Below are 72,089 nucleotides of genomic sequence, written 5' to 3'. Positions count from 1 at the left end.
GATGATTAATTTCAAGATTAAGTACATGGCATTTTTATACTTTAAAAACTTGAATTATCATCTTCAACAGGTACACTTGAAAAAGTTAATTCTCTGAGGCACTTGAAAACAACATATTTTAAAAGAAAGAAAAAGAAAATAAGACACTTGAGGTGGCACAACTCTCTGCTTAAATTACAGCCATATTATGCACTCTTTGTGTGAGGTAATATAATACTTCGTAAAAAATAATCCCCTCCTCTCCGTATGTTTCTTTTTTATTCTCTTATTTGCATCATTATTTTCCAACCCACCATCTGTGAATCTGTCAAGTTCATTAAAGAGAAATGTTTAGTTTTTAAACTCTCTCTAAATAAAATAATGACTTGGATGACAGCTGTTTAAAAATGTTTAGGTTTTTAGTAGCTGTGTAGTTTAGTGTATGCGAAGTCCCACTGGTACACCACAACAGCTTCTACTTAAAAGCTACATCAGCTTCTACTTAAAAATAAGGCCAATCTCCTGAATAATTTATAGGCACAGATAGTAGGTGCTAATTATAGAGAGGCTGCAAGAACAGAGAGGTTAAGAGGAAAGTCTGTGAGCCAGACTGCTTGGGTAGGAATCCTGCTCCTATCTCCTCTTTGGGCAGTGTAGATTGGCAAATTATGCCTTGTGCACCACAAATTCCTCACCCTTCCTAAGACAAGGCTAATAGCACCATCCTTATATTTTTTTGTGTGAGAAGTTAATGATATATGGTAAGCATTAAGAACAGTGGCTAACATAGTAAATATTCAAAATCCATAGTTAATAGTTATTACTTCTTGTAACAGTTTATTGAAAATGCATTATTTTCTAAAGAAAACCCAAATACAAATGGCAATGCTTGCTAAGTGTCCAAATCATTCATTTTTTATTAAACAGTCCGTTAAAAACTCACCAATTTTTTGCAGATTTCCAAACCACTGCTGCACCATTTCAAGCTGAGATGTCTGGTCTGGAAATGGAAAAGGAGTTTTTCCTGGACAATGATGATTGGAGCTAAACAAAGAAAAAATATTCACATAAACATACAAAATTATCAGGTAATAGCTTTTTAAGATACTTAATAAGGGAGATCTCTTATTTGAATTGGAAGATTTTACATTAACTGTAGAAACCAGTATTTGCATAACTAAAGTCTCTAAGAAGCTAAACTCCTAGGCCAAAATTCCCATGGCACCGTAACTATGTTTCTATATGGCTATATGGCTATTGCCCTCTTGTAATTTGAGCATAAAATTCAAAGATCATAAACAGAAAAAAATAAACACTAGAGTCACTAAAAAAGTAGTCTTCATGTGAAAAGCAGTCAATAATAGAATTACTCATCACTTGGGCTCAGCTTTCCTCTTTCTCTACATGTGTGTGTTTATAGTTACTATTAGAGTACTTTAGAGACCAAACAAACATGCTTAATATGATACTTTGCACTAGAGACCTACTTCATATAAAAGTATTAAATACACTCTAAAAACGCATTCATGAGCACATACACTCATATTAAAAGAGATTCTGAACCACAATTCAAAAATCATCATTCTGATTCTCTTCCTAATAAGAAATAGAAATCATAGTTAAGAAGTGTCCCAGGAATATCTGACAATGTTAGAAAAAGGTAAACCCTCTTAGCTGGAGGCAGCTTCATTACTGGTACTAATAAAATGTTAATTGAAAAAGTAAAATGCTTTTGATAGTATTCTTACAGTGCTTGATTGTTATCAGGTCTTTCCAAAGATCCAGAGCTATTGGATGTCTTTTCTTTGAAGTGAAAAATATTGACATTGCTGTTTGTAGGTGAGTATCTTTCTTCATTTTCATCTCCTCCTGATCTTTTGGATCTTGAAAGCATTTCTACCGAGTGACATCGTTCCATTGTATGTGTGTTTGTTCGAGATTGACTATTAGAAGTGCCAGATCTATCAGAGGAATGGGCTCTACGAAGGTATCGAGAATGTGGCCTTTCTTCTGCATCATGGATTACTCTTCCCCTTCCACTATAATTGGTTTCTTGTTCTTGATTTCCCCAATGGGTATAAAAACTGCTTCCATCTCCTGAAGAAAAATCACTTGAATTTTTATTCTTTGGAAATACAGTCATTTTATTTGGGAGAGGCTGACCAATCAAAATTCTTCTTCTGTCAAATAAACTACCACTTATACTGGTACTGGAGGAAGCCGTCATTGCAGTAGAAATTGTGGCATGTCCACTATCAATTGAGTCTTCTACGGTTTCTAAATCCTTACTTTTTGTTGAAGAATTTCGGGACATAAAAGGATGGTCTAATACTGAAGACAGACTTAAACGATCTGCTGGGTTTCTACGAAGTAACTGATGAATAAGGTCCTTGGCCTCTCTTGACAAAAAAGTTGGCATTTCATAATCTGCCAGTACTACTTTATTTAATGTGTTCTTGACTGTATCAGTGTCAAAAGGTGGTCTCCCAATAAGTAACGTATAAAACATACAGCCCAACGACCAAATGTCAGATTCAAGTCCATGTGCACTTCGAGTTGCAATTTCTGGTGAAATGTAATTAGGGGTTCCACATAACGTATAGTGCTTTTCATGGGGCATTTTCAATTGAGTTGCCAGCCCAAAATCAGCAATCTTGATGTTCATATTACGTGTAAGTAAGAGGTTAGAAAGTGTGAGGTCCCGGTGTAATATACCATGAGAATGGAGATACAACATTCCTGTGATGATCTGGTGCATGAAGTGTCGAGCTGTTAGAATACAAAACATAAAACCTAAGATTTAGAAAATCTTGAACATTCAATATTTAGAATACATTATGAAACCAAAGTACACATGCCAGAGTATTAAAATTAGGACATTGCCTTGCAGCTTAGTTTTGCCAACTAAAATAACACTCTGATAATTTTGTAATATTAATTAATACCCTTTAAGACAACCAGGCAATCCTTTTATTTAATCTTTGTCCTTTCTAACTCTAACTGATGAGTTTTCTATATACTGTTAAGGGAAGCTTAATTTTATTAGCATTTGGAAGTAAATAGAGTAACTAGTTTAACCAGAAGTTCCTAGCAATTAAGAGAATATATTTATAATGAACAATTCATAAATATTCTCATTGTTAAAAAAAAAAAAAGGCAAGCCAAAGTTCCTCTGATGTTCCCCTCGACAAACCCTCCCAAAATGCAATCACTATTAACAGTTTGTATATATTGTTATACCTTTCCTGTGTGTGCTTACATCTACAAAAATATGTTGTAATAATTGCTTTTTAAATATAAAAATGGTATAAAAATATTAAGTTTCATTACTTTCTCTTCCACTTCACAATATTTCTTGGAGATATTTGTCAGTACACATAGATCTTCATTTTACTTAATTACTATTGGTGAAAATTTGGGTCATTTCTGAGATTTCAAGATTACAAAAAAAAGACCAATAGACATTCTTGTACATGCTTGTTTTCTTGTGTATATTATGGGGTGTTGCTCTATGGTAAATTCAAGATATAAAATCACTGGATTGAAGGATTAAAATTTCGTACTGTAATACCTTGCCAAATTGCCCTCTTAAAGGATGTATTTTCATGTACATCCCTGTTAATATTAGGCAGTCTCAACCCAATGAGTAAAAAAAAAATGGTAACATGCACAACCCAAGGACACGGACAATGGTGGGGAAAGGGACTGGGGAGGGGGATGGTACGGGGTGGAATGGGGCATTGAGGAGAAAAAGGTACATCTGTAATATTTTACACAAAAATAAATAATTTTTAAAAAAGGTACTCTTTTATTTTAGTTGGCATTCTGATGATTCCCATTGAGTTTGAGCATTTTTTCATGTTTACTGGCCACTTGTACTTTCTCTTCTGTGAACAATCTGCTTATATCCCCTGTCCATTTTCCTATTCAATTATCTGTTCTTTAGGCATACCTTGTATTTTTAATATTAATTTGCCAGCCATATAGTTTACAGGTATTTTCTTCCTATCTTTGACATTTAAATTTATTAGCAGTCTCTTTTGTCATTCACATTCTTATTTTTAAGAAAATTAATAATTCTTTTCCTTTATTGTTTTTACAGGTCTTTCTTATTTAAAAAAGGCCTTGCCCTGGCCAGTGTGGCACAGTTGGTTGTGTGTCATTCCCGTACACCGAAAGGTTGCTGGTTCGATTACTGGTTGGGCACATGCCCCAATTGCGGGCTCAGTCCCCTATAGGGGATGTGCAGGAGGCAGCCAATCGAGATCTCACTCTCATATCCATGTTTCTTTCTCTTTCTCCCTTCTGCTCTCTCTAAAAAAAAAAAATCTCCTCTCTCTCTCTCTCTCTCTCCCTCTCTCCCCCTCTCTCCGCCTCTCTCTCCCTCTCTCCCCCTTCCACTGTTTCTAAAAAGCAATGGAAAAATATCCTCGCGTGAGGATTAAAGAAAAAAAAAGAAAAATGCAGTAATCACTGTTAATATTTGTATGGATCTATTTACAATTTCAATTATGTCCTTAAAGGATAGTAACACTTCCGTAACTCCTAATATATATGGCCAAATTGTTTTCCAAATAGGTTATATAGAGTTGAATGTACAAAAAGTCTATCAGCAACCACCTTTCTTAGCTTACATGTATCTGTTAAACAGGGCAAGATAATTTGAAAAGTGTTTTGTGAGATGATGTATGGATCTTACACATGAGCCTGAACTGAATTGTAAAAAGTTATTAATAAGAAACTGGAGAAGTTTAAACTGATTATGTATTTGATAGTAAGAAATTATTAGGTGTGATAATGACTTTGTGGTTGCTTTATTTTTAAGTCTGTATCTTTTAAAGATATATGCCAAAAAATCTCTATATAAAAAGTCTATGATTTGCTTCAATATACTCTGGGAAACTGGGGGAGTAAGGATACAAATGAAACAATTTGACTTTGAGTTGATAGTTTTGAAACCTGAGTGGTTAACTTCATGGGGGCTCATTATACTACTTTCTCCATTTCTGTCTGTCATTTTCTATAGAAGTCATTTAAATAGTTATTTTGTGCTTGACTTAGAAATTATTTTATAGTCAGCAACAGCATTCTAAAGAGCTTTTTATAGATTTGAAAGGATACATACTAAATTGTTACTAATTTAATTTAAAATGTAGTTTTGGGGAAAGACAGTAACACATTTTTCCTTTTACTTTACTTCTGTAATGCTTGCACATTTTATAGAAATTAATGGCGCTTATAATTGGGGGTGGGGAATCTCCTTTTGTAGCCCAAAGTAATAATTAAAAGTTTTATTAAATATTACAAAATAGCACATTCTTCAAAACTACAAAAAGTAAAATTTGTATCTACAAAAGAAAAGAGAAAAGAAAAGCAAGCAGCAACCTACCTTCCTTTTCTGAGAATGGTTTCCTTCTGTTCTTTAGATACCTGTTCATTTCTCCATTATGGCACATTTCTAATACTAAGTAAACATAATTGCTATCTTCAAAATAGTTATACAGCTGAAATATAAAAGAAAATAAATTATAATATACAAAAACTCAATGTTCTTGGTGACTTTTATAAAATTTGTATTTTACCTCCAAGATAGAAGGATGTTTCAATTGGCAATGTATTTTCACCTCATTTTGGACTCTCTGTACCATTCCAGCTTTGTACATGGCTTTCTTATCTATCTAAAAATAACATGAGAGGTTTAAATGTTGATGATAAACTTTCAAATGTGAAGCTGTCAAAAGTTAACTTTGAAAAGAGAATGTACACTTTAAAACATTCTGAAGCCCTTTTATCTACTTCTTTATAAGACGATTTACTGTCGTCTATTTTCTCCTTGCACCTAGCAGATTGCTTAGCAGAACAGACATCGAGGAAAGTTTGCCCAATGAAGTCTAAAACCCTCTCCCAATTTAATAGCACGACTACCATATCTATAACAACAACATAAATTTAGTCAAGCTTTAAAACAAAACTTCCCTTCCCCTAGTGGTTTAGGTAAGTGATCAACTACTTCTGTTATTCATTCTAACAGTCAAGAATAGTATTTTAAATTGCCAGGATAATACAGAACTATATGCACAAGTGTATTCTTACTAAAAATCATCATTTGTTCTTTGATTTCTACCAATGGCTCCACGTATGTAAAATCAGAACAAATACCAGGTCTACCGAACATTACTGAAGATAAAACATTTATTTAATCAAGGATCTCCTAAAATACCCGTAAGTCCAACTGCTGCATGTGGAACTATTTTCTTCTACCTAAGCAATGGGTTCTTTATACCATAATCAAAGAAAAGGCTGGTAGGTAAGGAGTTTCTGACCTCTGAAGTAGTACACTTCTCTAGGAGAGAGGTGAGAAGTTGATAAATAGAATCTTACCATTTTGATTGCAACTTCCAAACCAGTGTGAATGGACTCAGCTCTGTAGACACCAGCAAATGATCCTTTACCAAGCAGATTTCCAACTTTAAAATCCTTAAAAATTAAAAGTTAAAGAATATGTGTGATGACTCAGAGGAGTAGAAAGGGAGAAGGAGGAAGTGGCTGGAAAAAGGAGATAAAATGACTGGAGGGGGGAATTTGCATTCAAAATTCAAGCAGGTATTACACCTCGATACAGCAGGTGTCTGGGCTGGAAAGCATGTTGACGCCTCGCGGGGCTCCGAGCTTCCAGGCTGGGCTCCAGGTAAGAGGAACCTAATGATCTGGTTCCTCAAGCTCGGCGCAGCCTCAGCACCTCCTCCCACCTCCAGCCAACCCCTGGGAGCCAGGGGCCCGGCGGATCCCGCCGCAGCTCCCGCCGATGGTAACCGCCATCCCCTTGGAGATGCCCCGCTCTAGCGCGGGAGCTGCGGCGGGATCGCAGACAGGCCGCCGCAGAGTCTAGGGACAGCAGGGCGGCGCCGCGAGCGGCTCACCTGTGCGGTCACCCCCAGGCTCGGAGGGGCGGGCCGCTCCGCCCCCAAACAGCAGGGCCTGGGGCGGTTGAGACCTTCCCAAGGCACCTCGGCGCCCACCCCGCAGCCAGTAGCTTCCCCAGGTCCCCTGCCGACGGTGGTCTCGAGTCCCGCCACTCCGACTCCCTCCCGCCCCGCTGAGGAACGCCTAGTCTTTTCACCTCGATCTTCTCCCCGATGCAGGTCGCCATATTTCCAGACCCCGGCCTGGGCTCCGGGGATCAGCTCCCTTCACGCAGTCCCTTCGAGGCAACGCTCCAAGAAGCCAGCAGTTCTTGGTGCCCATCAGGCTCGGCTCTCTAGGCCGCCGCTCCTGGCGACGACAGCACAGCCACCGAAAGGTCTCCCGGGCACCTTCCGAGGCCTGGGCGGCGCCTCCGCGCTCCCATTTTGAAAAACTCCCGCCTGTTGACGTCCTAGCAAGGCTAGCGGTGACGTCACGAACGAGGCGGCGGCTCCGAAGAGGCTGCCGCCGGCCGCGCATGCGTGGTGGGCTCTCCTGAGACCCCGTTTCCTGGCCTCAGGCCGGAAGTGCTTGGCCGCCGGCTGCTGGCGCGGAAAGCGTGGGGTCGCCTGCTCTCGGACGGCCGTGCGCGACGCGGGGAAGAGCTAGCCTGACAGGGGAGGCGTTTCCCCGTGTCCCTCACTCACCCGAGGGTCTGAAAAACTACTTCCAATTCTGTAAGGGGTTTAAAACGGTTTAAAATTTTCGAACGTTTAAACTTGTCAGCACTTGGCGGGGGCGGGGAACATTACCTGGCTTCAACGCCCTGTATTTACTTCATACTTTCCATAACTGTAGTGAATGTGTTCTGTGATTTAAGAAAATGAACTCCTTTATTTTGGTAAATTCCTCTTAATAATGTCGTTTGTATAACAATGTGATGCTGTCACGCATGTAATGGTTAAGTGTTGATGAAGAGAGACCGCCCTGGGGGAGGGCTGATCCACTTTTTGCATATGAGAAAAGCGTGATGCTCAGGACATAGAACAAACGGAGAACTACTCCACAAATTTAGATATACTGTTTCTTTCATTCTTTTTTTAAAAATTGATTTTAGAGAGAGAGAGGAAGGGAGAGAGAAGCAGCATACAGGCCTGGGGCTCAAACCAGCAACCTGGGAATGTACCCTGACCGGGAATGGAACCCACCCCCTTTCGGTGTAGGGGACAATGCTCCAACCAACGGAGCCACACCAGCCGGGGCAGATGTTTCCAGACATTTTTTACTTAACATTGCCTACAAGCTGTAAAAAACAAACAAAAAAAAAATCTGTTCAGGGAAAAGTCAAAGTTTTCCCTTCACTTCTGAAATCATTCCTGAAAGGTTGCATGTTATAGTGCTTGAGCAGTTGGTTCCAGAGTCGTCTTCCAGTTAGATTTGCTTTGCTATTAACTTTTCAGAAGTACCTGTAATTCACTGTCATTGTGGGTTTTGGGGGCAGAGGGAGTATTTATTCTTTATTCCATTAATATCAGGTATGCAGATGGTCGATCCCATAGCCCATTAGTTCTGCATCTGGGCAACCTTACCCTGTGTGAAGAGGAATGGACCAAGGGGGAGAACTTGCTAGACTAGTATTGCTGCTTGCGGTCTAGACCACAGTGGGCAAACCTAACATTCCTTCCAAAGGTGGAAAAGTTTGGAGAGAAGGGAGATAGTAGCTGAAGGAAAGGGAATGAACACATGGGTTATATGAGGAGAATCCAGTGTTAACAGTGTAAAGAGGCACAGAGCAAGAGGTGATACTGTCTCTTAGCTCCATTATACTACGTCTGAAAGCCACATATTGCCGAGCCCCCTGCTGCTTTGGGAACACAAGATCAAATGGAAGCCTTCAAAACTGAGCGGCCTCCTGGCCAGTCTTGCTCAGTGGCTAGAGCACTGGCCTGCAGACTGAAGGGTCCCGGGTTCGATTCCCAGCCAAGGGCATGTACCTCATTTGCAGGCTCCATGCCCAGCCCTGGTCGGAGCACCTGTGGGGAGCAACCAATCAGTGTGTGTCTCTCACATGGATGTTTCTCTCTCCCCCCCTTCCACTCTCTCTGAAAAGCAATGGAAAAAATGTCCTCCAATGAGGATTAAAAAACACCACAAAACTGAGTGGCCTCATCCCGAGAGAAATTTTCTTAAGATGGATTGGATAATTATTAAAGATGGAATAAGACTCTACTAATGCGCCAGTATCTTTTGACTTTTGTGATTGCTTTGCTGTAAGGGATTTGTGTTTGTAGACCAGGGAATGGACTGTGATATTGTGATTTATAAGAAATATGTATTTAGTCATTCAGATGAGCAAAATATATTCAAATTTCTCATATGTATTTGGTCTTTGTCCACAGCTCCTGGCTCACAGCTCCCATAACCCTTGGAGTTTCCTAAGTGATGAGAGCTTAAAGGTGTGTTTACTTTCAGAAAGCACCTAAGGATGGGAGTTGATTGTCAGAACTAATCATGTGATTAGAGGGTTGGAACTTTTGGTCCTACCCCCAGAGCTCCTGGGAGGGGAGAGGGGACGGAGGTTGAATCACTTGACAATGGCTAATGACTTTATACCTATGTAATGAAGTCTCCATAAAAACCAACGACATTTGGGAAGAGTGGAATGCCTGGAGAGGGCATGGGAGCTGCCCGCCCTTTCCTCATATCTTGCCTTATGCATCTCTTCCACCTGGCTGTTCCTGAGTTATATCTTTAAAAATAAACCAGTAATCTAGTAAAATCTAGTTCTGTGAGCTGCTCTAGCAAATTAACTGAGCCAAAAGAGGGAGTTGTGGGAACCTCTGATTTATAGTCAATCAGTAAGAAATGTGGGTAACAGCCTGAACTTTCTAAAGTCCAAGGAGGGGGTTGTTGAAACCTCCAGTTTATAGCCAATCAGTCAGCAGCACAGGTTACATACAGTCTGGGCTTGCAACTGGTATCTGAAGTGGGACTGAGCCCTCAACCAGGTAGACAGTTTCAGAATTCAGTTGAATTGTAGGACACCCAGCTAGTAGTATCAGACCATTGCTTGTATGTGTAAAGATTCCTCCCCCTGCCCCGCCCCGCCCCTGGAAATTGGGCCCAGGAACACAAAATACTTGCATATCTAGGATAAATCTCAAGTTGGCTGTGGTGTATAATGCTTTTTAAATATTATTTGGTTTGATTTGCTAATTTGAGGATTTTTTGCATCTATGTTCATGAGTGATACTGGTCTGTAGTTTTTTTGTAATGTCCTTGGTTTTGGTATTAGGGTGATGCTGAACTAATAGAGTGATACTGGTCTGTAGTTTTTTTGTAATGTCCTTGGTTTTGGTATTAGGGTGATGCTGAACTAATAGAATGAGTTAGAAGTTTTCCCTCTGCTTTCTGTTTTCTGAAAGAGATTGTAGAGTATTGGTATAATTTCTTAAATGTTTGGTAGAATTCATCAGTGAACCCATCTGGTCCCAGTGCTTTGTTTTGGAAGGTAACTCATTCAGTTTCTTTTCTTTTTAATCCTTGCCCCAGGATATGGTTTTATTGATTTTTAAGAGAGCAGAGAGGGAGGAGAGGGGGAGAGTAACATCACTGTGAGAGAAACACATCTCTTGGTTGCTTCCCCTATGTGCGCCGATGCATGTGTGCTCTCCTCCCCGTTCCTCTCTGAAAAATCAGTGGAAAAAATATCCTCGGGTGAGGATTATCAACAAAATATTTAATGGTACAAATCATGTAGGGCACCTTGCCGAGTATGGTGAGGACTTTGGGTTTTACTTTTGAGTGCTCTGGAGATCCATGGGGTGTTCTAATCATAAAAGTGACATACAATCTGATGCAACTTAAAAAGGACCAATTTGAGCCCTTGCTGGTTTTTCTTAGTGATTAGAGCATCAGCCCTCAGACTGAAGGGTCTTGAATTCAATTCCACCCAAGGGCACGTACCTTTGTTGCAGGCTTGATCCCCTGCGTCCGTCAGGGTGCCTGCAGGAGGCAACCAATCGATGTGTCTCTCTCACATCAATGTTTCTCGCTCTCTCTTCCACTCTCTCTGAAAAGCAGTAGAAAAAATCCCCCCAGGTGAAAATTAAAAAATAAAAAGGACCAATTTGAGTCCTGTGTTGGGAAAAGATGTGAGGAAGACCAGTTAGTACATATACTGATGCAATAATGTGAGAGATAATGGTGGCTTGGATCAAATAGTATAAGATTTTTAAAATCATAAATGAGAAAATAAGTTTTCCAGCATCTGTTAAGATGTTTTTCTTTCCTCAATCTGTTAATGTGGGAATGAGATTTCCTAACATTAAATCGCTTTTGTATCCTTCAGATAAAACTAATTTGATAGTATATTTTTAATATAGTCAAGAATTCAGTTTGCTAAGATTTATATTTTATAATTTGTTATATTTATGTTCATGAGTGAGTTTGAAAAATTAATTATGTTCCTCATAACATTATTTTATACTATGGCCCAGCCAGCTTGGCTCAGCGGTTGAGCATCAACCTAGGATTCCAGATCTCAGTTCAGTTCCCGGACAGGGCACATACCCAGATTTCGGGCTCAATCCCCAGTAGGGGGTGTGCAGGAGTCAGCCAATTAGTGACTCATTATTGATGTTTCTATGTCTCTCTCCCCCCACCCCTCTCTAAAATCAATAAAGATAAATATATATCTATGTATTTTAAAAAAGAGCCTACTGTGGCCCTGGCTGGGTGGCTCAGTTGGTTGGAGCATCGTCCCATACAACAAAATGTTGCAGGTTCAATTCCTGGTCAGGGCACATACCTAGGTTGAGCATTTAGTCCCAGGTTGGGGCACATACACCGATGTTTCTCTCTCTCTTCCTTCCTCTCTAAAATCAATAAAAACATATCCTTGGGAGAGGATTTTAAAAAAGAGTATACTGTGAAACTGGCTTTATAAGAGGCATTATGAAGTGCTTTTCCCCCTAATTTCTGAAACATTAAAGTTAGAAAGGACTTATTCCTAGAATACTTGTTTGTGAAATTGTCTAGACTTGGTGTACTTCTTATGGATATTTTAAACTAAAAGTTTCTTTAATGCTTATGTATTTGTTTTCCTTGATCAACTATACTAGAGCATCTATGTTTTTGAAAACTAGTCTCAGATAAGGGGTTTTTATTTTCAATCCTTTATTCCATTTGCTATTAGTTTCTGCTTTTTTTCTTCTTCCTTCCAGTTACTTTATTTTGCTGTTTTTCTATCTCTTTACTGGAATGATTAAGTCATTAAATCCCTAACCTTCATTTTAAGTATATGTATTAAAGTATATAAACTTCTAAAATAGTTCTTCAATTACACATTACCAAGTCTTATATTCAGCTTTTACTTAAAGATTGTTGAGCACTTATGTGCATTCTTGTGGATCGCTATGAGAATAATAGAGTAGATCTAAAAGGGATTGAGATTTAAGGGTGTGTGGTTGCAATTATAAATAAGTTTACATTATTTGATTAGTAGTCATATTTTCTTTTTTCTTGTTTAAATTATTGATTTTGGAGAGAAGAAGTGGAGGGAGGGAGAAAGGGAGAGAGAGAAACATCATTTTGTTGTTCCACTTATTCATTGGTTGCTTCTATGTGTTCTGACCAGGGATGGAACCTGCAGCCTGTTATTGGTTAAACTCAGGATAAGATGAATAGGAGTGAATTGCCAATTGTTCAGCCTTCTAGACTTAATTTTTTTTTTTTTAATTTATCGATCGATGAGAGAGGGGGAGAGAGAGAGTGAAAGAGAAAGAAACATCAGTTTGTTGTTCCACTTATTTATACATTCAGTAATTATTATTGTATGTGCCCTGACCAGGGATTGAACCCATAATCTTGGCTTATCAGGTTGACACTCTAACCAACTGAGCTACCCAGCCAGGGTCAGCCTTCTAGATTGTAGAAGTATTTAATTGCATTTCATTGGAAAGTTGAAAGTGCATGGGGGCATAAACATTTTTCTGGATTGACAGTCCATTATCCTTCAAGTTTTCACAAATTGTTCAACCCCTAAAACATTAAGCACCAAATGCTCTAATCTAGACCAGGGGTCCTCAATCATTTTCTTATCCCAACATGCTAAGCTATTTGACACATTTTTGTCAGGAATAGCAGTTCTCAAACAGAGGATCTGTTATGAGACTCACTGGGTAAGGGACTCCTCTTTGCCTGTTGAAAATTTCTAAAGTCTTCAAATTCACTTATTCCTAGGTCTCTTCCAATATAAGGCTAAATTATTCTCTGACAGCACTTCCAAAATGAGCTAACTAGTTGACCCTGGAAAAACATGGAATTTTTTCTTTCTTTTTTAATCCTTACCTGAGGATATTTTTTCCATTGCTTTTCAGAGAGAACAAAGGGGGAGGGGGGGAGAGATCCATTGGTTGCCTCCCACATGTGCCCTCACCTGGGCCACGCCCTGACCTGGGCTGGGGATCGAGCCTGCAACTGAGATATGTGCCCTTGGCCAGAATCAAATCCAGGACCCTTCAGTCTGCAAGCCAATGCCCTAACCCCTGAGCCAAACCGGCTAGGGCAAACATGGTTTGTTTTTTTTAAAGTAAATAAACAGTAGGCCCTCTGTGCCTGGGTTTTGCATCCTCAGATCCAATTTCAACCAACTGGGGATCAAAAACAGTATTTTCTATGTGTGACTGGGAATCCTCAGATACGGAGAGCAGCTGTACGTGTTCTTTTATATAAGGAACTTGAACATCTATGGATTTTTGTATGTGCAGGGGGTCCTGGGACCAATCCCCCACAGATACTGAGGGACAACTGTGGTTAAGTTTTGGGGGAGTCGAAAGTTATGTGGATTTTCAAATATTCCAGGAGGTTGGTGCCCCTAACTCCAGTGTTAAGAGTCAACTGTATTTTAGTGTTCAGAATCAGTAACATCTGAGGGTTTGAAAAATTTGACAATTTACTCAAAAAACCATCATTGCCAAGCAAATTTCTGTAAATGACTCTGATGTCCTGTCCACAAACCACCATCAAGTCAATGAAATTCAATATGTGAAAATTAAACCTCAGATGTGCAAAACTCATGGTTAAAGGAGTAAGTAGATATATATTTATTATAATTATATAACTTCTTGACAAAGTGCACTGACATCCAAAATGAATTGCATTCATTATCAGTTACCATTTGTTTGCTCACTAGTATGAAGATGCCAATTTACATACATAAAAATGTTTTATATTCTTTGATACTGCCATATGTAAGCATTTTTATGGACATGTTTGTGAACCAAAATTGTATGCCAAATACATATATATACATATATATGTGTATATATATATTCCTAGAATGTTACCAACCTAACATCACAAATCATCCTCATGTCCTCATTAAAGCTAGAGTCTGTTACATGCAAAACTCAGTTAATCATTTTTATAGACACATCACACTTGATTATGATTTTGTCCATTGCACTGGTCACTCTTTATATTCAAAACAGGGAAATTGAGAAATCAAATGTGGTAGTTTTCTTTAAAAAAAAAAAAAAAAAGTTGTTATAATCTAGTAGCAACTAAACTGCCTGGTTATTTTACATTAATGACTGGAGTCAGAGTCACTGTATACATAAATTATTTTAATAATGGTTGGAAAAAAGGAAATATGACTGGGATGCCATATTGTTAGTACTAAACAATTTGGTAACTTCATTAAATATTGCTTCTATAAACTGTGGTATTAAGTAACAGTGATTTCATCCTACCAAATATAAAAGGTAATTGATTTTAATGTGAGTCTCCTAAGACACTAAGCCATAAAAGCTATTTCAGGGGGAAAAAACACAACACTTTAAAGCTTTCATTACCTTGATTTCTACCGCTAATTACATTTTTAACATCTACATTCTGGGTGGATCCATATGATTTCAAGATCATTTTATTTTAACTCAAGTTCTTAGAAGCAAGAAATTTAGAAAATTCAAAAACAAAGAAGATGCACAACACATATATGTAATCAGAAAGCAAAGAATTGAAGGTGTCTAGTCTATAACAAGCATTTTTGAATTTCTGACCCTTACTCTGTCACATTGATACTTGGATTAAAAATGAGGGATGTTGGTTGCTTAATACTCATAAAGTTTACCTCTTTTGGTCCAGAACTGATTAAAAGTATTCTAAGGTCAAATGTGAAAAATCTACTTGACCAAGCACAATGAAATTTTAAAGATATTATATATGGAAATTTATAACATGGTTTTTCAAGCATGAATTTAAGATAAAAAAAATCTTAACAGTAAGAATTAGTTTTAAAATAATAAGACAATATAATCAAATAAGCTATTGAAGTGATACACTAGCAGTGACACTTCTTTTAAAAATCCATGAAATAGAGACTTCCAGTCAAGACGGTGGCATAGGTAAACGTGGTACTCACATCCTCTCACATCCTCCCACAACCCCATTAAAATTACAACTAAACTACAGAATAACCATCATTCAGAACCACCTAAAATCTAGCTGAATAAAAGTCCTACAATTTAGGATTTAAAGAATCCACTTCAAGATTGGTAGGAGGGAGGGAGATGCTAAAAGGCTGGTCCTATGTCCAGGTGTGGCAAATAAAAATTGGGATACTTCTGCTTCAGAAGTACCTCCCAAGGAGCAAGGGGTCCCAGCCCCCACAACACGCCCCCAAGCCTAGGGTTCCAGTGCTGGAAAGAGAAGTCCCCATAGCTTCTGGCTGTAAAAACCAGCAGGGATTGTGGCTGAGAGAGACTGAGGGCTGCTGGAGTCCCAGACAGTTCATCTTAAAGGGCTTGCACATGGACTTACTCAGACTCACTTCATCTGAGCTCCAGCACTGGGACAGCAGCTTGAAAGGCACCAGGGACATACAGGGAGGAAATGAATTGTCTGGCATCAGGGTGAGAGCTGAGGGGAGGGGCAGCTTTCTCCCAGATAAATGTGATGGCAGAGGCCACTGTTCCTTTGATGAGTGCTCCCCTCAGAGAGCTAGCAAGTGGGTACTACATCTGAGTCTTTATCAAGCCATCTCATACAGTTGCCCTGCCCTGGTGATTCCCTGAGACCCTGCCCCACCAAACTTTCAGGCCCACCCAAGCTGTTTCTGGTGGCTTATCCTGTCCTGGCTCACAGTTCAGACTCCTAAAATCTCTCAAACAAGCAGCATCTGGCCTCAGCATGCACCCCCCCTACCTCTTGCTAAGTGGCCCCAGGCTGGACACTAGCAGCAGCTGGTCATGGTTTGCAGCTTGGCCTCTCCTGGGCACCTCCAAGTCCAGCACAAGTAGCAGCCATCTGCAGATAGCTTTGTAGCTCTAGCCTGGTGGCCCTGGGCAGGACACAGGCAACAGCTGACCTTGGCCTTGCACCTCAAGGGAGGTGGCAGAGCCAGCACACCCTGTGGACAGCTTCAGACCACATTGTAGCACCACCCAACTACCTCCACAGTGACACATTAAAGGGAAGGACTCATTAGGTACCAGAGCCCCACTGAAGTACTGGCTCTATGGGACAGGTACTGCACAGCTGATCCTCCACAGAGGTTGGTGGTCACAGCCAATCTTTGCAGTTGATTGGCCTGGAGGTAAATCCCTCCTATGAATGTGCCAACAATCAAGGTTCAACTACAAACAGAAGGGTGTACACAGCCCACATGAGGAATGGCGGGGAGCAGCTGGAGTGCCCAGCTTGGGTGATTGGAGAGGTTGTGCCACTGGACCCTACAGGACATCTGCTACGTCAGGCCACTCTACCAAGCCTGTGAGACATAGTAGCTCTACCTAATACATAGAAACAAACACATGGAGGCTTCCAAAATGAGGAGACAAACACATTACAAATGAAAGAGCAGAATAAAATTCCAGAAAAAAGACCTAAATAAGATGGAGACAAGCAATCTACTAGATGCAGAGTTCAAAACACTGGTTATGAGATTTCAAGATTAGAAGAAGCGTAGTTGAACTTAGAACTTCAATGGCATAAACATGGACATGGAAACCATAAAAAAGAACCAGTCAGAAATGAAGGATACACTAACTGAAATGAATAATTTACAGGGAATCAACAGTGCAGATGAAGCCGAGAATCAAATCAGTGATTTGGAAATAAGGAAGCAAAAAACAATCAGAACAGCAAAAAAAAAAAAAAAAAGAACTAAAAAAAAAAAAAATGCAGCTAGTGTAAGGAGCCTCTGGGACAACTTCAAGAGTACCAACATTCGCATCATGGGGGTGCTGGAAGGAGGAGAGAGCAAGAAATTGAAAGCCTATTTGAAAAAATAGTGACAGAAGACTTCCTTAACCTGGTGAAGGAAATAGACATACAAGTTCAGGAAGCACAGCGAGCCCCATACAAAATAAAGCCAAAGAGGCCCACACCAAGATACATTATAATTAAAATGCAAATGGTTAAAGAATTTTAAAAGCAGCAAAAGCAGTTAGTTACTACAAAGAAGCTCCCATAAGACTGTCAGCTAGTTCTCAACATGAAATTTGTAGGCCAGAAGGGACTAGCAAGAAATATTCAAAGTGATGAAAAGTAATGACCTACAACCAAGACTACCCAGCAAAGCTATCATTTAGAATTGAAGAACATATAAAGAGCTTCCCAGACAAGGAAAAACTAAAGTAGTTCATCACCACCAAACCAGTATTACATGAAATGTTAAAGGGTTTTCTTTAAGAAGAAAAAGAAAAGAGATTAAAAATGTGAGCAATAAAATGACAATAAATACATATCTATCAACAAATGAATCTTAAAAAACAACAGCATAATCAAAGAAGCAGAACAGAAACAGACTCATAGATAGAACATTTCAATGGTTGCTAGATGGTAGGGGGGTTGGATGAAAAAAGTAAAGGGATTAAGAAATACAAATTGGTTTTTATAGAACATTCATGAGATGTAGTCAATAATATTCTAATAACTATGAATGGTGTGAGATGGGAACTAGATTTATCAGGATGATCACTTAGTTAATATAAACGTCTAATCATTGGGGTATACATCTGAAATTAATATAATATTGTATGTCAACTGTAATTGAAAAATAAATAATGATTTAAATTTTAAAATCCTTGGAATAAAAGATCAAAAGAATAATCCAAAATAAAAAAAGGAAAATAGACTTGTGAAAAATATGATTATTTAAGAGTCTAGAACTGGATTAGAAAAGAAATAAAAGTAATAGAAGAGACTGAAGACCATTTCCATTTATAGTTTACACACTGTAATGCAATTAAACTATCTAAAACATGTTGAATTTTCACTCATCTCTGTATAGGTTGGGTCATTTTTGGGTATCAGTACATTTCCCTAATAATTATCCTATGACCTAGAACATGACATCAAATTAGAGATTCCAAAGCAAAGATCATTATATCATTATTAATTTCTTTTGTTGTTATGGATATTGACCTATTTGACAGACTGAATCAAATGTTCACCATTCAATTATTATTATTTTTCTTTGACTTGAAAGCTCCAAGTCATTTTATAATGTATTTTAACACACATGCTTTTTCTTTTAATACTAACTCTAACAATATGCTAGAGGTATCCTTAGGGATCTGGCAGATGAAAACAGCCATTACCACATGTAGATACTGACCACTGCCATAGAAATTTAGGTTTTCTTCTTCTGAGCAGTTTGTTATTGTAAAAATTCCAGGTGGCCATTTATTATACATGAAACAATTACCCTTGAATTTAGTTATAAAAAAACTTAGACATCTGGCCATATTGTAAACCCAAAGTCACTTTCTCAGGTAGCATATGAGTACATGGAAGAATATTAATTTTAGTGTATTTTAAATTATAGATGTGAAAGTAAAATAGCTAAAGTTTGGAGGGGGTTTTTTGGTTAAAAGTCTTGGTCTTTGATCTGCATTAAATTTTTGTTATTTTTTTTAATCAAAAGAGAAGATTATGTGCTACCTGAGAATTACTTTAAAATGATACTTTAAATTAGACCTTGATAAAAAACAAAAGGTTATTTTAAACCTGTTTTTCTTTTTTGATCAGAAAGTCTGTATTCTGAAATTGGCCAACTGCTTTAAGAAGATTTAGCTTGCTAAATCACTCATAGTTAGAAAACACATTAAGAGGATAATAAAATATTGGAATACAACTTCATGTTTCCCTACCTATGTCATTTGAAAAGTTAGCAGTAGCTAATTTATGCTATCAGGTTTTAAATATTGACAGAGCAATACAATTAGTTATATGCCTCTAAGTTTTCCAGAATCAAATATCACAAAATACACTTAAAACTCAAAACTTCCAAAGTTTAAACACAAAATAACACTAACTTTAGAACTGAAGTTTTTTGCTGTAAAATTCTAAAAGGTGAGAAAGATGAAGCTCTATTTCTCTAGTTAATAAAGACTTGTAAATCTGACATGTAAAATTAACACTAAGGCTTTAATTTTTGTGGACTACCAAATATCAACTATTAAAACAAAATCTTAATGGGAATGTTTATAGGCTTATTATAACAATTCAAATTTATGAAAATGGAGAAATGGCTATATCTATTTTGGGTCAACCTGAAAGCTAATTTCATTACTATATTCAAATATCTATTGTCTTTAAATATGAATAATTCAAAATAGTGAAAGATGTGCTATTATTTGGGTAAAATGCTTTAACACTACCATTTTATTATATTGATAATTGAGCCTCAAAATTCTCTTTAAATAGTTTCCATCAAGGATATAATCATGAACATACTAAAAATTGACAGCTCAAAAAGTCAAAGAAATCTTTATTTCTTCTTAATAAAAGACTAATTACCCTTTAAAACTGAGATTCTCTGTTATTCCAATAGTCTAATTCTTTGGTGTGCTGTTTCTAGTTTTTTTTTAAACTTAAGAATTCTGTATACTGCTAAGGAATTAAAATTTGTTATATTATTGTTATATTATTTAGCAGTTTTTGTTTTTATAATCACAGTATAATGGACTATCAAAAGTTGGTTTTTCAAACCAAATAATTTATACTTTTTCAAAGGTCAAAGTATACTGATCTTTATTAATCAGCCTAGATATCTCCCACACTTAGTTCTTATTTTCTTATTATAGGAAAAGTCTATTTTGCTTGTATCTTTTAAAGTCTAAAATAGTGGCTTTTAATTTTGAAGAAAACTTTAACTTTTTGTCTAGCACTGCATATTTCAGTGATTAAAATTAAACTAAACCATACTACTTACCCCCAAATGTATTAAGGAGAACATTCTCTTTCATTAATGTAGTCAATAAATAACTACACTATAAGGTTAAAGAGCTTTTAAAAATATCATTTACGTTGAATAAAAAGGTAAAAAGTATACATATTATCGTTGGATGTATTTAACTTAAGTGTTATATAACCGCAATAACTGAAATGTTATATATCTGACCAAAACACAGAACTACATAAACTGATTTAAGAGAAGGAATGGAAAATGTGAGGATATACTAGACAAAGCAGATGAAGAAAGGGTTGTTCCCACATTTATTTCCAAGAAGTTTTTGAGGTAAAGCTCCTAAAATAGTGGGTAGAGGTCCTCTTCTTAACTCAAGAAAAAGCTATAATCTCCTTACCTGTACTGTTATGAATTCCTTTTAATAATTTTGTTCTTCCAGAAATGAACCTATATATTTAACATACAAATGAAAAGTAACTGATACATACTTTTTAAAATACTGTACTTCATTCACTTATTATTAATGGATATAATCATTTCATTTTAAATGTATAAAACAAAGACAGTTTAAAGACTAAAAGACATTAAAAACATATTGAGGATATGTGAATTTTTTTAATGCAAAAAAGGGACATCTCCCTCAAAAAGGATGAATAAAAATCCCTGGAAAATGCACTCCTTCTCCACACTCCCCTTTCAGTGCAGACTACATTGTAGAAACAAAATATCTCTTAGAGAACTAGTTGTGAGAAATAATGACTATCCCTAAAGATATTAAACTCTCAATTTTTACTACTTAAGAAAAGTCAATAGTAATTCTCAATGTAAAGATTTAGCTTTGGGAAAAAGTGAACCTTTGAAAATTTCAGAACTAGGTCAATCTAGTTGATTGGGATTAAATACAAGAGCCCATGCACTGTCTATGCTTCTTTTTCTTGTAGGTTTAAAATCATTTCAGTCTGCTCCCAGTTAGTTTCAAGCTTATGGACAGAACTGAATAATGTGAACAAGTCTGGTGATGAAGCACAGGTTAAGTCCTTAAAATATCTTAATTTCACAGTCCCTTGTCCCACATAATTTATATAAGAAGCACCAAAACTGGAGCCAAGGTCTGAACAGGTAATATAACAGCAGGAACTATAATTTAATCACAGCATGTAATAATATACTATGTAACATTCTATATTTTGCCTGTTGATATGTAACATAGTTAAGTTTATTACAAGCATTATTTCCTAAGACTTAGGGCTTAAGTGCTTCAAGTATTACCTCTTATTTAATAGTGTTTATATCTTAACATTAAGTACTTAAGTGATAAATGTACATAATGCAATACATTGTGCCATTTACCCCTACCCTGTGTTAAGATATTAATAGTATCAATTAATAAAACTAAAACAACTATTAAAACTGAAACAAGGCTATCAATGTCACAGATGCATGTCTGAGTAGTTCAACAGTATTTCCCACTTAACATGAAGGTATTTTCATCAAAAATGCTTCTTTTTCTTGAGGCTAGTATTACTTTAGCAGCAGCAGGTCTTCAGGACAAGTAGATCAGAAGTTTCAAATGAAAATGATATTGAATTACTCTAAGAAAACATCAATCCATATTACTAATAAAAGAAGAAAACTGCTGGTGTCACCTTAACATAACATTGTGCATTTTCTTTCAACGTGTGATTTGGTTCATGTATGTGATGGAAGCAAAGCTTTGGAGTTCTCATGGCACACCAATGAGATGGACTAATTTGTCGAGGAGCCTCTTGTTTTAATATTTAAGTTAGAACAATACAATAACTAGAAAAAGGTCAGTGCCTCAGCGACTTTAGACCACATCAATTTCAGTATTTTTCAAAATAATGATCAGTTATATCTATGCTTCTGCGACAATAGTGCAATACATATTCTTTCCTGAATAAGGAGCTGAAGTTTATCCAAGTAGAAGCTTTAAATAAGGTAGACTGTTGCCAACTACATATCAATCTTGCATGTGATATAAAATATATTAGGAAAGCTTAAACTGACTTGTAAATCTGTATTCAGCTAAAGCTTCACATAAGCAACAATGGAAATGAATAGATGTGTACTCAATATAAAACACTTTTCAAAACTACTCCAAAAAACAAATGACAAAAAGTGGTTAAGAACAATTGAACATCTGTTGTGTGTACCAGATGTAAAAGAAGAATGGACCCCAACGGTTACTTGCACTGTTTGAATTATGTGAAGGTAAAATTAAGACTTAGTCCACTTCCATCTCTCCAGAAGATTTGGTATGCTGTGAGCTGTCTTTTGTTGTATCCGGTTTAGTTTCAGTCCCACTCTGTCCATCCATCTGTCCATTGTGTTCCCTATTAGCTTTTGTGTTGTCTTCTGCAACCTCTACTTTTGGTTTGGGTTTATAAATGATGGGGTTACAGAAATTATCCAGTTCCTAAAGACATGAAGAATATTGATTATATTAAAAATATCACTGTTAATTCCACATTAACTTTCTAAATTTCCATGTAATTCCACATTCCTGAATTTATATGTTAGCTCAGTTAGATAGCCAACTGTTTCTTCAAGCACCTTAATGAGGGATTTACCTTCTGGGCTAGTGCATGTCAGTGGTGACAGAAAACTGTTATTAAAGATTGCTTTAACAATGATTTTTATATCTAATCTTCTTAAAAATTGGTTCCTTATAATTTAAAATATAGTTTTCTTCAGCAGGAATAATTTTTATTAATCTTTTTTAAAAAAATATATCTCTGTTGATTTCAGAGAGAGGAAGGGAGAGGAAGAGACAGAGGTAGAAACACCAATGATGAGAGAGTCATTGATCGGCTGTAGCCCACAACCCGGGCATGTGCCCTGACCGGGAATTGAACCCCAGTCTCCTGGATCCTAGGTCGATGCTCAACCGCTGACCACACCCGGCTGGGCAATTTTTATTAATTTTTAAACATTTTTTTGAAATTTATTTTTTCTTATAGGTGACATACGGTATTATGTTAGTTTCAGGTGTACAACAGATTGATTCAACATTTATATACCTTATGATGTGATCACACAGTAAGTCTATAAACTATCTGTCACCATACAAAGTTACTATGGTATCACTATTTTCTCTATGCTGTACATTACATCCCTTATTTTATAACTGGAAGTTTGGACCTCTTATCCCCCATTTCTTCACCTTTTACACCTATCCCCCACCATCCTTCCCTTTGGCAACCATCAATTTTGTCCTCTGTATCCATGAGTTTGTTTCTATTTTGTCTTGTTTATTTAGATTGCACACATAAGTGAAATCATACAGTATTTTGTCTTCATCTGACTTATTTCACTTAGCATACTACGTTCTAGTATGGCAATTTTTCATTCTTTTTTATGGCTCAGTAATATTCAATTGCATATATAAACCACATCTTTATCCATTCACCTATCAATAGACACCTAAGTTGCTTCTTTATTTTAGCTATTGTAAAAATGCTGCAATAGGTATTTTGCATATACATAGGTATGCATATGTCTTTTCGAATTACTGTTGGTATTAACTTTTAATTCATTCCATTAAATTATGCCTAATGCTCTGTTATGAGAATTATATCAAATAACACCTATTTCATGAACTGATATTTCTCAACATTTACATGGAAAAATACTAACTTTACTTTTAGAAAATAGCTGAGTAGCCTTTTCTGTTGGAGAGAATAAGCCATGAAAGTAAATGCAACCTGCCTGGCAGGCGTGGCTCAGTGGTTGAGTGTCGACCTATGAACCAGGAAGTCACAGTTCTATTCCCAGTTGTGGCACATGCCCAGGTTTTAGGCTCAATCCCCAGTAGGGGGTGTGCAAGAGGTAGCCAATCAATGACTCTCTCTCATCATTGATGTTTCTCTCTCTCCCTCTCCCTTCCTCTCTCTGAAATCAATGAAAACATATAATATGTAAATGGAGTTTAGTCTTTGGGCTCCAAATTATATAAAAAAAGTAAATGCAATTTAGTAATTCAGAAGAAATGCAATGTATTTCTAATTTGTTCTTTATTTTTTTACATAGGGAAAAAAAAGCTCATTAAAATCTTTTCAGGACTCGTGTCACAGAGATTGGGATAGGGATAGAAAGAGAGAAAGTGACATCCTGGGGGAATGTTTTAATGGCAAACTGCTTTCAACTCACTTTGCACTTCATTTGATGAGGAGTAAATTATAGCTTCCTTGCAAAACTTTCTCAAAAGGAAAATATTTTTAGTGCTCTATTTGATTAAAAAATATATTTTTCCGTTAAAAATCAGATACCTAAAAACATACTGAACTAGATGAAAAAAATCACCTGAAATTCCCTCTCCTACAGATATTAACACTTTGGTGATGATCCTTCTAGATGAATGTCCAGGCATACACATATATACAAATATATCAATCTATTAACACACTAATTTATACAGTGAGATAACTTTATATTTTGTAATCTTTTGTTTCTCAATATGTTGTACACATCTTTATATCTAAATAGATATATCTCTCTATATAAAATACGTAGTGACTACAATGTGTTATATGGATGTATCAATTTATTCATTGATTTGCTTGCTGATAGGTATTTTAGGTGTTTCCAATTTTTTGCTATTATAAACAAAGGTATTTAATCTGCATATACCTGTACAATGATTTTAGGATGAATTCCTACAAATGTGATTTCTGGGTTAAAGGGCCTACTCACTTTAAATTTCTGTGCATATTCTGATATAATGTCCTAGAAAAGCTGTAACAAATTTAACCAAGTTGTGCAGGGAAAACATCCATTTCTTCACACCCTTGACAACCATGGCAAGATTATAAACGTAAACACACAAATCAGATGGGTGAAAAGAGAGATTTGCATTTTGTAGATTAGTGATGAGGATGAACAATACTTTTTGTATTTTCCATATTTTTTTGTATTTATTCTTTTGTCAGCTGCTTATCCAATGTCTTTATTCATATTCCTACTTTGATGCTGATCTTTATTAAAAAGTTTGTCCCCTATTTTTCATGTTTTCTATGATAAACTGACATTTCCATGAGTAATGTTTTTAGACTGGAAACTTTATATCAGAAATAAGATTTTACCATATAATTAAACACATTTTGAATTATATCAAAGACAAACCTATACTGCCAAGTTTTACAATGGAGACTTAGAAGTATTATCCAATCCAGAAAAGTCTGACATAAATATTTGACAGTCAAAAGTTGTCAAACTGCTTTATTTCATTATTTATTACCCTTAAAATCTTTAAAACAGCCTTGTGTATGTGACTAATCAAATCAAGGAATAGAGATGTCCCACAGAGATGTCCTACCTAGAATCTTTTTTTCCCAAAATAAAAAATTATGGCTCCCATTAAAAACTTTTAGTGCTGGAACCCCTTAAAAGAGAATTTTAAAGTTTCTTACCTTTGATTTTGCGACTATTTCTGAAACTTTCACCACAGGATCTTGAGTGAGACTTAGTTTATTCTGTGCATTCATTTTACTGTTCAGCCAACTCATGGCTTCACTGATATATTTTTCAACTTTTTCCATTTCAGCAGGATCCAAATGATCATATCTTTCATCCTATTAAAAAAAATCTTTACTTAATGGAACAGATTTTTTAGTAAGTAAATTTTATTTATTTATTTTTAAAAAATATATCTTTATTGATTTCAGAGAGAGGAAAGGAGAGGGACAGAGAGAAATAGAAACATCAATGATGAGAGTCATTGATTGAGCCCACAACTCGGGCATGTGCCCTGACCAGGAATCGAACCCTGATTGCCTGGATCCTAGGTCGATGCTCAGCCGCTGAGCCACACCTGGCCAGGCAGTAAATTTTATTAATAATTTCTACTTAAAAGATTCACACTCTTATTGAATGTATACCTTGCATATACCCATGTGAAGAAGCCACATACACGTTAAATAGAATTGAAGAGACTGGGAGAAAGAAACAATCAGTATGGGTTCTTGAAAGGCTTTCTGAAGGATTCATGTTTGAAAAAGAATGACTAGTGGTGAATATTCAAGGAAAGGTACTTAGCCAAGAAAGCTGCTGCATGGAATTGGATTTGCTAAAGATTAAAGAGAAATAAGGGAAGCAGGCACAGAGCAAACTAAAGAGAAAATTCTGAATATACAACAAAACAATATAGTAAGTTGTTGATAAGGGGGATTACATAATAAAATGCTCTCTGAAAAAGATAACTGCAGTTGCCACACATAGAAGACAATATAAGAAGCCATGGTTTAGAATGTTAGCCACAGAACCAGAAAAAAAATGGCAATGCAACATATGGAAAGAGAATCTCCTGATGAATCATAGATTGGACATGGAATAAAGGGAAAGAGAATGAAAGAACACTACAGAGCCAAAGAACTGAGAGGATAGTAATGCTCCATCAGATACTCGCTCGACCCATCTTTCTGCTTGTATCATTACAAATTATGCATCCATCATCTTTGACTCAGTTTCTGGGTCCCCCCTTTTTCCTGAATTCCTTCCAACTTCATGGATCGTTTAAGTTCCTCCCCATTCATGCTCCATCTACATGCTTTAAAAAGAACTCTAGCCTCGAACCTCTTCCCTGAAACCCCAACTCTATATCCAACTTCCAACTTGAATTTCTATTTGTAAACTTTGAAGTAACGAGCAACATTTCAAATTCCTGATAGCCTCCCTATCTACTCTTTCCAGTTTTCCCCAACTTCATCCTTCCAGGCCAAAATCCTTTGAGTCATTTTGGACTCCTCTTCATGTTATATTAATATAAAATCTATCAGCAGATCATCTTCAAATGTATGCAGCAAAAATCCAACCCCTTCTTCCCCCTCCTCTATCCAGGGTCAAGCCTCCCATCACTTCTTGTCTGTATTATTCTAATAATGCCTTCACTAGTCTCTCTGCTTACATATCCTTTAAAGAATAAGTTAAATCATATTACTTTTATGCTCAAAACCTGCAATCGATTCCTATTCTGAGAGGAAAAGTCAAACTTTTCTAATGGCCCACTAGGCCCTCTATAATCTGGCAACTGCTAACCCACCCCCACCACTGTTTTAAGCCACACTGGAGTCCTTGCTGTTCTCCCCTCAAGGTTTTGTAACCGCTATTCCCTTTTTCTAGACCTTTCTTCTTACAGTTATCATACATCCTGAGCTCTCACCTCCTTCAGTTCTCCCCTCATGTGTATCTCATCTTATTAGCAGTCTGCCCTTCTGACAAATCTCCACCTCTGGCAGTCCCTTACTTTTTCCGTAGCCCTTTATTAGCATCTGACTACTTTACAATGACTTATTATCTACCTTTCCCCACTAAAGTGTAAGGTTCAATGTTTTGTTTGATGCTGTAGTTGCAGCACCTTGAAGGGAGCCTGGCACATGATAAAAATTCAAAATAACATAAGTGAAGTCTCTCATGCTTTGGATAAAATCTTAAACCTGTATGCTCAAGAAGACTGCGAAAGCCTGGGCACACTGGGCCATAGTAATTGCACAGGGTCTCCAATACCACATTTGACATAGTCTTGGTGTTTTCACTTGTCTGCTTGCTGCTCCTCACCTTTCCATCATCTTATGTTCTCTTTGTACCTGTATGGACAATGAGGACACTGACACTGGCATGCACATTCATAGTCAGTACATGTAGTCGTCTTCTACGTGACCTGGATTGCAATCTTATTTTATAAATTTCATAAATCTTCTTTTATAATTAGTAACCTCTTTCCACATTGTGTAGTGAAAAGCACCACAGTTAAGAGTTTGTATGGTAACTTCGAACTGCTTAGGTTTTAATCTTGACCCCACCAGTTACTGCCAGTGTAATCCTTGACAAGCTGCTTAAACACTGCAGTTTTCTTATATATACTTGTGAGAACGAAAGAGATAATCCATATAAAAATGCTTCAAATTCACTAAGTGCTTGATCAACATAAGCTATTATTATGATACTTTGCCTAAATCTTTCTGGTGCTAGTTAGCCTCTCCTGCCCACTGATACAGTTTTAACTGCAACTTAAGTTCAATGTAATGGCAATGATAAAAATTGGGGGAATTACAGTGAATATTTAATTTTTTTTTAATCCTCACCTGAGGATATGTTTTTTTTTAATTGATTCTAGAGAGAGAGGAAGGGAGAGAGAGAGAAAAACACTGATCAGTTGCCTCCAGTACCTGATGGGATCAAACCTGGGTATGTGCCCTGACCAGGAATTGAACCTGAGACCCTTCAGTGCCCAGGATGATACTCTAATCAGTGAGCCACACTGGCCAGAGCTGAATATTTAAAGTAGGAGTCAGCAAACTTGTCCTGTAGGCCAAATCCAACCTGCCATCTGTGTTTTAATAAAGTTACTTTGGAACACAGCCATGCTCATTCACTTACATATCATATATGGTTGCTTTTGCACTACTATGCAGAGTTAAATAGCTGTATAGAGATAAGGCCTGCAAAGCCTAAAATATTTATTTAAAGAAAAAGCTGGCTAACGTCTGGTTTAGAGGAAAAAAAGGATAAGCTTAATTTTGTTAAATCTTATTATTATATCCAAGTGGAGATATGTCATTTAAATAACTAAATTTCTGAAGCTTAAAATCAGTGGCAAGGTCAATGGTAGCAATATAGATTTGGGTATGTATATAAAAGAACAATGGGTACAGGGCATTGCAAATGACTAACAGAATGGAAGACAGAGAAACTAAAAGAAAAAGAGGCCACACGACAAACTAAAGACTAGCAGAGTCCAGTCTCAGAAAGGCCTGCAATAAAAAAGGTCAAAGAAACCCTCTCATTGTATCAATAATGATCAATAGTGGATTTGGTCACTGGATCATTTATAATGTGGTTTTAGGGAATTTAAAAAAATTACACATACCTTCACTGTATTTTACATGCAGTAGTATTCTTTTACTGATAATTCTCATATAAAAAAGTTTCAAGTCTGGTGCACAATATCTCTAAAATTTGGTAGCAACAACTGTTACAGCTTTGTAGCTGAGAACTTTCAGATTTGCCCCATGCTCACCATGTACGACACATGTCATAATCATCGGTTGCCTTTATGAATTCAATACCTTGTTTCTGTATGCTTCTATCACTTTCATGACAAGTTGGATCTTTTTTCCCAAGTCAGCTAAAGCTTTTGGTCTCTCTTCATGTTCCATGTATCTCATTTGAATAGGTTGGCCATATTTCTGTTAACATAAGAAATTTTTTTTTAAAAGAAAAAGTTACTAATAGAAAAAACTTTTTAAAAAATATTTTTTATTTTAATTTTATTGTTGACAGTATTACGGATGTCTCCCATTTTCTCCCTTTTTGCCCCCCTCCACCCAACTGCCACCCCATCTCAGGTCTCCCCCAAGCTATTGTCTGTCCTCATGGGTTATGCATATATGCATCAGAAAAAACTCTTTAACAGAAGACACTGAATATTATGTATATTATGTTTACGCATTACATTAAAAATGTGTACTGTATTATAAATGTAGTGCTTTAAAAAAAAATGAACCTCTGGGCCCTGGAATGGGGAATTCCTAAATGTTAAAACAGCCTCTATAACTTTGAGAAGGGGGATGCATTAGAAGAAAGAATAACCATTTTCTTTCAAATTCTTTACATACTTAAATAAAAGTCAGCTTATTTTAGATGTTCAGAAAAGTTACAGAGGAAATAAAAGAGACAGCTAAGTACCTCTCATCACTTTTCTCTAATGTTAATATCTTATACCAGCAAGGCACATTTGTCAAAACTAAGAAACCAACCCTAGTGCATTATTATTAACTGAACCCCTGACTTTATTCAGACTTCATCTTTTTCTGTTCCAGCATACCATACTGCATTTAGTCTATTTACATCATACTTTTTATTGCAAATGTTTTTGAAGAGAAGTACTGCATTTTTAATTCCTAAAAGCCATCTCCAAACAATAGTAAAACCTATAAAAACTTCTGTAACATTCATTTTTATGGTTTCTTATACATTTCAGGCAAAATATCCATTTGGGGCGATTCTGGGCTTTCCCAGTTATTTCTATTGGCTTTAGCTGCCTGACTGTTCCTATGGCCCAAAATACCTGCATTCTCGTAGAGAGATAGGGAGTAAAACCATCAAGAAGATAAAATGATAAGGCCTAGTATTGCTGTTATAAGCTTAGGTTTTCTAGTTGCTTTCTAATTATTCCCTTTGGAAGTAATTTATTGGCATGAGTAATTGTTGCAAGATATTAACATCTTTTGCCCCCCCCTTCCCCAGCAAACAGGCTGCTTTTCCCCATATTCTAGAAATCCTTATTAATGCCATCATTTAGCATCTATATATTCCCTTGCTACTCAAAAGAACGGTTCAGGGACCAGCTGCATCAAAATCTCTTAGAAGCTTGTTAAAACTGCAGAATCATGGGCCCACCTCAATATGCTGAATCATAATCTGATAATCTGCATTTCAGTAAGAGCCCCAGGTAATTCATGTACACATTTAAGCATTGCTATGATCTACACTAAGAAGGAAAGACTAAAATTCCCTGTCATCCTCCCAATCTAAATTTCTAATTAAACTATTTTTTTAGGGGAGGGTGAGAGGTGGGTAGTAAGCAGGAGGAAAGGATCAATAGTGGTCTTTTCTTAAAATCGTATCATTGACCTAGAAAAAGGGAACCCAGTGATCACAACTCCTTATTTCTTTGCAAAAGGACATTCAAGAGCAGGGGTACTATTTTTGAAGTTCTTCACTGACCAGATGTCCCCATCAGTTACAATATGAAAATACAAAAGAGCAGGCAGTGTATTACCCCTCAAAATCAGATCAGTGAAGGGGGAGAGAAGCTGAGGAAGTGTGACTCCTCTGATAAGAAGGGGTCAGGTTGACAAATCACTTCTTAATGACATCTCAGACATATATGGCTTGTTAAAGTAATACCAACACTCTGGTCATCTAAATATTTATATCTGAATATCACGATAGACAAATATGATTATCATTATTTGATTTCAATTACATGTAGCATTACTCACTTCTCAAAATGCTTTTTAAATGAGAAAGAACATTTCCTGTTACACATATCTGCCTTACATATTTATGAGAAAATATATATCTGCCTTACATATTTATGAAAAAAATACACTGTGCTCTTACAACCAATTTTTAGGAAAACTTAATGTTCTATTTAACACTAACATGGACTTTTAAAGATTTACCTTTAGTTCTTGAAGCTTATCCACATAAACTTGCTTGGGTTGGTCCTCTCCTTCTTCATAAAGCCAATTTTCTGTGTCTTCTAATACTGCAGTCAGTTTATTCAAGTCCTAGATATACATTTAAGAGATACTGATTAACAATGCTCTCCTTAAAAATAAAAGTCCAGTGAAGGACACAATGTTTTCAAGTATAAAGAATTAAATTTTGTATTTTTCTGACTTTTATTCATAAACATGTTCTTCACCATACTTCTGCAAATTGGAAAAATAACTAAGAACAATTCCTAAATGTGCTCAAGAAGACTGACAATAACACATTTAATACATTTACTTACATAATTTGTATTAGCAGTCTTAAGCAAATAAGTAGCTCTAATAAAAAACTATAAAATTTAGACTTACTTTTTTTAAAATCCTCACCTGAGGATATGTTTTTATTGATTTTGAGAGAGAGAGGAAGGGAGAGAGAGAAACATTGACATGAGAGAAACAGTGACTGGTTGCCTCCCGTACACGTCCTGACTGGGGATCAAACCTGCAACCTTAGGTATGTGCCCTGACAGGGAATCAAACCCCAACCTTCTGGTGTACTGCACACTCCAACCAACTGTGCTACCCAGCCAGGGCTAGACTTACTTCTTGAGTGATGAATTTTTCATAGACAGTGCCCAGCTTGTCTCTAAAATCGTACACATATTCTTCAACAGCATTCTTAGCATCATTTCTTTCTTTCTCCAACTTATCTTGCATTATCATTTTCCCCTATTCAAAAAGTTTCAGATTAGTTGCCATTAAGAACATTAGGGAGTTAGGGATATGCTAACGAAAACCACAATGAAAATATCACTTCATACCTACTAGGATGACTTAAAAATAAACAAAAGACAATTTTTGGTGAGGATGTGCAGAATTTGAAACACTTGTACATTGCTGTTGGGAATGTAAAAATTACTGCTGAGATAGAAAACAGTTTGGTGGTTCCTCAAAAAGCTAACAAAGAATTACAATATGACCCAGCAATTTCACTACTAGGTATATATCCAAAGGAACTGAAAGCAGGAACTCAGATATTTGTAAGTCAGTGTTACATACAAATATTCATAACAGCCAAAAGGTGGAAACAACTCAATTGTCCATAAACAGATGAATGGATAAATAAAATGTACATATACACAATAGAATATTATTCTATAACAGTTCTGATACATGTTGCAACATGGATAAAACCTTGAAAACATTTGCTAAGTGTAGTAAGTCACACAGAAGGACAAATATTGTATGATTACATTAATCTACAATAGGCCAATTCATAGAGACAGAAAGTGGATTAGAATTTATTTTAAAAAACACAAAAAACACATAGACCATGTCATTGTACATACTCAGATTCAAATTCTACATTCCCCATTTATTAGTGTTGAGATCTCAGAAAAGTCACCTAAGCTCTCAGCCTGTTTTCTTATACCAAAAGAGAGCATACTTCTATCTAGCTCATAGAGTTAATAAAATTGACATAGTCTATGGAAAATATTTAGTCCAGTGCCTAGCACATAACTGGTGCTGAAAAAAATGTTAGCCTGGGAAGGAATATAATATAGTGGTTATGATCTTGAGCTTTGGAGACAGACTACCTGGATTCAAATGAAAGGTTACTCTCTGCCCTTGGGTGATTCAGTCTACCTATACCTGTTCCCTCATCTGTAAAATGTAGTCCTCTAGCAGTACCTACATGTCACAGGATTGTTTTAAGGATTAAATAAGACATCAAAGTGTTTAAGATGTTAGCAAAAATTATTAGTATTATAATAAAAAGGAAAAAACATAATATGGGGATTGTAATAACGAACAAAACTTTCACTTTAACAAAAACACTATTTTAAACACAAGACCAGTGTACTGACATTTGTGAATTTAAAACAGTGAGACACTTCAAAACTTAGAAATAATTTTATACCCAACATTTGCCGTAATTGCACTTCCCCACAATCATTCCTTTGGGAAAATTCATCTCAAAACATACAAATTCTGAATTATTCAGGGTCTGCAGGAATGCTTGCTTCTCATAAAATGCAGTCTTCAATAATTAATGAATAGTGATATAGGTAGGTACTAAAAGGAGCATGGACTGTAAAGTCAAAATCTCTTGAAGAAATTTCCTAGAATCATGTGTAGCAGATGGAAGACTACTGGGGCGCTTCAAAGAAACTGACCTTCTTTAATGCCAGCCAAGCCTGTAGAAACTAGGAATCACTACTTAAATATAAATTTTAAAAATAAAAATAAGTTACTTCTTATATAACTATTGGTAAAGAAACAAAACTCTTCAGGAGACTAAAATTAAACATTAGACTTGTAAGGAAAATTTCAAGAATGACAACAGACTTTACAAAGTGTTAAGTGGAAGTCAGAAAGTATTTTTAATAGACCCGCATTAGGACTACATATTAGAAGAGGGGAGCTGCGAATACTTCCCCGTAAGATGTCTGCTGGGTGTTACCGTTAAAAACAGAGTAAAAGGGGGTACGAATCATTACTATTGGACTAGTCTTCCTCTATAATGGAGATAATAATGTTTTTCATATAACTAAGACAAAAACTACCCTGGTACATGATAGTAACACAGCTCAATATTTTGTTGAAAATAAAGTAGTTCAATGATCTATTTAATGATTCCTTTGGAGGATAATCACTGACTTCTACAAAAATCTCAGAATACACTACCACCTATTTCAACATAACTCAGATTTATATACCTCATTTTCAATGTAACTATTAAGAACATCTTGGCCCAGTTGTCGGCACAGGCTGCTCTGGATAGGTAGATCAATACTCTTGACTTTTCCTTTTTTAATGGTCTGGTTTAATCGGTCTTGTTTGTCCAAGGAGGCTGACTGCAAAAGAAATGCAAGAGGGTAATAATGTAAATTTCTAAAACTAGTTTAAAAATAGGTTTAAGAGTAATTTCAGATGAAACGAAAAAGTGAAATAAAACTTATCTACTATACTTTATTTAAAAATATTACTTTAATGCTGATAGTATTTTATACTCTGTGTATGCTAAGTCTTTTTACATAAAAAATATTAGGCTGGCCCGGCCCACATGGCTCAGTGGCTGAGTGTTGACCTATGAACCTGAAGGTTAAGGTTCAATTCCCAGTCAGGACACATGCCTGGGTTTCAGGCTTGATCCCCAGTAGGGAAAGTGCAGGAGGCAGCCGACTGATGATATTTCTCTCTCTTTGATGTTTCTCTCTTTCCCTTTCCCTTCCTTCCTCTCTCTCTAAAAATCAATAAAAACATACTTGAAAAAAATATATTGGGTTGGAAATGCAAATTAAAACCATAAGGCGATGCTACTTCACATCCACTAGGATGGCTGTAATATAAAAAATGGAAAATGACAGGAATTGATGAGGATGTGGAGAACTTGGAACCTTTATTCATTGCTGGCAAGATTGTAAAATATTAGAGCCAATTTAGCAAACAGGCAGTTCCTCAAAAAATAAAGAGATACCATATAACCCAGCAATTCTAGTCCTAGGTACATAACCAAGAAGAGTGAAAATATACATCCACACAAAAACTTGTACATGATTGTTCATAATAGCATTACTCAAAATAGTCAAAAAGTGGAAACAATCTAAATGTCCATTAGCTGATGAACAGATAAATAAAATGTGGTATGCATTCATACAATGCAGTATTATTCAGCTATAAAAAGGAATGAAGTACTGATACATCCTGGATGAATCTTGAAAACATTAGTGGAAGAAGCAGTCCAGAATAGGCAAATCTATAAAGACAGAAAGCAGTGCTTGCCTAGGGCTGGCAGGAAGAGGGCTGGGGAAAAATAGGGAGTTACTGCTAATGGGTTCAGGGCTTCTCTCTGGGATGATGAAAATGTAAAATTGATTGTGAGAATGGTTGCAAAAATCTGAGTATATTAAAAGCCATTGAATTGTAAACTTAAATGGGTGACTTGTATGGTATGTAAATAGTACCTTAATAAAGCTATTAAACAAAAGCAAAAAACATTAGGTAAAATTAAAAATTTAGAAAAAAGGTTTCAGGTTTTAAATTATGTAAGAGCCTAAGACTAGTTAAAACTTTACCTTTATAACCTCTGGAAAAAATGTACATGGCTAACCAACACAGATTAAATTCTGTTCAGGTTAGAAAAACTGTGTTGAAGATGACAGTTTAGAGCTGTAGCCACATTTATCTGGGTGACTGGGGTAAGGTCTCTCCCTTCTTTTATCAGCAATGATGTCATTTTAAAAAATTAAATTTACTGCTGTGACATTGGTTAATAAGATTATATAGGCTTTAAGTGTAATTTCTATGGTATATCATCTGTACATTGCATAATGCACCCACCACACAATGTCACATCTTCTGTCACCAAATATTTGAACCCCTTTAAACTTCAATATCCCCACCCCCACCCCCCCCTGGAAACCACCATACTGTTGTCTGTGAGTTTTGTCTGTCTTGTCTGTTCATTTGCTACTTTCAGTTTTATATCCCACATATAAGTGAAATCATATGGTTCTTGACTTTTTCTGTTTGAATTATCTTGCTTAGCATGACAATGACAATGATGTCTTAGTAAAACAATAACTCTTACTTATCCTTTGCATTTTTACTTTCAAAAATATTTGGTTTTGCACAAAGAAAAATATTTTATACTATGTAGCCAAATGCTTATAGTAGTTAACTTTGAGGTGCAGGGTTACTGCTAACTTAAGTTTTCTTCATTTGGTTATTCCATTTTCTGTTTTCTCTGAGATTGTATGATTTTTAATGAGAAAAGAAGTTACCAAAAAACACATTTTTCTTCCTATTAAAAAGTTAATATTACCTATAGTATTATCAAAGTTCATTCTTCAAAGCATCCTCTATATTATAAGTCTTTGAAATGTATTTATTCTAGTTAATGCTTTCTATGTTTCCATGGTAGTAAGATTAAAAATATCAAGTGTAGCATAACCCATGGACACAGAAAATAGTGTGGTGAAGACCTGGGGAGGGGAGTGGGTGTGGGATGGAAGGGGTCAATAGGGAGAAAAATGGGACAGCTGTAATATTCTGAACAAAAAATAAAATATATATATTAAAAGCATGCATTATAAATACATTAACTTGGATTATCAATCCCAAAAAGACACAACCATAGAAATACTAAAACTAACCTTTGTTTTGGTTCCTGTATGATCAATTTCCTCTTCTGGGGTGTGCTCAGCATGACATTTTTGGAGACCTTCTTCTTGGTCAACCTGCATTTTATCCTGAAAAGAAAATAAGTAACTGATAGTATTTCTACTGTCTTTATTTTTTTAATAAACAGCATCTTAGAGTTCAAGCCTCTTTTGAACTGTGTAAATGTAGTAAAACATAAGTTTGTTTTTCACATGACAATAACTACAAATAACAGGTAATTAAAATGAAAAGATCTATTTCATGCTGTGCAAAAATCTTGTTTCATCTGTGGTCCAAAAAAAAGCACAAAATGAATGGAAACATTTCAAGTCAAATTCACAAAAGCAAGCTTATGAAAAAAACCACCCACTAAACTTGACATGAAAAATGTTAATAAAGAACTTAATGTGAGAAAATGAAGTGAAAAAGATACAAAATTTAAGTATTACATAAATTCAACTATATTTTTTATTTTTTTAAAATATATCATTATTGATTTCAGAGAGAGGAAAGGAGAGGGAGAGAGAGAGATAGAAACATCAATGATGAGAGAGTCATTGATCGGCTGCAGCCTGCAACCTGGGCATGTGCCCTGACCGGGAATCAAACCCTGATCGCCTCGATCCTAGGTCTATGCTCAACCGCTGAGCCACGCTCGGCCGGACTCAACTATATTTTTTAAATGTAGTAAAATACTCAAGGAAGTACATCAAAATTGTCGAAATAGATGTCTCTGAATTATTACAACATAAACTTAAAAAAAAATTTTTTAATGACTAAAAGACAAAATTGCAACCAGTTAAGACTGCCAAAATGGACTCTCCACTTGGCAAACAATCCTAAGTATTAGATTTTTCTGTGTTTTTCTTTAAATCTTATCCTTGACCATCCTCCCGAAGAAAAGAAAGCTTAGAATTTAGGAATCAGTATAATTTAGGTCTTCTTATAAATCTGGAGTTAAGCACATATAGAATATCAGAAGGCTATCTTTAATAATAAAAAAATTCATTTGTGCCAAAGAGAAAAACTAGTTGGAAGTGTTCTTTGTCGTTAAAAGGTCAATTATTTCCAAAATTTCAACCCCCCCCGCCCCTTCCAAGTGTACAGTTTCTCCGACCCTGTGACTGAGAAGAAGTGAAAAAAAAGTGACAGTGGTGAGTTGATAGTAATATAGGAAGACACAATTATATTATTAACTCCATTCCATGTAATACTAAGGAAAAATGCTGCCAATTAAATGGCCAAAATGCCATTTTTATTTTATACTTATTCAAGAGTTCTTCTATTGTGTCTATATTTATACATCTAAAGGCAAATTAACCAAATAAAGTGGTTACGGTAGTTCTAAAACTTCTTCACATTCAGAATCCAATGCGTCTAAATCACTCCATTCAGTTGTTAATGCCTGTATTTTTCTACATAATAATGTCCTTTGTGCCATCAAGCCAATTAGTGAGTGACCTACCATTTCTTTAAAAAATGCTCCAGTCTGGCCTGCAAGGCTCAGTGGTTGAGCATCGACCTATGAACCAGAAGGTTGTGGTTCGATTCCCAGTCCGGGCACATGCCCAGGTTGCAGCTCGATCCCCAGTGGGGGGCGTACAGGAGGCAGCCGATCAATGACGACCCTCATCATTGATGTTTCAACTCTCTCCGTCTGCCTTCCTCTGCCTAAAAATCAATGTCTCAGCAGAGACTTTTAAGAAAAAGAAGTGAAGAAAGTGAAATGGTTACAAAGAACTCATCCTAGAAGGCACACAGAGTGCTCTCAATTTTAGTAAAAATGAATCTTGCCCGGCCGGGCGTGGCTCAGCGGTTGAGCGTCAACCTGGGATCCAGGCGATCAGGGTTTGATTCCCCGTCAGGGCACATGCCCGGGTTGCGGGCTCGATCAATGACTCTCTCATCATTGATGTTTCTGTCTCTCTCTCTCCCTCTCCTTTCCTCTCTCTGAAATCAATAAAGATGTATTAAAAAACAAAAAAAGAATCTTAATGGATTAAATTTACGTCTTCCAAAATTACTGTGAACTACAAGAAAATTAACTTTTCACCTACTATATTAATTTATGAAAAACTGACTATATCTTCATAACACATTAGGATATTTCCTTCTCAGTATAAGGAAGGATGTAACAGCAAAATAATACATAGGAAGAAAGAAAAAAAATGCCATGGTCCTTAAATGAACTACTTTAAAAGAGCAGTGGTAGAATTCTGATCTAATCTGAAAGATTCTGCAGTAATTATTAATAAAAACAGTCAAAAGATAACCTTCACAAGGAAGAAACTGTCTTGAAATTTATTTTAAAAATCAATTTTTTTTTACAGTTGACATACAATATTATATTAGTTTCAGGTGTACAACCCAGTGATTAGACATTTATATAACTTACAAAGTGATCCCCCTAATAAGTCTAGTACCCCTCTGAAACAAAACAAAAACCATTTTTTTTACGTATACATACATGAAAAATCTAGGGGTCACCAATTATGACTGGAAAAAAAATCTCACAAATGCCATTAAAAATAACAAATAGTACACATAAAAAGATGAAAACTTTGTGTAATGGAATATAATCATGTTCTCCTAAGATTCCTTCATTTCTAGTACACCAAGAGTAAATATAGTGTTAGGGTCACAAACTCTTTCATAAAGAAATAAACTGTCAAAAATATGTATTTTAGTGTTACTGAATGTACAGCACAGTCCTCCGCTCACATGGCACAGACATCCCCAACTGAGCTCTGGAAAAATCTTAAAGCATATATTTTTATTTTTAAAATGTGTGTGTGCAGTTCAAAACGTATCAGTATGAATTGGTTTTATTTGTAAACTGAAAAAGCCAGCCATAGTACATGGTTTTAATGGAAATAAAGGAGGATTCAGGAAAGATGACTCCAAACACACAAATGCACATGTTCCATATAACCCTATGAAAGATGCACAGCTTCTGAAACCTGCTACAATGTGAAAGAGTACAGCCTTTCAAATGGAATTCTTCTTTGATGCTTTTATTTAAAAAGCTTATACTAATGCCTACAACAGAACAAAATCTGAGAGATGAATGTTTTCAACTATTAAAGTACCAGTTATGATTAAAATACTGCATATTTTATTAGAGGAACTTGAAATAGGATTTCTACATACCACATCATCTTTGCTTTCATCCTTAAATGAAGTTTCTGTCTCCATAGGACCATCACTGTGATCCCCCTCTATATTTTGCTTCTCAATTACTGATGCACTAGCCACACTGAAGATTCCATGGATGTTAATGCGAACTTTAACCTTCACTTTGGAACTATCACCATCAGACTGTGGAAAAACATTCTGAATAGTGAAGCTCCCTTAAAGAAAAGAGAGTTCTGATCAGTATATGGGCCTCAGATTAACTCATTCAATTCATTAAATTCAATAATTTGACTATCATTTTTCCAGTGCTGGCAAGTAACTGTAAAGTTATTACCACAACCAGATTAATTACTGTGGGAGAGGTCTTTTCCCCAGATCACCATTTTCATACCTTAATAAACTTGGTATTAAGTCTCAGAAAGGTTAAGCAACCTGCCCAAAATCATCAATGCTAGAAAAAAGGAGACCTGGGATTTTAACCAAGGACAATCTGACTCAAGGCAATATAACTTTTAAGTATGTTTTAGAATATTGCTGCTCTAAAACCAAAATTAAATTCAATTTCTGAGTTTGAAACCAAATATAAAGTTATCCCTTTCTGTTGCAAGCTTTGAAAATCAAAATCATCTTGGTAATTCATAAATAAAATTATTTAAAATGTTTCTGGATTTTTCCTATAGCAAAATGGCTGTTGGCCGTTTTGCTATAATACCTACAGTCACTAATACCTACAGAGGTCATATTAATTTTCCACTTTAAGAAATCTACTAATGTTGCCCTGGCTGGGTGGCTCAGTTGGTTGGAGCATCGTCCTGTACACCAAAACGTTGCAGGTTTGATCCCCTGCGGGGAGGCAATTGATGTTTCTCACATCAATGTTTCTCTCTCTTTCTCTCCCTATCTCTCCCTCTCGCTCTAAAATCAGTAAGATCACATATCCTCATGTGAGAATTAAAAAAAAAAAAAAATCTACTAGTGTTTTATTAAAAAAAAATCTCAAATATATAATGATATCCATTATATATATAGAAAGAGAATACTAGGCAGAAAAACTGAGTAGTAAACAATCTGGTTGGCCTATGTCGTGGGTTGAATTAAAAAAAAAAAAAAAAAAAAGATTCTGTAATTGGCCTGGAAGGTTTGGGTAAGGATTATTTTTTATGGAAAAACTCTAATCAGTAAACTGAAATTGTGATGTCAGACACCCTGCCCCCCCACACTCATATAAAGTCCTATTGTCCAGTACCTCAGAAGGTGACCTGATTTAAAGATAAGGTCTCTACAGAGGTTAATCAAGTTAAAATTAGGTTGTCAGGCTGGGCTCTAATTCAATGACATGTATGTGGAGACAGAGACACATACAGAGAGAGTGTTATATGAACATGAAGATGACCATCTATAAGCCAAGGAGAGAAGCCTAGAATGGATCCTTCCCTCACAGTCCTCAGAAAGCAATCTTGCTAGCTCCTTGATTTCAGACTTCTAGCACCCAGAACTGAGACAAATTTCTATTGTTTAAGCCATTCAGTTTGTGGTACGTTGTTACAGAAACCCTAGCAAACTAATACCACCTTCAATAATTTGTATCTACTGATTTAAATAATGTACTTGAAATATTTATATCACCCCCTTTCTAGTCTATCAATAAAATCAGTACATAGAGAATTTTAAAACTTAAAATTATTCCTTCTCTCCCAGCTGGTGTGGTTCAGTGGTTGAGCATCAACCTATGGATCTGGAGATGAGGTTCGATTCCCAGTCAGGGCACATGCCCAGTGGGCAGTGAGCAGGAGGCAGCCGGTTGATGATTCTCTCTTATCATTGATGTTTCTATCTCTCTCTCCCTCTTCCTTCCTCTCTCTGAAATCAAAAAACACATATTTTTTAAAAAATTATTCTGTCTCTTTTAAATGATATAAAATCATGACTGCTTTTTATCTTCTAGGAAGATTACTCAACTAAAATGGATACAACAGTCTCCTATTCTAACTTGCGTATTAATGCAATGATACTCATTCTACTTGTTGCCAAGGACCATAAGTTTAAAATAAAAAAATATAGTAAGACTGACAGCACAATTTCAATTTACTGATTAGAGTTTTCCATAAAAAAAAATCCTTACCCAAACCTTTCAGGCCAATTACAGAATACTTTTTTTTTTTTAATCCTTACTACAGGATATTTTTTCCATTGCTTTTTAGAGAATGGAAAGGAGAGAGAGAGAAACATTGATGTGAGATAGATACATCAGTTGGTTGCCTTCCGCACGCACCCTGACCAGGGCCAGGGATTGAGCCTGCAACCAAGGTATGTGCCATTGACCAGAATTGAACACAGGAACATTCGCAGGCCAAAGCTCTAACCACTGAACCAAACTGGTTAGGGTGAATTACAGAGTACTTTAAATATAGATGTCAAAATAAATTAAAAATACTCAAACCTGCCCAGCAAGGCATGGCTCAGCGGTTGAGCATCAACCTAGGATCCTAGAAGGTTCGATTCCTGGTCAGGGCATATGTCCAGGTTGCAGGCTTGATCCCCAGTCAAGGGCATGCAGGAGGCAGCTGATCAATGATGACTCTCTCATCACTGATGTTTCAACTCTCTCTCTCCCCTTCCCTTCCTCTCTCTGAAATCAATAAAAATATTTTTTTTTAAAAAAAACACTCAAACCTGCTGTTATTCCAGAAGTAAACTGAGCACTAAGAAGTGCATATCTAGAAAAAGGTATGGAATATCTCTTTTAAAATCCAGTGCTAGCTTAGCTTAAATATCAATTTATTTGTTTCCTTAATTCAAATATTAACATATTACTTATAAAAGTAAAATATTTATGAAAATTTTTTTCTTGAGTTCTCTTACCAATTCTTGGATCGGGATAAGGCACTTCATGTAAATTAGTATAAAACGCCTCTAGTTCAAATGGTTCCTTCTTGTGGAAAGTAATGACTTTTGAGAATGGGGCCGGATGGTTCTTAGAGAATACTTCACATTCCCTAAAATGGAGTGAGAAAACACTCAGTTCAAAACAAATAGAAAGTTGCTTATGAAAGTAATTATAGAATCCATCTCATTTTTAATTCATAAGCTAAGCAGGAATTATAAAGACTTCTCTCTATGCACAAATGTACAGAAAAAGAGATTGGTTGTACTATAAACCTGTATTTTCACAGGTTTATGGCTCAAAGTTTTTAGAATGTCTGTCATCATAAAATAATTCTACTAAAAAGAGAAAAATTACCTGAGAATAGATATGTCTTAAGGCCAATACATAGGGGTTTTTTTTGCTTACATCTGAGGACGAAATCCTATCCATTAGTTTCCAAAATACTTGTCATATGTAACCTTTTTTATTCTAGCTTCTTTAAAAAGGAACTTTTATTTGGAAATAATTTAAAACTTACAGAATTTTGCAAAAATAAATACAGGACATGTAACACCTGTATATATCTTTTACCTAGATTTGCTACTGTTAACATTTTACCCCATTTGTTTCATCATTTGAGTGTACACACACAGTCTGTGTGTATATTTTTTTTCTGAAACAATCCAGAGTGTTACATACATTTATGGCCATTAACCCCTAAATACTTCAATGTGTACTTCCTAGTAGAGATATTCTCTAATATAACCATAGGACAATTGTCAACTTTATAAATTTACATTGACACTTTAACGTATAATCCATATTTCAATTTTTTAAGTTGATACAGTAATGTCATTTGTAGTATTTTCTTCTCTCCAGTACAGGAAATTTTAAAACCTACAAAGCAATTTCTATTCCTTAGTATAAAAGGTTTATAACTATTGTTTATAGTGTCCCAGTGTCATTCTTCAATACATAGCATCATCCTATTAATTAGGCAAGGTTTAAACTTTCACATTCATGGACTTTTCCTCTATCCTAATATTCAAGAACCTACCACCACCACTACCTTCTATTTTCTTACTGTAGTCACTACAATATACTTTTCAATTTAACTCCCCATATGTTTTCTTGTAATTTTTTTCAAGATCACTTACACTTTTAACTGAAATTAGCTTAAAAGAATATTTCTTGCCTCAAAATTGACACAAAACACATGCCATTTAAGTGCTCTGCAGAACATTGAGATCAGATTGATAATTCATATTTTTTACTTTTTAAAAACTGATTTTTAAAATCTTTATTTTTTTTTAGAGGGAGAAGAAGACAGAGGGAGAAAGAGAAACATTGATATGAGAGAAACATCACTCCGTTGCCTCCTGCAGGCACCCGGACCACTGAACCTGCAACCTGGGCATGTATCCTGACCGGGAATTGAACTGGCAACCTTCTGATGTGAGGGACGACACTCAACCAACTGAGCCACACCAGCCACGGCAATCATCCATATTTTTGAAATCTGTGCAAACATTTCAATTTCTTGGGGGTGTGGATGTATAGTATAGTACACAGAACAAAAATTTAAAAGCAAATTCAAAACCTAAACACAGGTTTACTTTATTGTATAAGCTACACTTTGAAAAAATAGTTAAATATAATACTTGAAACACAAATAGTTCTTGTAGGGAAACAATCTATTTAAATCCTGGTTAGTCCACAGAAAAGAAAACATATTTGTCAATACAAGTATGAAAGACTGTAGCTGACGATAGTTAGAAATACAAATTTAATGACAAAGTACTTTATTTTTACTATTAGAATGTTAAAAGTATAGGAGAAATTGAGCTAAAACAGGTAATCTAATCCACTGTTAATAGAAATATAAATTGATAAATCTTTTTTAGTGAATAATTTGACAGTATTAGTTAAAATAATGTCTTACTCTTTGGCTTAATTTCAGTCCTACACAGTTATCTTACAGATATACCAAACTTAACTAAACAAGGAGATGTTACAAGGATGTTCCTAAAAGCACTGCTCAAATCAGAAAGAATAAAGCTTTAAGTGTATTGGTTAAATTATGGCACATATAACTGCTGAAAAAACAGTTATTGTCAGTTGGCATAGAAAGGTAATATAGAACATATTTTAAAAAGCAAGTTGCACTGGAGATATACAGATGATCAATGTATGCATTAAAAAAGTGTATGCTTGCCCTGGTTGGCATAGCTCAATTGGTTGAGCTGTTTGGTCCTGTGCACCAAAAGACTGCCAGTTGATTCCCAATCAGGGCACATGCCCGGGGTTTCAGGCTTGATCCCCAGTAGGGGATATGCAGGAGGAGGCAGCTGATTGATGGTTTGCTCTCACATCGATGTTTCTCTCTTTCTCTCCCTTCTCCCTTCCTCTCTCTGGAAATAAATAAATAAATAAATAAATAAAATTATATTTAAAAAAAACCAAAAACTTACCCAGACCCAGTTCCATCCTCAAAAGAGGTCTTCCACCTTAATGTGATTGAATAGGGAACAATGTCCGTTATGGAAAACTCACGCACTTTAAATGCTGGTGAGAGAATTGCACACTGCAAATAAGATGTACACCATATTTAAATCAACAAACAACAAACAGAACACACCCTAGGTTACCCTTGATTAAACTGCCTAATAAAGTACTTGCAATAAAACTGTTACATTTTAAAAATTACTGTTTAATGGTGAAACTAGTTAAAATTTAAAAGTGTCAGAGTATTCTTTTTGTGACCTTACAAAAATTAATATATTTTAAAATCTCAAAAAAGAATTTTAAATGGGATTATGCAGATTCATAAAATAAATGTTCTTTTAGTAGAGTTATAGACATATTGTCTTATGATAGTTTAAAAATATAAATAGGAAAGACACAAGACTTACTTTTCAGGAATAATTTCAATTTACTTTTAGCCTATTGACAAGTGGTTAGAACAGGTAATATTTAAACTCCTTTTAGGCCTATCACCATATTTCTGGAAAAATATATATTCTAAAACAAAATAATCATCATACCTGTAATGCACATCCTCTTGCAACAGCTTCATCAGCATTTAATGTGGTACTTATGTCTTTAAGAAAGAATTTAGTGATTTGTTCCTTCACTGCAGGAATTCGAGTTGCTCCCCCTACAATTTCTATACTACTTATGTCTTCACGTTGTAAGTCTGGAAAGCAAAATATTTTTAATTGAGAAAAGTAAGGAAATCTTTATAACAATGTGAAAAGCAGACCTTGGAAAATACTTTATTAACGAGTGGATTTTTTCATTTCCTCAAAACAAGAATAAAAGGAAAGAAGATAGGCAAATAAAAGGCAAAACTTAAACACTAATTATCTATGTGTCAGGCACTGTACTTGGTGATGGAGTGACAATAAAAATAAGCACCTCATGGGATTTATTATTTTTTTTAAAAGTATGTTTTTATTGATTTCAGAGAGAGGAAGGGAAAAGAAGAGAGAGATAGAAACATCAATGATGAGCGAGTCATTGATCGGCTGCCTCCAGCATGCCCCTTACTGGGGATCAAGCCCACAACCTAGGCATGTGCTCTGACCAGGAATCAAACCGCGATCCCCTAGATCCTAGCTCAATGCTCAACCGCTGAGCCCCGCCGGCCAGGCCAGAAGGTACTTTTAATTATTACCAAAAACTTTAACAAAAAGCAAGATGTCCCCATTTCTACTTAGAATCTTCTAAACACCTCAATTTTTACTAGCATTAGTTTTATGATATAAACAATAAAATGAACCAGGAGAAGTCTGCAAAAATCCATTTCTACTGCCCTACTTTTATGAATAAAGAATGAGTTATAATCTCCTCCTCTAAAATAAGAAATATAAACCTTCAAAAAACAGATGAAATTTTATACTTTTACCATTTCCTACACCAGTGATTTTCAACCTTTGTCATCTCATGGCACACATAAACTAATTACTAAAATTTTGTGGCACACCAAAAATATATGTATTTTGCTGACCTGACAAAAATTAGGTATAATTTTGATTCATTCACACTGGATGGCTATTGTTGTGTTGGCTGTTGTCATTTTTTAATTTGACAATCTAAAGCAGAAAAAAGTCAGTGCCCCTGACTAGTCAAGTATTGCATGTTTTAAAAAACCTGGCAGCACACCGTTTGAAAATCACTGTCCTATACCATTCATGTGACAGTTTTGATGGTTAGTCCAATAATCTCCACTTACTTGATTGTTCCATTACTGCTTTTAATGGTGGTTCAACTCGGGCAAAGAGGGAAACACATAATTGTTCAAATTGAGCCCTGTGGAAAAATGAAATGAAATTCACTATTTTGAGACCTAAAAATCTAGCATATCTTCTAAAATAACAGAATCTTAACATTATAAAATAAGCAAACACTTTCTCATCTGAAAACATAGATGGTACCTGTTCATTTTACTAGAAACATCAAGGTCATTCATGAAACACTCAATGTTCAGTGGAAGATCTGATGCATTTGCACTCATTAGCTTCTTTAGTTTTTCACATTCCTGATATAAACGCAACAAGGCCCGAGAGTTTTCTTTCACATTTATCTTATACTTAGTCTTGAACTCATCACAGAAGTAGTCTACTAAAGCCTCATCAAAGTTCCTGCCACCCAAATATGGATCAAAGGTAGTAGCCAAGACCTGTTTAATTGAAAAACCAGAAATGAATTTTCAGAAATATAGATGCTTTCAAACAAACAAAAATCTTTTAAAATTAAAATCAAAGCCAAAAAACTTGTCAAAAATCACAGGGGTACCAAGTTTGAAATAACTTATATAATTATGATTTATATTTAGCCAACATATTTACTCACTCTGAATTATCTGCTTTAGGTTATAGATCAAGATATCGTACTTTAAGAATAATTATAATTCTGAAATAACTGAGTTACAGCTACTAAAACTACCATTTCACATCCTTTGATTCTACAACAGCACTGAACAGGTAGGCCAGGCCAAAAACCAAGTTTATCAGAACAAAGAAACAGTCATAAGCATATAGTCAAAAACAAAGCAGCCAAGGAAAGCTGATACAAAGACCAAATGGAGGGGGAGAGATTAACCAAAGAATTTTTATGCATATATGCACAACCCAAGGACAGGGACAATGGTAGGGAGAGGACTAGAGAGGGAGGTGGGATGGGGTGGAAGGGGTCATTGGGGAGAAAAAGGGACATCTGTAATATTTTGAACAAAAATAAAAAATAAAATAATTAAAAAAAAGAACTTATATGCATGTATGCATAACCCATGGACAAAGACAATAGTGTGGTAAAGGCTTGGGGCAGGTGAAGGGAGAGTGTGGGGTAGAAGGGGTCAATGGGGAAAAAAGAAGACATCTATAATACTTTCAAAAATAAAGATAAATTTTTAAAAATTAAAAAAATAATAAAGTAAAATACTATAATTGATCGATTTATAGATCAGGAATTAGGCCTTCAATTATTTAAAAACCCCACTAAGCTATTTTTATAAAAATACAGAAGAAACAAAAGAATATAGGAGAGACAAAACAAGAAAACAGAAAAGTGTGAAGAAGAGAGACAAGAATTTGACATGGTAAGCAGGCTGAGCAATAAGCCCCAGCTACCAATCGGATGGAACAGGAATAGACAAGTCACAGAACTTCAACATCAGAGCTCTTAAGTCATAGGACCAAAACAGCTAGTCTCTCTCCCCAGGGTAAAGGGCAGAAATGACTATTTACACAGTGACTACTAAAAGACAGAATCCCACTGTTTGTGTTTATGTCAGCTTTTTTTTCACAAGGATGGGTGGTGAAATAGTGGTAAACATGGGTGGTGAAATAGTGGTAAGCACGTGAGCATAATCTGATTGGGATGTCCTCCCACAGACTAGCACAGGGAATCCATGTATGGACTTCTCACGAGGTCCAGTATTACCCAAAATTAAATGCAAAATTGTACTGGTATGTGACTTGTGCAAATGTGCATCCTTCTGGAGAGAAGGCAACAGCTTTTATGAAACTTTCAAAGGGGTCTATAGTATAAAAATTATAGATTACTACTCTAAGGTATCTACTAAAAAGGGAAATTTTCTTTTAATTTTCCTTAAATTAAAATTCAAGACTAACTACCAAAGATTAAATCAATTTACAGAAAACTACCCTACATTCAGTGTGAGTCATCTCCATTTAATTTTCTGATTACAAGGATGATGTTATAGTAATATAAGCTGTAAGGCAAAAGGCTCTAAAAGGAGTTGGATAACCCAAAACATTTCATCTTCTGTGTCAATCCTACATGTGTGTAATGGAGAGACAGAATGTGTAAGTCTGGATAAGATAATAAATATAAAACCGAATACAGACTATAAGAAGATAAGCACATAGAAGTAAATAATGCTATATTGTAGAACATTTTGTCAGGAGTCCTAGATACAAAGGTTTCTAAAAACAATGAAATCATTTTAGAAAATGTTTCCTAAGTATATTTATAGATAAATATGTAAATTTATGGCCCCTGATAGCTGATGTAACACCTCAACAATGCAAATAGCTAACACATATTATAGTACCTACTATATGGCATTCCAAACATTTTATATATGTTAACTCATTTTGTCTTCAAAAACTCTATGAGATAGTTACTGATATTATCCTCAGGTGAGAAACCAAAGGTGTAGGGACGTTAGGTAACTTGCTTAAGGTCACAGTTTTTATGTGGCAGAGCCAAGATTTAAACCCAGAAATTAAGGTTCTGTATATAGTCTTAGATGCTCTAAACCATTAAGTAAAATATTGCAAATCACTTCTTTACTTACTTTAAGTTTTCCTTTGTTAAAAGCACAAATTGAGACTTGGTAGGCAGAATGTCCCATATCAATAAAGACTACATTTCTCGGTTTCTCATCTAATGGGGGAAGATCCTGTTTATAAATTCCATATGCTAGTGCAACTGTGTAAGAACAAAGAATTAGGTTATTTCCGGCATAGCAATCATGTGGAAAATACACAAGTCACTTTGATACTACACACTTTAATACAGAGTATAGTAATGCAAATTATTAATTTCAAACTAACTTAACTTTTCATTATTTGCTTAATGTTTTTAATTTTTTTCTTTACCCATCTATAACTCTATAATATTAATGATTCTTATAGCCAATGTAAAACATGCCAAAATGTTTTACTCCAAAATGACAAGCTTACAAGAACCAGTACATAACAGTTTAAAAAAAAAATCACAACAGCATTTTTTTTTTACAGTGATTTCAAATAGCAAAGTGCTGACCTGCAGTAGTTTCATTCATCAATCTCAAACAATTTAAACCTGCGACCTGGGCTGCAGCCATCACAGATCTTCTCTCAGCATCAGTGAAAAAGCTAGGAATCTGGTATTTAAAAACAGTAATTAAGCATATTAATTTGATGTAATATATTTTACTTAAACATTTCATCAGATGAAAAATGTAAAATAATTGCACTGAAACTGGTGTACAGCTTAAGGCAAACAATGGTGTTCTAATTAAATAAATGAGAAATATACTTTTTTCTTTTTTTTAACTTTGGCTATTCTATACCATAAAATGTTGACCTATAAAATGTTGACCTAAAGTACAAAACAAATTTAAATCAATTAATAAGACAAAATAATAGTGCAGGATTTCCAAAATATGTTAGTCTAAATCCTTCTTATGTTGGTCTGGCCTATGAAAAACATATCTCTTCATCTTTAATAATGAAAAATTAAAAACCAGAGAGTCTATTAAAATGAGATTAAGTATATTATGGTTTATCCATATAATGAAATCCTATGTAGCTGTTAATAGCTGTTAGAAAGAATCATGTAGATATGAATTGTCACAGAATAGCATCTTTAATACTTTTGGGGAAAAAAGCATGTATAACGTGATTTTCTTTTTGTGTATATATGCTACCAGAAGAATATAAATGCAAATGTTGTATTTCAAAGGCAGGGGGGAATGAGATTGCAGGGGACTTATGATGAGCATGTTTCTTTTAAGATCACCAAAAAACATTAAATAAATTCCTATTAAAAAATAAAGCTCAGGCTTAAATTTACAATTAAGATTTACATATACTTGGTTTTATCAAAATAAGCAGCACTATGATTTGGACTACAAACAGGTTTCTAAAAAAGCTAATTAAATACATTCATGTACAAAATCACTTAGGGCTCTTCCAATTTTAAGTTTTAGGTAACCAGACTCCTCCAATTTTACTGTTTTTTTAATTTAGAAATTTCATTGAATAGATATTAAAAACCGGAAAAGAACTTGAATTTTGATAAGCTTGTTTAATCCTGATTTTGGTATTATCCTCTGACAAAAATTAAATTATATAGTTTGTTTAATATTCATTAAGCACTTATGTATCAGGTACTTTTGTAGCCACTAGGAATATAGTACTGCATAAAACAGAGAAAATACTTTCCCCTGTATAGCACTAACTACAAAGTTAATACTGGCCAAGAAGTTCATAATGCTCTATTTTGGCACTAATTTCTGACATGAAAGTAAAACCAAGTATAAATATATAGGGATAGATTTGAATTTAAGAAAGATTTTAGTATTTGCACCACTCTGACATATATTTTTTCTTTTCTTTTTTTAATCCTCAACCCAGGATTTTTTTCCGTTGCTTTTCAGAGAGTGGAAAGGAGAGAGAAAGAGAGAGAAAAACATCGACATGAGAGAAACTCATCAAATGATTGCCTCCCGCACACACCCTGACCAGGGCTGGGGATCAAGCCTGCAACTGAGGTTATATGCCCTTGGCTGGAATTGAACCTAGGACCCTTCGGTCCGTGGGCCAATGCTCTAACTACTGAGCCAAATGGGCCAGGGCTGACATATATTTTCAAGTGGCAGAATGATGGGAGAGTTATGAGCACAGACCTGGGAATGAACTATCAGGGTTTGAGTTAGGGCTTTACCACTTATTAGCTGTGTTGATTTGGGACAAGTTATGCAATTTTCTCTGTGCCTCAGTTTTTTAATCTCTAAAATTGGGGTCAATAATATCCTATCTCGTAGAGTGATTTGGAGGATCAATAGGTCAATATATATTAAATGTCTATGATAGTGCCCGGCCAATGGTAAACTATTAGATACTATTACCAAATGGCTGGAAAACAAAATATTAAGCTCTAATATTTCTCTCCCACTTAAAAGTTCCAAATACCTATAAAAAACCTAATTACTAAATTCAGTGTTCATATTTGATTGTATTTTTTGATAACATAAGACTCTTGAATTTACATAGTCAGGTTTAATAGTATTAGAAATATATTCATGTTTAGGTGACAATATATAACTTAAGAACTAGTTGTTAATATATAATGGGATCTCAAGAGATAAGATAGGGTAAATAATTTTGTTAAGAATCCTTAAAGAAATACCTTTTCTTACTGAAAAATACTGCATAATATCACTTATATGTAGAATCTACAAAAGCTGAATTCATAGAATAGAGAGTAGAATGGTGGTTACCAGGGGCAGGGAGGTGGGGAAATGGGGAAATATTGGCCAAAGAGTATAAAGTTATATAGGATGAATAAATTCTAGAAACCTAATGTATAGCATGAAGTCTATAGTTAATAATAATGTATCCTGGAAATTTTGTAAGACTGTATCAGGTGCTCTCATGACAAAAAATAAATTAGAAAAAAAAAAGGTAACTATATGAGGAGATGGATATGGTCATTAACTTGACTGCACTAATCATTTCACTATGTACATGTATATCAAAGCATCATGTTATATACCTTATATAACCAACAATTTTTATTTTTAAATAGGCACAAGGGGCCCAGCCAGCGCAGCTCAGTGGCTGAGCATCAACCTATGATCCAGGAGATAGGGTTTTGATTCCTGGTCAGGGCACATGCCTGGGTTTCGGGCTCGATCCCCAGTAGGGGGCATGCAGGAAGCAGCCGATCAATGATTCTCATCATTGATGTTTCTCTCTCTCTCTCTTCCTCTCTTTTCCTCTCTCTGAAATCAATAAAGACATATTTTTTTAAATTAATAAAAAAAAGGCACAAGGGAATTTTGGGTGGTGATGAATATGTTTATTACATTCATAGTGATGATGGTTTTGTGGGTGTAAGCATATGTCAAAACTTCTGAAAGTATACATGTTAAATATATCCAATTTATAATTTTTTTAACTTACCTTTATTGTTGAAAGTATTACAGATGTCTCCTTTTTCCCCAATGACCTCTTCTACCCTGCCCCCAACCCCTGCCCCAGGCCTTCACCACACAATTGTGTCTGTGTCCATGGGTTATGTATTTATGCATATAAATCTCTTCCCACCCACCCACCTACCCCTAACTTCCATCTGAGATTTGTCAGTCTGTTCCATGCTTCTATGTCTCTAGATCTATTTTGTTCATCAGTTTATTTTGTTCTTTAGATTCCACATATAAGTGAGATCATGTGATAGTAGTCTTTCTCTGCCTGGCTTATTTCAGTTAGTATAATATTCTCCAGGTCCATCCAATTTACTTTTTTTTTTTTTTTTTAAAGAAGCTCTTTTCTTTCCGATACAAAATAAACACAATCTCAAAGACCTATGTGGGAATTTTCAGCATTCTCCATACAATGTTAAAGTCTCTAGAGGTGGAAAGTTCAGTGCTCCCTGGAAAGATTCTTAGGGATAAGTGACCGAGCAATCACTAATCACATACATTAGTTTTTTTAAGATTCACTGATTATCACATTTGACTTTTGGGAAACTCAATCCTGAACTTTAATAAGTAAGGTAGTTTCTTTGTATTTTATTTTTTTATTGCTGCAACATATGTTGCTCTTTTTTTTTTTTTTTAAATGTGTTTTTATTTATTTCAGAGAGAGGAAGGGAGAGGGAAAGAGACAAAAACATCAATGACGAGAATCACTGATCGGCTGCCTCCTGCACACCCCCTACTGAGGATCGGGTCCGCAACCTGGGCATGTGCCCTGACCGGAAATCAAGCTTCGACCTCCTGGTTCATGGGTAGATAGATGCTCAACCACTACGCCACACCAGCTGGGCAGTACTTTCTTTTTAAGGTAAAAGTAAAAATGGATTTAGGTTATTTACTGGATAAGGTCAGAACAAGTAAAGAAAAGGAAGAAAAACATTTTAATATAACATTAATACAGTAGGCCTCCTTTATCCGTGGTTTTGCATTCTACAGTTTCAATTACCCATGGTCAACCAAGGTCTGAAAATACTAACTGGATAATTCCAGAAATAAATAACTCATAAGTTCTAAGTAGTGTGATGAAATCTCATATTATCTTGCTCTGTCCTGCCTGGGTGAATCATACTTTGTCCCAAGTATCTATGCTGTATAAAGTATCCACCCATGGGCCACTTAGTGGCCATCTCAGGTATCATATCGACTGTTGTGGTATCACAGTACTTGTGTTAAAGTCAACCTTATTTTACTTAATAATGGCCCCAAAGTACAAGAGTAGTGATGCTGGCAATTCGAATATACCAAAGAGAAGCTGTTAAGTGCTTCCTTTCTTTAAGTGAAAAGGTATTTACGTATATGGCAAAACAAAGTATAGATACAGGGTTCGATACTACAAGGTCTGGTACTATCATGGTTTAAAGCATCCACTGAGCTTCTTGGAACTTAACCCCAGTGGATAAGGGCGGACTACAGTACACTGGAAAATATGATTCAAGAGATTCATTACTGAAGTAAAACTTACTGAAATCACACAGTCAGCCACTGGCTTCTTCAAAGCATTTTCTGAAGTCTCTTTAAGCTTAGCCAAAAGCATTCCAGTAACTTGCTCAATAGCAAAAGGTCTCTCTTCTTCTAGGTACCGCACCTAAAACCAAAAGTTGAGATTTTTACTGAGTCATTTATTCATCCAACAAATATTCTGTGAAAATCTACTCTATAACATGCTGGATATACAACAGTGAAAAAGGAAAAGTCCCTGCTCAAGGAAGTTATATTCCAAAAAGATCATTCTAGTATTATAACCTCTTAGTTCTGAAGTTTCAGTGCCTAACACATATTGTTGCAACCAAATTTTCAAGTATCTTTACCTGCTCCAGATCCTCACCTCCCACAAAAGCGATTTTTATCAATTTCCTAACTAACAACAAAGAAGAAAAAGATAAAATAATCTTTCTTTTGAAAGTTATAACTCTTCCTGGGTTTAAAATGAAAGCTTTAGTCATTCAGTTTTGGGAAAAGAAAGTGAGAACATCAAGGGGAAAAAGGAAAATTTTCTCATTTTAAAACAAACAAACATGTATTACTCCAAGGTTTGTGAAGAGAATTATGAATTAAACATTAGAGTTGTATATACTACACTTAAAAATTATTATTTTTTGACCAAATAATCACTTCATTTTATACACAGGTTTAAGACTAGGTTGCATTTAATCATATATAATAAAACTTGAAAGTGCTTCTCGACCAAGAAATAATGGAGGACCTGTACTTATTCAAGTAATCAAATCCTTTTATAATGACAACCACAAAATTTATAAGCAATACAATGTTACCTTAGAACCCATATAATGACTACATTTAATTTACTGAGGAAAAGGAAATGTCTTTTACCTCTGTATCTCCAGTGGAGTAAGTTTATTCTATAACACAAAACTCTGGAAGAGTTTTAAAGAACTTCTCTCAAGCAGCACAATGTATGTATGTGTAAAAAATATGTGTATATAATGATATAAAATTTACTTTGAAACAGCTAAAATTGAAATCCATGTAATCAATTTAAAAGCAAGTTCAACACAAGTATTATATGAAATTAATAAATGTGGCAATTATCAAAATCAGGAAAATGAATCAAATACCACGGTGTTGGTCTGATTATAGGAGGCATAACAATACAGTATTCGTTTGTATAAGAATATAAACTTATATGAAATAAACATAAAAGTTATCCAAAAAATAGATAAAATGCTTAAGGAGTAGAATTCTAAAGATCTTCAATCTTCAAAAGGTGAAGAAATTTAGTTCAACACAGGACTGATTGATGTTTTCAAAGCCCCTTACATGCATTCACTATGATTGCATAAAAATGATATCACTTAAAAATTAGGTTTGGCCTTTCGTAAAAAAATCTTAATCTGTTTTTCTCAAACTACTTATAAAGCATGATTTTTAATTTTTCTTTTTAAAGAATAAAAGCAAAAGAATTTAAGTTGTTTCAAATAAAACTGCTTCACAGGACATATTAACCAGAAATATCTGAATATTATTCTCTGTCTCATCTATTGCTATCACAATCCATCCAGCTTCCTAGTCAGCAACCCTTGACCCACAAATTTCACTTAAAGTATGGCTTCACTATGTATCTCCTTGTCTTTAACCTCTCATGGTGTCTTCTTTAAATTATTTAAACAGCCTCATGTCTTATTATAAGTCATCATCCACTCTGTACACAGAACCTTCTTCTAAAATTGCAAATTTGTGCATAGCCTTAAAACATATATATAAAGTTTAAAATTAGGTATTAAAATAGTTTTGAGATATAATTTATATAGCATAAAGTTTATACTTGTGGTGTTTAAAGTACAGGGGTTTTTAGTATGTTCACAAAGTTTTGCACTGATCACCACTAACTGTAGTACATTTTCATCACCCTAAAAGAAGTCCCATACCTATTCCCAGTTACTCCCCATTCACCATTCCCCCTTCCTCTTTATACCTAGAAACCACTTATACACTTTCTGTGTCTATTGATTTGCCTGATTATGGACACCCATATAAATGGAATCATACAATACATGGTCTTTTGTATCTGGCTTCTTTCACATAGCATGTTAAGGTTCATCCATGTTGTAGTACGTATTGGTACTTCACTCCTTTTTTATGGCCAAATAATATTCCATTGTATAGGTTAAACATAGGTTTATCCACTCATCAGTTGATGGACACTTGAGTTGTTTCTACTTTGGGGCTATAATGAATAGTACTACTATGAACATTTGTGTACGAGTTCTTGTGTGCACACATGGTTCAAATGTCTTGTGTATATACCTAAGAGTGGAATTGCTGGGTCATATGGTAACACTATGTAAAAACGAGGTATTCTGCTAGCTTTTGAAAAATCAACAAAAACATGTTTTTGTTAATTATGTAACTTACTGCCTCAGGACATAGAATTAAAAATCCAGACTCCATCTCTTACTTGGAAGCAGAGTTTGCTTTAATACTTCTGTTATAAGAGTCTTCTACATTAGAGAAAACTCATACGGCAATTAAAATACTTTTGGGGCCTATTTTTCTAAGTCACATATGCTGCCTCTGCCTTTATCCCTTAAAAACAGTTCACATCTAAAAGTTCTCCCAATAATAATCATTGTTCATTGATAATAAAAGTGTTGTTTGGATTAAAAAGATTATCTAAATTATAAACTTTTGCACTCATTAAAGCTTATTAAAAAACTGCCTGTATCTTGCCATGTATGTACTACTTCCAGAAGAAAAAAAATTACAAGTAGGCAATATCATGGTATTTGGTTTCTTTAAATATATGTTTGCATTCTGGGAGTATAAAGCTTACCTTAATTCCTGCACTTCCATTAGGCATCTTCTGCAGCTCATAGGGAAGCCTGACCCTTTCAGTTTGCACAATAGGATCATCAAATGATCGTCCATGAAGCTTTTTGAAGCCATGAATTGTATTTCTTACATTTGTGACTATCTGTTGGCAGTAAACATTTTATCAATTACTTAATGAATGCAAAATAAACACTATGCTAATACTTGAGAACCACTAAGCCTCTTTATCCTACACATCCAAGTTCAGAATTACACACATTGTCATTTTTCTGGTTTCCTACTAATAGTAAAATTATAGAATGAGAACATATACATGTTAACTATTGCCCCCCCGAAATTCTCCTCCTTTCCTAGGAAAGTTAGATACAAAATTAATGTCTTCAAAAAAGAAAACTTACAACTACTGTCTGGTTTTCCTCAAAACCTCTGCTCTAGTATAGTGATTTTCAAGCAGTGTGCCACAACAATTTTTAAAACATGCAATACCTGATTATTTAGTCAGGAGCACTGACCTCTTTTCCCTTAGATTGTCAAATAAAAAATGACAACAGCCAACACAACAATAGCCATCTGGTGTAAATGCCCTGTCTTGAACCATAAATATATAGGTGATATAATAGAGTTGCATCTTATTGGTCATGTTGCATAATAAGGTTGTGTCTGACTAATTCTTGGTACCAGAAATCCTTATATACAAGTACAGGCACCTAATTTTTAAAAAAGTCACTTTGGCCCTCCGGGCATGGCTCAGCGAATTGAGCATCGACCTAGAATCCAGGAGATCTCGGTTGGATTCCTGGTCAGGGCACATGCCCGGGTTTCAGGCTCGATCCCCAGCAGGGGGTGTGTGCAGGAGGCAGCTGATCAATGACTCTCTCATCACTGATGTCCTATCTCTCTCTCCCTTACTCTCTCTGAAATCAATAAAGATATATTTTTAAAAAAAAGTCACTTTGAAGCAAAAAGGGTAGGTAATTACTATTATTATTTTTGTAAATCAATCGAAAGTATACCTATTTTTTTTGTCATTGGCAAAAAAAAGTATATCTTTTGGTGTGCAGCAGAATTTTAGTAATTGGTTTGTGTGTGCCATGAGTGAAAACCGCTGCTCCAGTAAATTAGTATCTTTGATTCTCTTATTTGTTTCCACTTTCATTTTTGTTATTTAAAATGTTTTTTATTGCCCAGCTGGTGTGGCTAAGTGGTTGAGCATCAACCTATGATCCAGGAGATCTTGGTTTGATTCCCCATCATGGCACATGCCCGGGTTGCAGGCTCCATCCCCAGGAGGGGAGTGCAAGAGGCAGCCACTCAATGACTCTCATCATCGATGCTTCTCTCTCTCTCTCTCTTTCTCTTTCTCTTTCTCTCTCTCTCTCTCTCTCTCTCTCTCTCTCTCTCTCCTTTCTTCCCTCTCTGAAAAAAAAAAAAAAAAATTTATATATATATATATATAAAATATGTCTTTATTGATTTCAAAGAGGGAAGAAAGGAGAGGGAGAGAGAAACATCAATGATCAGAGAGTCATTGAGTGGCTGCCTCCGACTGGGGATGGAGCCCGCAAACCGGGCATGTGCCCTGACCAGGAATTGAATCCCGATTGCCCGGATCCTAGGTCAACGCTCAACCGCTGAGCCACGCCCAGCCAGGCTAAAAATATATTTTTTAAAAATGTTTTTTATTTTCCAATTTTTCTTTTCCTCTTAATACCTAATTTATTGTGAAATTTCTCATGTACTACTATGTTTCTTCCATTGCTAAGAATTGTTCCTAGGCTAGCAAATTAAAACTCCTTCCATGTAGCATGGTGCTAAGTTAAAGTGTTTATTTGTAAATGGCTTGTGTTTTAGCAAAGTAATTTTTTTTTATAACTAGAACATGTAGTTCAAACTATAGAATATTATGGAGATCCATCTGTTGCCCTCTTAGTGAACATTAAAAGCCAAATAGATGTTGATCTTCAATTATGAGATGAAAACTGCAGGAATGCTAAATTACCATGTTTGTCTTTAGCTCTTCAGGAGAAATAACTTAATAGTTTGCTTTCTTCAGAGACTATGATATCTATGATACACTTAGAAGATCACAGAATAGGAAATGTAAACTTTAATGAAGGGGTTATTTTGGCACCAACTCAATATCTGTTTATGTACAAATGAAAGTAGGAGATACATATTCATATATAGACCAATTATAAGACAACTTTGATAAAAATTATAAGCAAAAATTTTGGGATAAATGAGCCAATTATTCCTACAAAGTCATGGAGAAGAAAGCCCCATTAGCCCGGCCAGCATGGCTTAGCCGTTGAGCATCAACCTATGATCTAGGAGATCTCAGTTCGATTCCCGGTCAGGGCACTTGCCCGGGTTGTGGGCTCAACCCCTAGTAGGGGGCATGCAGGAGGCAGCCGATCAATGACTCTCCCATCATTGATGTTTCTATCTATCTCTTTTCCTTCCTCTCTCTCTGAATCAATAAAGATTTTTTTTTTAAAAGTCCCACTAAACAAAGTTATCTTATAATGAAGAAAAGACCCAAGTATATATTAAAATTTAAAAAGTAATTGTTAAGGGCTTTTGGTTCAGGGCAATAAGCAAAGTCCATGGACAATGAACCTATAGCCTGGTACATTAAAAGTGAATGTGCTAGCATAAGTATTTCAGAAGCCTAGAAATAAGAAGACTTAGACAGATTCCATGTAAAGTACTGGTAGCCATATTGGGTACTCTGGAAATTAATTCCACCATTCTTTCCACCTTCTTTTACTAAGACATTACTCACTTGTTGTTGAAGTATATATTCGAGATAGGATATCCTATAGAAAGTGACCCTACTGAGAAAAAAACTGATGCCATATGATAGCACACCCTAACTCCACAACTAAACATTTTTAACAAATCAAATTTTAAAATATTTAAGAAATATTTTACAAACCAAAGCAAAATATATCTAATAAAATACAAAGATTTAGGATCTATCATATTTTCTCTGCTCTCTTTTTTTCACTCTTAATTACATAAAATGAGAGCTTAGTTACCAAGACTCAGTTAATTTTTCTTATAAATCAAAACATCTACATTAACAATTTACCTGGCTCTTAGCTGCATTTCCAATGGCTCGAGTTCTCGATCCCAAAGATATACAGGCCCTAAAAGGGGAAAAACACAAAGTTTATTCCCATGGTGTTTTTATATCACTGTACTATTATTCTGCTTTACCTTATATAAAAATAAATTAAAAGGATTAATATAATCATGTACTATTTTTAAAAGAGGTTATCTAAAATTAGAATTTTACATATTTTTAAACTTTCATAAGAAATGTGATAGTAGGTAAGAGTAAATGTTATAATTTTTTTAAATGTGCTATTGGTAGCAATACTATGTTGGTCCCCAAAATTGTTTTTCAAATTCTATTGGTCTATGACCTACTAATAAAATTAACTGTATTCAGTAAGGACAGGCTGCTTGGATCTAAATCCTGGCTCTACCACACGGCAACTAAATAACCTTGTGGAAATTACCTAACCATTATTTCCTCATTTTCCCCCTGGAAGATAGTAATGGTAACATCTACTCATAGGGTTGTGAGGATTACATGAGTGAATATAGATAAATGCTTTGAACAATACAACTGCTGTTTTTATTGCTGCATTTATATGTAATTCTGCTTATAAAAGCAAGTATAGGGTAACATTATCATCAAAATACCATTTCATGTAATGATTCAAGAAAGTATTTCCATTATTTCCGTTTTAACTACAGGTAACTATTCATTTAATCAACAAATAGTTGCAGGCACTGTGTGTGTACTAGCTACAATCACTCTCTCTGGATAATTTATGGTCTGCTGAAAAAATCAGAATAAGATTACAAATGATAGTAGCAAAAGAGAAACTAATCACTTCTAGATAATAAGGTTTAGGAAAAGAAAGTAGTAGAGGTGATTTCTGAATGAAGACTTGAAAGAAGAGAAAGCATTTTAATATGTGTTTTGCTGATAAGGATATTTCTAGTATGTAGGTATATGTCTGTTCTCAATATGATACCCAGAGTAATCCTCTTAAAGACTAAGGCCATGAAACTCCTCTGCTTAAAACCCTCCAATGGTGTCTGTCTCACAAAGTAAAAGCTTAAGTTTCCCAACAGGAAAATAAAGCCCTTCAGGATCTGGTCCTTGGCTGTTTTATCCTACAACTTCAACCTAGGAACACTGGTCCTCTTGCTATTTCTAGAATAGAGAAAGCACACTTCTGCCTCAGGGCCTTTGTACCTGCTGTTCTCTCTTTCTGGAACACTTCTAAATATATCCATATGGCTTCTGCTCTCACTTCTTATGTTTCTGCTCAAATGTCAGCTTATCAGAGACTCCTTTACTGTCTTATATAACATCCCTACCCTTCCCCAACACATACATCTCCTACTGTTTATGCAATTTTATTTTTCTCCATATGTATCACCATCTGATATAATTTATTTACTGACTGTATCACCATGCTGGGGTATGAACTCCATGAGGGTAGATAATGTTTGCCCACTGCCTTGATCTGCATTGACCAATATGGTAGCCACTAGCCACATGTGGTTAGTAGAATTTAAATTAAAAGGAAAATTTCAGCCCTGGCTAGTGTGGCTCAGTTGGTGAAGCATCATCCCAAACACCAAGAAGTCTCCAGTTTGATTCCTGGTCAGGGCACATGCTCGGGTTGTGGCTTGAACCCCAGTAAGGGGCATGCAGGAGGCAGCTGATCCATGTTTCTCTCTCTCCCCCATCTCCTTTTCTTTTTAAAAATAAAAACATAAAAAAATAAAAATTTCAGTTCTTCAACATTAGTTACATTTGAAGCGCTCAATAGCCAACTTTCCAGTGTTTAACAGCCACATGTGGCCAGTGAGTACACACAGAACAGAATATACATAGAACAGGAAATACATTAGAATACAAAGCTCTACTGTACAGAACTGGCCTAGACCATTATCTGGTACGTAGTAAAGGTAGTTACTGAATGAATGGAAAGACGGCTCCTAAGGGTAATACTTATTTGGAGACTAGGAAAAGTAAGTTGGTTAGTTTCACAGGACATTTTAATAGTATCAGGGCCAGATTATAAGGGTATCAAATGACAGATTATGAATCTGAAATTTATTTCACTAGCTAATGGGAATTCATTAAAGGCTTTTGAATAATGGAGAGAACACTCCATGTTTATATATAATATAAAACTGAAGAGGAAAGGTCCTAGAACAGTGCTTATCAAGGGTTGAACAAGACACTGTTATATTGGGGAACAATGGATTTTCAGGGAAGTCAAGAAGTTCAACTTATTTAGACAATTCAACAGAAGTTTACTGAGTACCTACTGTACGTCTGGCACTCTGTTACTAGAGATATAACAGTGATGGAAAAGAGATGGTTTTGGTTCTCTTGGAACTTATAATGCTACAGACTCGCACAAATGAAATAAACTAGGTGCTACAAAAGAGGGTGCAAATAGTAGTATGAGAACAGATAACAGCAGGAATTAATCAAGAGGAGGAAGATCAGGAAAGGCTTATCTGAGGAAGTAACGAGATTTGAAGGAAGAGTCAATGATGAGAAGGAAGTAGGGGAGAGTTTGGTGAAGATCTTTTTGACTACAGTGTGAACTGATGGGAGGAGGGCTAGCAGTTACCAGTAATCTATAATAGGATGGTGGCAGCTGAGACAGGAGGAGAAGGAATTTAGAGATATTTAAAGGTAAAACTTAGTGACTGACTAGATCTTCACTGTCTAAAATGGTAGCTACCAGACACATGTAGCTATTAAGCACGTGAAATGGGGCTAGTCTGAATTGAGATGTACGTTTTATAAATGTTAAATGTATTCTGGACTTTGAAGATTTAATATTCAAATAGGATTGTGAAATATCTCACTAACTTAAAAATACCAATTTCATGTTGAAATAAGATTTTAGATATATTGAGTTAAATCAAATATATTAAAATTAATTTTACCAGTTTATCTCCTTAATGTAGCCACTAGAACATTTAAAATTATTTAAAAAAATAAAATTATGTATGTGCTCACATATTTTTATTGAACAGTGCTGGAATAGATAATAGAGGCAGCAATCAAGAATAATGTCTAGGGCCCTGGCTGGTGTGGCTCAGCGGTTAGAGCATCAACCTCGAGCCCAAGGGTTGCAGGTTCCATTCCTGGTCAAGGGCACATACCTGGGTTGCAGGTTCATTCCCCACCCCGGTCAGGGGTGCGTGCAGTAGGCAAGTAATCGAAGTGTTCCTCTCACATGGATGTTTCTCTCTCTCTCTCTCTCTCTCCCCCCTCCTCCCTCCCTCCCTTTCTTCTTCCCTTCCACTCTCTCTGAAAAATGAATGCAAAAACATATCCTCAGGTGAGGATTAAAAAAAAAAAAGAAGAATGTCTAGGTTTCAGGTTGCATAAGAAGGTAGACAAATAGTGGTGCCATTCAATCAGATAGAAAACACTGTAAGAGGGACACATTTGGGAAGGGACCATCCCAAGTTCTGTTTTGGACATGGTAAGACTGAGGAACCTCTGAGACATCCAAGATATATAATTAGAACTACAATGTTGAAAGAAATGGACAGATGTAGAAGGGAATGGAAGTTACTGTTCTGTAATTGTGAGCCAATGCAAACACGTAAATAAAGACAGAGCAGAAATCAGTGGTTCAGGTGACATCTTCACATCTCTTTCGAGTAACTGTGGGATTCGACATAGCCTGTGCCAGAGTACGTATCTGCAGACCCAATATGGCAATCCACATGGATGACTACGTATCTGCAGACCCAATATGGCAATCCACATGGATGACTGACCCTCCTTCCTAAAACTCATCAGAGAAATACGAATTTGCCATCTCTTAATCTACTTTATAACCTTTCTGTCTACTCCATTATTTGGACACACTCCTGAATACTGTTCTTTTTTATTTTTTTTAACTTTATTTTTATTGTTTAAACTACTAGAGATGTCCCCATTCCCCACCCCCACCCCTGACCTTACCCTACCCTCCCTATGGCCATCACCACACTGTGGTGTCTATGGGTTATTGCATATATGTTCTTTGGCTAATCCCTTCACCTTCTTTCACCCAGCCCCCTTCCTCCCCTCCCCTCTGACAGATGTCAGTCTGTTCCATGTATCCATGCCTGTTTCTAATTTTGTTCATCAGCTTATTTTGTACATTAGATTCCACATATAAGTGAGATTATATGGTATTTGTCTTTCACTGGCTGGCTTCCCTCCTTAGCAAAATAATCTCCTGAGTACTTTTAATTTTTCAATACTTGACTATCATTGCTTGAGAGCACAGAAAATCTTATTCTTAGGTTGATTTCTTAAGAGTTTAACTTCTGTTGGAACATGAGAGCCAAATAAGATTGATTTAACTATCATTTATTAAGTGCTAGATTCTTTGAAATATGCTTCACACATACATCACTTCACAGAAAAAGCTAAACAGTTACAATTATCAGATATTCTCCTTAGAGTAGAAAAAGTTTTATAGGAAAGGATATTCCATTGTTTATCCAAATGTATAACATATAATCCATTTATATTATGCTTTTATGGATTATTTCAACTACTACATAGAAATTCCATTTTATGCCTTAAAAAAAAAGGAGTGTTTACAATGCAGCTTAAATCTGTAATATTCAACCTAATGTTTCCACCGTATTTATTGGTCATCAGATTCTAGAGAATGCCACAGATCTCTAAACAAGCAAGCAGAACTTCTACATGTCCTATGTCACTTAGTAGAGGAGGGGCATAAAAATCAAATGACAGTATGTTACTTTAAAAAAGTTATATATTTTCCCTTAAAATTTAAGATTAACTTTCTGTCTCTCTTATACAGCCTATTTTTATATGGCCAAGCATGATTAGGTTAGAGAAAACACATACTGTCAGCAGACTAAGAGACTTCTCCCTTAAGAAGTTAGCACTCTAAATTTGTTTGCTTCTTTGTCAGTCTCCAGCCAGTTTCAACTACGGTTGCCAGCATGTCCAAAAAGCAGGGTTTCTCAGCCTTGGCACTATTGATATTTTGGGCAAGACAATTCTTTGTTGGCAGAGTGGGGCTATCCTGTGCACTGTAAGAATTTAAAAGCATCTCTGGCCAATACCTGCTGGATGCCAGTAGCATTTATTCCTCTCCACCTCCAGTGTGACAACCAAAAATATCTTCAGATATTGTCAGATGTGCCCTAGTTGAGGGAGTGGGGGGGGGGGGCAAATCTCTTCCAGTTGAGAACCACTGACCTACAGCATCATTTTCAAAGTATTGTTCTGTGGAATATAATTCCTTACACACTCAAATAAGTTTGGAAAAACATTTTTGGAGTGGCTATAAGTAAATTAAGGGATCTGAGAAGTTCTGCAGTAAAAAAAAAATCTTGTTATTTCCCCGAACTTAACTATCTGGGAAAAAAGTTGTCCTAGTAGGAGGTGGGGAAGAAATGTTCTCAAAGGATTTATTGTTACCATTTGCTTTCTCAGAAAAAGAAGGCTTCTTTCAGGCCTTATGTTTAGTAATAACAAAAACTTTCCAATCTTTGAGTGTGGACAATGTATAAAACATTTTAACATATAAAAATAATAAAAACTTCTTTAAGAACTTCCAAATGCTTTAAGCATAATTCATAAATTAGTTCCTAACTTGAAACCATTAACACAAATCAAAACATTTACATAAGTAGACACAGTGTTTTAAAAGCTGACTAGATACATTAAATTAGATATATTATTTAACTATTAGATTATTAGATTAGAGATATCTTACTTAAAATCCACCAGTTCAAAGACAAATAACAGTGCACAATAAATTGAAAATCCTAGACCAGGGGTTTGCAAATTACCACTTGCCACCTATTTTTGTAAATAAAGTTTTATCAGAACACAGTTATGCTCATTAATGTGTACTGTAGTGACCACATACCAAAAAAGACTACCAATGGCATTTTAAATATCTTACACTCATATTATGTAATTTCTATTTATCATTCCTTGCCTTCTAGAAACCTTTTAGAATTTCTCACCCACAAATTCAAGGCAATGACTGGAGGTTTATTTTGTTTTGTTGTAGATAATATACTAAAAGATGAATGGTGGCTCAGTTGCTTGGTGTGTCATCCTACACACCTAAAGGTTGCGGGTTCAATCCCCAGTCAAAGCACGTACGGGAGGAAACTGATCAATGTTTTTCTCTCACACCAATGTTTCTCTCTCTCTCTCTCTCTTTCTCTCTCCCCGCCCCACACTGCCCCAATCTCTAAAACCAATAAAAACATATCCTTGGGTGAGGATCAAAAAAAAAATAATAATAAAAGATTTTATAGTCCTAGCTTTGGCATGATAAAGTGTGACAGACATCTGCCCTTCCACCCATCTCAGCACAATTGATTTTTTTTTTTTAAGTGAAAGGTGTTGCCCTAGTCAGTTTGGCTCTATGGTTAGAGCGTTAGCCTGTGGACTGAAGGGCCCCAGGTTTGATTCCAGCCAAGGGCACGTACCTCAGTTGCAGGCTTGGTCCCCTGCCACGGAAAGGATGTGTGTGGAAGGCAACCAATTGATTAGTCTCTCTCACAGCAATGTTTCTCTCACTCTCTCTCCCTTCCACTGTCTCTGAAAAGCAACGGAAAAAATATCCTCGGGCATGACTTAAAGAAAAAAAAAAAGTGAAAGTGTTCAGTAAATTTTTGTTTGTCAACAGCAAAATAACATTTTGAATTTTCCATGAACATTAGTGTACCTATCAATGGAATACTATACAGCCATTAAAAGGATAAATTAGAGCCATATGTACAAGTTTGAGATGTCTGCAATATATTTTGAAAAAAGCAATTGCAAAATATGTATAATGTAATTCTATTTTGTTAAGAAACAAGTAGAAAAAATCGCAGTTATGTACATATCCTCACATACTTACATAAAACTAGGAACATACACATTCAAGACTAGGAGGTGGATGGAAAGGGACAAAGTGGGAGATTTACTTTGTGTCATTTCTTTAGCATTTTAAATCAAAGTGGACATAAGCTCATAGTAAAACATACAAACAAAAGCAATTCATATAGTACAAAGAATATTTAATAAAAAAGCTGAAAAGCCTCCTCTTCCCCTCAAAATGCTATCACCATAAAAAGTCCTCCTGGCCAACTATAGCCACTGTTAACCTGTTTAGTTTGGCTTTTTTTTTTTTTTTTTTAATCCTCACCTGAGGACATGTTTTTTATTGATGTTAGAGAGTGAGTAAGGGAGAGGCAGAGAGAAAAAAACATCAATTGGTTGTCTCTGTAGGCATCCCAGCTGGGCATTGAACCCTCAACATGGGTATGTGCCCTGCCTGGGAACTGAACCTTCAACCTTTTTGGTGCACACCAGCCAGGGCTAGAGTTTGGCATTTTTGATGTATAAAAAATTATAATACCCCGATAAAAGTGATTTCTACTTTTATGCACTGAAGAGGGCATCCCAAATATCTGAGATGTAGTATATAAATAATACTTTCCCATATTGTCAGATTATGCATGCACTGGTAAAAAAATAGGGGAAAATAATGGAGACAGAAAATCAGGAAACTGTATATTGTCTGATCACACAGAATTTTGAAGATAAAACAATACACCTAACAAAAATATCTTGAAATAATAGTTTCATTCAAAAAATCAATTTTCCTTTTTGTAAATATGTCCATTCATAAGAATTCAAAAGATTACAGACTGTGTATTAAAAGCACACTCCTCCTAATTCTACCTCCAAGAAAATCTACTTTTAATAGTTTGTAGTCTTCCACACTGCTTTCCTTTATATTTACACTAATAGATTTTATGTCAGTATGTATGCTTTTTATGAATTTTTTTAAAAAATAAATTTTTACATGTTATTAAAGTAACTTAAAAGCATATTAAAACATTTCAAAACAAGATAATATTTCTTAGAAACTAGCCAAAAATAGATGAGTTTGTTGATATTAGAGCAAAGACGCTTCTCTGTACAGGTAATTTATCCCTTTGATGGTTACATCCCCATTAACCTAGTCTGTATATACCATCCTTATGTAAATAGATAATGGAAGGACACTGGGGTTCGGGAATCAAAGTGGCCTGAAGCTGAATCTGTTTTATTGTTTACTAATTCTTGGCCAAGATACTTAACTTTGCTTTAGGTTTCTTATGGAAAAAGGTAGCTACTAATACCAAACTAATAGAATTAGTGAATATGTATGACAGTGCAAGCACTATTATCAACATAGGCAGCATGTTTTAGTTGACTACATGGTTTAATCTGAAATTGAATGAAGATCCTTAGCTGCAGTTTCTTTTCCCATGTGTAAAACTAATTACTTTGCAATAATTAAGCCTGGAATGGAAATTCCAATCCCCACATCTACATTTAATTGAACAATACAAACATATCTAAGGCTTTTCAAATGTGCATGCATTAATTCTACTTCTAGAAATTTATTTGAAGGAATTAAAGGTCAAACATTTAGTTACAAAGATAGTTATTGCCACATTGTTTATAGAAAAAAAATATAAACAACCTGAATGTCCAATAAGGGTTGGATTAAATTAAGAAAATAACCACTAAAATTAGTGTAAAAATATGTTTTAGATTGGGTGGGTAACATCTAGCCCTCTGGCTGTATAAGGCTGGCAAAATTATTTGGTCTTGCCCTGCCAAGGCCTCACCAAAGAGAAGCAGTTCCAGCTATCACATTAGGGGTGAGTTAATTACATGTTTGACCATATATAACAGGCTAATTTTTAAGTTGATAATTTTGTATGGTCCCAGAATGATGTTATAAATATCCAAATGGTCCTTGGCAGAAAAAAGGTTCCCCACCCCTGCTTTAGACAGAAAGAGGATACCGAACAGAATATAAAGTATAATCTGTTCTTGAACTACACACAGGAAAAACCATCCAAGTTTTATTTCTGAGTGGAAAAATTATAATTTTTAATTTCACTGTTTAATGTGCCTGTATTTCTACAATGAGCATGTACTACTTGTGTAATAATTATTTTCAGTAAGAAAATGTTCAGAAAAAATTAAGTTTTTTTCTTTTTCAATTTATGCATGTTCATTTCTTCCTTTCTCTTCAATTTATGCATGACATGAGAAGAGAGGCTAGTACAAGCACTCCAACTTTACAAAGGTGAAATCTGAAGAATTAATAGGTTAAGTTACCTGGCCTTGGTCCCTTAATTGTAGGCCAAAATTAAACAATTATTTGTTTCATTAACCTGTCCTTGGTTTATACATAGTATCCTTCCCCATGTTACACATCAAGTATGTTAAAGAATGAAACAAATGTGAAAATGTATGGATGCTTAAGCCATCTAAATGCAGCATTTCTTTCCTCTTTTCCACAGAATCCTTTTATAATATATTTGCATCTTAGAAATACCTGTGTCATGTTACCTTGATGTCAGCAACTGGAATATGGAAACATTTTTTTTAACATAAAGAAAGGAGCTCTAACAGTACTATGAAGATTAACTGACATATGCTCATATTCAAGTATATAAAGATCCAAAATTTCAATAGAAATATAATGCGTATCTGGAAAAGGTGATATAAAACCTTCTAGAATATTCTTCAGAGAAACCAAAGCAGGCTGCTTCAAGTAAACTACTCTTGACATATTTAAAAATTATTCACAAAATTGTAGTAATTTAAACATTTAAAGACTTAGCTTAAATTAACACTGATCTTGGTTAAGATTAGTCTTATATTTAGGACCATTCTGAAGGGTCAAATTAACATGTTTAGTTACTTTTCCATAGAACGTAAGACATGGAAACTTGGTTTCCTCATAAAATTACCGGTAACAGGAGCCTACAAAAAGCAGCCAATTTTTCATATCCCTGCCTTAATTATATTCTTTGCCAACAAACTTCCCAGAGAGACAATGGAACATGTACGAACACGTTTCCATGACATACTGCCACTCCTTTGAAGTCTTTCATCAAGTGTTCGCAACAGACTCACTCCTCAATCATGTTTACACAGGACAGCTGCCTCCGACTCTCCAATTCATTCTGTAGAAATACGCTTTGGATAGATTCCAGCTCCACCACTTCCCATTCAAGGACGCACATCACCTACACCCGAGGCCGACGACTCCCGGCCCCGATCCTCTCCTATCAATGCACCATTAGCACGCCCCTGGAAACCCGGCCATTTACCTGGAATTCTCAAGGACGCTGGGGCAAAACCCTGCACACCTCAAAAACAAAACTGCTACCCTATAACTCTTCTGATTTGTGCGGTCTAAGCTTTCATTTCTTACTTTTCTGCGAGAAAGCCGTCACGCAGAGAGAGACGGGCAGAGGCGGAGCGCAGAATGAATGCAGAATTCTTTACTCCGCTGGGGGGGGGGGGGGGGGGGCCGCAGACGAGAATTTCCCGAAAGCCCCACTAGAAGAAACTCGAGATCTTTCTCCAATGTTCGGGGCGTCGAGGAGGTCCCACCCCAGCCCCTTGCCGGAAAATAAAGCAGGGCCGCCGGGGAACGAGGCGGGGGGAGCGGGTACAGAAAGGAGAGATGCGCAAACTGTAGGAGTTAAGTCCCTGGTGTTTTCCGCAAAACCAGCTCTACGGAGAGGGCAGTCCCGCGGCCACCTGGGCCCGCCGAGCAGCGGGCCCCCGAGATAGCAGCTGCGGGGCTGCACCTGTCATCCCAGGGTCTGGCGCGCATCCCGAGGAGCCATCGGGCGGGACCTAACGTTAGGGCCGTGGCTAGACCAGGGCACGGCACTTACGGGGTACACCTGTCGCTGTATTCATTGGCGATGGTCTCGATGCCGCCGCTCCTCGCTACAGCGATGTAGCAGTTGAGAAAGCCGAGGTCAATGCCAACCACAGACATCCCGCCGCCCAATGGTCGGGGCGCTGGCGCCGAAGCCTCCTGTGCGGGGACTGGGCCCTCTTCTGAGCTGCTGCTGCTGGGAGTGCGACTCCTACGAGAAGCAAAGGAGAGGTGACCCGAAGTCGCTACGCTTTAAATCTCGGGCAGCGCGCCGCACAACCGCGGAGGTAGAGGCCGCCGCGCCGCCGCCGCCGCCGCCGCCGCCGCCTGGGTCACTACACTGCGGTTCGGCCGCCTCCAACCGGCGGTTACTGAGCTCTGAGTCTGCGCGCTCCGCAGCCGGGGAGGCGCGCGGGCCGCGGCTCTGCGCCCGAGGCTGAGCCAGCCTCCGCTTCGGCCGCTTCCGTCAGCGCTCGGGCAACGGCTTCCCGAGGAGCTACGGTTCGAGAAAGATCTGGAACATGGAGGCGGCTGAGCCAGACCCGGGATGGGAGAGCTGGGAGGCGGGGCAGGAGGATCAGGGAGGAGGCTGGAAGAGGGAGGAGGGAAACGGCGCTGGCTCGCTCGCCCCCGCGCGGCGGCCGGGAGCACAGCGACTAGCCCGGTGAGGGCGGCCCCTGCCCCGGCGTTCGACCGGCGCTTCGGAGGCGACCCGGGTGGTTTGTTGTTAGCAACTAGGGCGACGCCTGGCAGGGCAACGCGGTGCCCCCGAGGCCTGCCCCAAGCCGGGAGCTCAGGCCCGCGCGGCTTCCCAGGGGCCCACCGCAGCCCAGCACCCACCCGCCGGCCTCGCTGCCCGGAGGGGCCCACGTGCGGCCCGCAGGCATAAGGGATGTGACCGCGCCCCCGCGCCCGCCACCCCGGCCACCGCCGCGCAAGGCCCTGTGAGGTGGCGCCCATTGTGCCGCCTCGCCAGGGGGCGCCACCGATGGGGGACAGGAGACCTTTTCACTTCAGTGCCTTGAGTGGAAGCCTACTAAACAGATTTTGGTTGGTTTTGTTCTCCTTACCCGGGCTTGAAGTATCCAAAACCAAACTGTCAAGAAACCCGCACACTGGCAGTTTTCCCGTCACTAACTTCCTTCTCACATCTCTAAAGATGCGGTCCCCTAACCCTGGCCTCTGAAAACCGGTTTTACAGGAAAGTGACCGTCTGTATATGTGTGTCGCTATGACACCTGGCAAGCCCGGGCATCTC

At 36.2% G+C, this 72,089-nt stretch overlaps 2 protein-coding genes across 2 annotated transcripts in view; both read right to left on the bottom strand.

Moving 5' to 3' along the window:
* The window catches only part of PLK4 (polo like kinase 4), a 17,201-nt gene extending 9,854 nt beyond the window's left edge, over window positions 1-7,347 (bottom strand). The window contains exons 1-6 of the mRNA XM_081135768.1: window positions 7,100-7,347; window positions 6,361-6,456; window positions 5,562-5,657; window positions 5,369-5,483; window positions 1,728-2,748; window positions 923-1,023 (exon numbers count right to left, since the gene is read on the bottom strand). Coding sequence (XP_080991894.1) covers window positions 923-1,023; window positions 1,728-2,748; window positions 5,369-5,483; window positions 5,562-5,657; window positions 6,361-6,456; window positions 7,100-7,129 — 1,459 coding nt within the window. The 5' untranslated portion in view covers window positions 7,130-7,347. The remainder of the gene's footprint in view (window positions 1-922; window positions 1,024-1,727; window positions 2,749-5,368; window positions 5,484-5,561; window positions 5,658-6,360; window positions 6,457-7,099) is intronic.
* A 13,845-nt stretch (window positions 7,348-21,192) lies between these two features.
* On the bottom strand, window positions 21,193-71,392 carry HSPA4L (heat shock protein family A (Hsp70) member 4 like). Its single transcript, XM_081134338.1, has 19 exons — window positions 70,845-71,392; window positions 60,142-60,199; window positions 57,049-57,189; window positions 54,220-54,342; window positions 49,778-49,877; window positions 49,308-49,441; window positions 46,921-47,165; window positions 46,719-46,795; window positions 45,529-45,680; window positions 44,956-45,068; window positions 42,481-42,614; window positions 39,634-39,833; window positions 36,477-36,572; window positions 34,038-34,175; window positions 31,921-32,046; window positions 31,285-31,392; window positions 29,164-29,283; window positions 25,510-25,671; window positions 21,193-22,517 (listed from the first exon to the last, which is right to left on the bottom strand). Exons 1-19 carry the CDS (start codon window positions 70,949-70,951, stop codon window positions 22,326-22,328), a joined length of 2,526 nt encoding a protein of 841 aa, XP_080990464.1. The 5' UTR covers window positions 70,952-71,392; the 3' UTR covers window positions 21,193-22,325.
* Between the last annotated feature and the right edge of the window lie 697 nt (window positions 71,393-72,089).

The sequence above is a fragment of the Miniopterus schreibersii genome (assembly GCF_964146895.1).
Source record: "Miniopterus schreibersii genome assembly, chromosome: 4".
Taxonomy (NCBI): domain Eukaryota; kingdom Metazoa; phylum Chordata; class Mammalia; order Chiroptera; family Miniopteridae; genus Miniopterus; species Miniopterus schreibersii.
Note: the sequence above shows the minus strand (reverse complement) of the source record. Positions and strands in the feature narration are given on the sequence as shown.

What these genes read in the sequence shown, in the direction of transcription:
- HSPA4L (XM_081134338.1), bottom strand. Translation starts at nt 70,951, where the DNA reads ATGTCTGTGGTTGGCATTGACCTCGGCTTTCTCAACTGCTACATCGCT. An exon ending in TGGCTGACTGTGTGATTTCA is followed by an intron (nt 49,878 to 54,219) that starts GTAAGTTTTACT and finishes TTTAAATACCAG; the next exon opens with ATTCCTAGCTTTTTCACTGA. An exon ending in CAAGAGGATGTGCATTACAG is followed by an intron (nt 45,069 to 45,528) that starts GTATGATGATTA and finishes TCTTATTTGCAG; the next exon opens with TGTGCAATTCTCTCACCAGC.